The sequence below is a fragment of the Globicephala melas genome, chromosome 3, assembly GCF_963455315.2.
Source record: "Globicephala melas chromosome 3, mGloMel1.2, whole genome shotgun sequence".
NCBI classification, from domain to species: Eukaryota; Metazoa; Chordata; class Mammalia; order Artiodactyla; family Delphinidae; genus Globicephala; species Globicephala melas.
In genome coordinates, this window is record NC_083316.1 from 23,206,594 (window position 1) to 23,278,682 (window position 72,089).

Here is a 72,089-nt window from a genome sequence, read left to right on the forward strand (position 1 = left end):
TAATTTCTGTCCTTTTTTTCTGACCAGTCTGTCTTGCATTATTTCATCAGCTTTTAAGATAAACTAAATTTCTATTTTAAAATTATTCTTTATTGTACTATTTTCCTATTTTATTGATATTTGCTCTTTACTGATTTTTGCTCTTTATTCATTTCCTTCTAAAATTTGACCTTGACTTGCTGTGCTTTTTCTAGCCTCATGCAATAGAAACCTATTTCACTAATTTTTAGAATTTCCTCTGTTTTAATATTGCTATGGCTGGTTGTCTACCATCACAATTCATATGTTGAAGCCCTAGGCCCAAGTTATGGTATTTGGAATGGCACCTTTGGAGGTGATTAGGTTTAGATAAGATCATGAATATACATACCTCATGATGAGATTGGTGCCCTTATAAGAGAAACCAGAGAGCATGCTTCCTCTTTCTTTACATCATGTGAAGAACCAGCAAAAAGGCAGCCTTGCACAAGTCATGAAGGGAGCTCTCACGGGGAATAAACATCTTGATATTGGGCTTCCCAGCTTCCAGACTGTGTAAAGTAAATTACTGTTGTTTAATTCACCAGTTTATGGTGATTTGTAATGGCAGTCCAAACTAATACAAATATATACCCTTAAATCAGTAAACCTAATTTTAAGCATTGCTTTAAGTACATTTGATATGATATACTTTTATTTTCATTCACATAACAATATTTTCTAGTTTCCATTTTGATATATTATTTGGTCCATGTGTTATTTTAAAGAGTATTTCTTAAAGACAGTGGATTTCTCTATATATACTTTAACTCTGTCAGTTTAAAATATTTGAAGGTAAGTTGTTGTATGTATCCATATTTAAAATTGTGAAGTACTTCTGCTGAATTGAATTACATACTGTCTCAGTTAATATGGTATGATATTTTTAACACTAAAATCTACTATGTCAAATATCAACATATTTACACCAGCTCTCTTTGGTTATAGTTTAGACAGTGTAGTTCTTTTTCATCATTTCATATCAACTTCTCTTTCATGTGTCTCTTGTGTGAAGCAAATACAAGGGTTTTCGTATTTTAGCTGATCATTTTAGTTCTTTACTTGAATATTTATTCTATCATACTTAGTATAATTACTTACATACTTTAGTTTATATCTACTATGGCACTAGTATTTGTTTTATGAATCATCAGTCATTTTGTATTGAATATTCTGTTCTTTTTTTTCCTTTGGATTCATCAACCCTTCCTTATTATTTTATTTTCTATTAACCTGTAATTTCTTATTTGTAAAATAATTTTAGGGGGAATGCCTAGATATTACAACATGAATAATTTAACTTATTACATTTTGGCAGAATAATTATATCTTATTATTCATAATGCTAGAGCCTTAGTTCACTTGGATTTTATTTACCTCATTATTGTCTTTGGTATTATTGTTTTCCCAAATTTTAACTCTGCATTATTTTATTTTTTCAATGGAGTCCACTTTCATTTTTCACTTATCTATATTTTCATATTTTGTTTTACTTTTTATTTTATACAGTATTTCTCTACTTCTGTCTCAGATGTTTTTCCTACTAGAAAGATGATTAAAATTTCTCTGAATGCAGTAATAAACACTGTTCATTTTTTATTCATCTGAATGGATCTTTTATTTTTACTTCATTTTCAAAGGAATTTGAGGGGGAAGTTTGGGAGTAGAATTTCTTGTTGACATTTTTAGCCATTTAAAAATGCCCTTTCTTTGTCTTCAGCTTTTCATCATGTCTGTTCAGAAGCCAGCTTTCACACTTAGTACTGTTGCTTTGAAGATAATATAAGGTGTCTAGTTTTTGCTCTTCTGACCACTTTTTATATGTTTCTTTCTGCTTTAGGTTTTCATTTATTCTATTATAATGTATCCAGGTGTGGTGTGCTATATATTTTCCTAGTCTGGTCCTTGCAGAATTTCTTGAATCCTTGGGTTGATTTTTTTCATCCGCTCTTGTCTGTTGAAATACTGCTTTTACTGCATTTTTTTCTCTTCTCCATATTGAACTCAAATTATACGTAGTGATTTTTTTTGTCCTGCATTACTCTTATGTCTCCCTTTCTTAGACAAAAACTCTGAACAAACTCTTTAAAACAGTGGTCCCCGACCTTTTTGGCACCAGGAACCAGTCTCGTGGAAGACAATTTTCCACGGCCAGGATGGAGTTGGGGGCAGATGGTTCAGGCAGTAATGTGAGCGATGGGGAGTGGCAGATGAAGTTTCACTCACTTACCCGCCACTCACCTCGTGAGTGCAGCCCCATTCCTAACAGGCCGCAGACCAGTACTAGTCAGCAGACAAGTACTAGTCTGCAGCCTGGGGTTTGGGGATCCCTGCTTTAAAATATTCTATTCACAAGATAACTTGCTTTCCTGTCATTACTGCATATAGTGAAAAAATTATAAATAAAACTTAAAAATCTTATATGTGAAAATTCCAATCTTTGAGACAAATTGGCAATGCATAAATTATTGCAGAGTTTAAATACATGAAAACAGTCCCTAACCTAACATAAACCCTAGAAACATGGGCAAGAAAGTGTTAGTCTGCTTTGACACAAAAAGGTGAAAGTGACTTGAATGGGGTTATTTATTTATAGTGTGTCTTCACAGATGGCTGTCTATGTGGCTTTGATATTTGATGAGATTTACCTGTATCATTATGGATTATGGAGAAGCAGTAAACCTAAAATATAATCCAGCAAAACTATCTGGAATGGCAGCAAAATATAAAAGCCTACTGAAATAAAGGAAAGCTATGTCATTTAATAATATAATAAGTAGTTCTTCATGGTTTAGAAGATATATGACACTGGTTGAAAGTGCTAATCTCTCAGTATTTATCTAGCATTATCTAATTAGATGAGTTATGTGGTAGTGGATATGAATGTCAAAGTGTAAAAGAGCAAATGGAATCATTCCTTAGGATGTACAATTCTGAGATGAAGTAACTTCCTGACATCCTTTCCTAAGGCTATATTTTAGTTAATCCTTTGTCTTCCCTGTTAATTTAATATTGAGAAATAACTATGCTATGTTAGAGGTGCTTAACGTCACCTAAAATAAGGATTCTATTTTAATATAAAATCTTCTACTGTATAGTCCTGTTTGTATGCAAGTATTGGGAAAGTACATAATAACTAAAGATAACTATGAATTCAGTACTATTTTAAATAAAATTCTGTTATTTGTATTTTTAATTATAACATTTTATATGGTTTAACACTGTCAATTGTTTACATATAAACATATGTGGAACAAATTCACTACAAAAGTCATGTCTGTGAATATTAATTAAGTGATCAATAAAGTACACTAGTTTATTTATTACCTACAGAATGCACTAAATAATAGAATTAGGTACAGTTCCATAAATTCCTAAATTGTATATATAAAATATAAGTGTACATGCTAAAAATACATACAAAGCTTAATTATAAAGATAATACCTTATATAAAGATTAAAATCAAAGTCTTTAAAAATGATTATTAGAGCATCAGGGAGAAAATCTATTTTCCAACTAGGATCAAAGTTTAAAGATATACATGTATTGTCATATGAGTTATCTTGGTCTTCTCTGATTAGGTTGCACTAAACAGATCATTGGCAATGGAGTAAAAATCACTGGCAATGCATAATTTAGATAAAGAAAGAGTAGATGCAGACTTTTTGTAAACAGGATTATTCATAGGATATTTTCTACATCATGTTTCCATTGGAGGACATAGGAAAAGAACTCAGAGAGGTGTTGCTATATAAATAAGCGCAATCTTTCAAGGAGTAATAGAACATGGGTGCTGACAGGGTTCAAAACTTCAACCGTTTTTGCATTTTTATTTCTCAATTGTTCTGCTTCCCAATGCACTTCAATAGATAGTAGAAATGAAGTGCAGAAAACAGACAGAACTTTGATAGAGAGCATGAAGTCAGAACAACAGTCCTGCTAAACACAGAAAGCATAGGTGAAGGGAATCAAAAGGTACAAACTTCCAGTTATAAAATAAATGTCATGAGGATATAATGTACAACATGCTGACTATAATTAATAATACTGTATTGCATATTTAAAAGAGGCTAAGAGAGTAGATCTTAAAAGTTCTCATGACAAGAAAAAAAATTGTAGCTATAAATGGTAATGGATGTTAACTAGACTTATTATGGTAATAATTTTGAAATATATACAAATATTGCAAAATTATGTTTGTACCTGAAACTAATATAAGAGTATATGTCAACTACACATAATTTTAAAAAAGAAGGGCTTCCCTGGTGGTGCAGTGGTTGGGAATCTGCCTGTCAATGCAGGGAACACGGGTTCGAGCCCTGGTCTGGGAAGATCCCACATGCCGCGGAGCAACTAAGCCCATGAGCCACAGCTACTGAGCCTGCGCGTCTGGAGCCTGTGCTCCAGAACGGAAGAGGCCGTGACAGTGAGAGGCCTGTGCACCGTGATGAAGAGTGGCCCCCCACTCACCGAAACTGGAGAAAGCCCTCTCACAGAGACGAAGACCCAACACAGCCAGAAAAAAAAAAAAAAAAAAAAAAGAATACTGATTTGTTGAACTGGAATTCAATAATATCTTTTTTTTTTTTTATGGTTGTGTTAGTTACTACCTCATATTCAGGAAGTCATTTAACTTTTTTAAGGCTCAGCTTTCTTTTATTAGATAATAAAAATATAGTATTAAGCTCCCTAAAAAAGTGTTTTTGAAAGTAAAACTATGTAATACTTTCAAACCTTCGTGGGTGCTTAATAAACTTAGCTTCTTCTTTCTTAGAATTCCACTTATGTTTTTATTGCTAAAGCAATAGTTGCATTCATATTTTGATTTCAAATTTAAGTCCAGGCCAAACACTATTTTATATAGACAACTTAATACTTTTAGTCTTCTATTCCTAGTGTCATTTGTAAATGTACAAAACTCTACATGTGATATCTCCCTAACACAATGCTCAGAGAATGTTATATAAATATGAATATATAATATAATATATAAATATTATGTAAACATTCATTTACTATTCTCAATCACATTCTAGGAAGACGTATCATACAGAAGGAAAAGCATATTTTAAAAAGATCAACAGATAAAATTTTCATAACATAACATCAGTTGTCATTATCAAACACATACACACATACAGTTTTAATGTATATACATGTATGTGTATATACATATATAAACATATTTTTATAAATATATAGAAAATGCAAGTTGATTATTTAAACAAATTATTTGAAAGACCACTAAATATTTCAGTGGTCATGTTTTATTTTTTCTTTAGCAGTTCCAACTTAATCATTTAGTGTCATTAACTAGATATTTATGCTATAGCATTCATATCTTCCCATTTGTCTTCTGGCATTGTATGCTTATTTTGGATTTGTTCCTAAACTTTATGCTGATCGATTTTCCATCATCTCTTTGGTTACAGCTCATTTTATTGTAAGGTTTTTCTAATAATTAATCATCATATGCTGCTTTCTAGTGTAGAAGATGTGTGCATTAGCTGCAGTCTGTTTATTTTGCTTCCCAGTCAGCAATTACAATGCCAAAGTAAATTAAACTAAATTATATTTTTACAGGTTTTGAGGTAAAAATTGATGATAATTGCTGAAATTCTAGTACAGGCATATTGGAAAAGCAGACAAGTAAATTAACTCATGCATAAGACTCACTCATCATATAAAATTATTGATGAAAATTACTGATGAAAATCAAGCAGGGTTTTCATCTATATATATTATTTCCACTTGAGTTGTGTATACCTGTGAAAAATACACTCTTAAAGTTTAAATTTCCTTTGCATAACTTTTTTATTCTGTTGAATGAATGAGCTTTCATTGTCATTTTTAAAACACTTTCTTAAAATCATCTGAGGTATTCACATAGATTCTTTCAACAATGAATCTCTTACAAATCCCTGGCACATGCTGATGTCTCAATGAATATTTTTCAGTGAATAAATGGATGAGTGAATGAATGATTTTCTTTCTGTTATGAACTATTGAACATTCAGATTTGTTCTATCATTGAAAAATTCATTTTCTATGTAATGTTTTAAAAAAGAAAATAAGATAATCAACTGGAAGCTTTTAGTACAAATTATAGTGTATGTTACAGAAACATATACTATATGTTATAGAATATGTTATAGTATAGTATATTTAGGAAAGTATCCTTTGGCAAATACAATATTTCTAATATGTCCCAATCTCCAAGACATAAGGAATTTGAGTAAGCCTGATTTAAAGTTAATGGTCGGCCACCTCCTCCTCTTTTGTGACCTAGCCAATTTTAAAACAGACATAGATTTTAAATGATTCAACATAGGTTTTTAATACTAGATTGATCAGAATAAATGCACACCTCGGAGATATTGCAGGGCTTTTTTCCAGAGCACCACAATAAAACAAATATCGCAATAAAGTGAGTCACACAATTTTTTTAGTTTCCCAGTGCATATAAAAGTTATGTTCAGGGTATTTCTCTGGTGATCCAGTGGTTAAGATTCTGTGCTTCCAATGCAGGGGGCGTGGGATCGACCCCTGGTGGGGGAACTAAGATCCCACATGCCACACCACACAGCATGGCCAAAAAAAAGTCATGTTTACACTCTGCTGTAGTCTATTAAGTGTGCAATAGCACTATGTCTAAAATCACAATGTACATACCTTAATTAAAAAATATTGTTTAAAAATGTTAACCATCATCTGAGCCTTCAGTGACCTGTAATCTTTTTGCAATAGTTCCATCAAAGATCTCTGATCACAGATCACCATAACAGATAACATAATAATGAAAAAGTTTGAAATATTGTGAGAATTACCAAAATGTGACACAGAGACACAAAAGAGCAAAAGCTTTGGGAAAATTGGTGCCAATAGTCTTGCTCAATGCAGGGTTTCCACAAACACTCAATTTGTAAAAAATGTAATATATGTGAAGTGCAATAAAACAAAGTCCAATAAAACAAGGTATACCTGCATTTTAATGTAGTGATTAACTTTTTTCTTAATTTGAATTTTGCCTTTTTTTTTAAACGAGTGATGATATTAGTCATTTACCTTAGTTAGCCTTGGTTTTCTTTTAAGCTCTATGATATGTTATCAGTTTTTGCCCATAAACAGTGTCAGATTGTTAGACAGATCATTCAACAGAGGAAACACACTTACCAGTAGATGAATTGTATTACAGGATGCATTTATTAGCTATAGTTCTTGTCGGTGTAGTGGTAAATACATCTTACAGTTGGATACACAAAATTAAGTTATTTAATGGATTTGTAATTCAACTGATTGAGGTCCGCGGCTGCTGTTCTGTGACTAGTCAGAACATAAGGCACTGAAAATGGTATCACAGCATTGATAAAATGGTGTTTAAAGTTACCTTTACACACATATATACATACGTACGTAATAAAGAAGTTTCTTCAGATTATTTTAGCCAATTTTTTTTAATTGAGGAATTGGGATGTGTCTGCTTATACTAAGTACAAAACTTCACATTGCTTTCTTTCTATTTAATGCACAAAATAGAACATCCCAGATGCAAAAAACATCATAATAGAGACTAATTTCATCTGTATCAGAATTTCAATGTAGAAATCAAAAGATTACAACAGTGAAGCTAACTCTAGCAAGCAAAACCATTTACTACTTTTATGTATTGAGTCATCTTAAAATTCTTGTGGTCATTTAAAAAATTCACATCTACTTTCCTCCTTTAAAAATGCACCTGCCTTTTTTTTGACAAACCTCATCATTTCAGGAAAGAGATCAAATCTTAGGAAAGTAAGTTTGGTTCAAAATGATTTAGTGTTAATAGTTCAGTGTTGTTAGGAGCTTGCCAGAATGCAAGGATTTGTTCTTCATTTTTCAGTGTTAGCAGTTTTCTGATTCAAAAATCACAAACACAGCATTTTTTTTTTAATTGACTCTGTGAGGACATTAGCAAATCTCAAATAAATAGCAGCTCTACATTCTGGAGGAGTTCTGAAAAGCAAGCTGAATTCCAGATGGAACTCTCAAGCTGGACACTGAAATGGAGTTTTAACCAACACTGTGGAAGTTAAGTGATAAACCTTACCAAATATCAGTTATGGTCAGGATCTTCTTCTAAAGAAGGGTCTGAATTAAGAATTTATATATATATATATATATATATATATATATATATATATATATACACACACACATATATATGATATATATTCATATATATTTATATATAAAATCATATATATGAATAGGAACAGTGTTCCTTTTAATGTTTTAGAGTTCTAACTTACTATTACATAATTGCTTACATTTATATTTCTGTGTCCATGAAGATATTTATGTTACAGTCATATTGAACAAACAGGTGTCTTAAATATAATTTCCACATAGAATTATGCACATTATCTCTCAAATTTGCAAATACGTATATTTCATATATATATACATATGTATAGTTTTTAACCTTATTAAGTATTTCCTTGATATTTATAATGACATAAATACAAAATTAGAAGGACAAATATTTGGTAGTTATGAATCATGTCTAAAAGAAAGATAGAAACTGTGTTTCTATTTATATATTAATGATTTCTGGAACAAAAATTTTATCCCTAATAATAAAGTGTCATTAAAAAAATGACACAGAGAAATGACTAATGAATGAAGTCATGGAGTACACATATGCTATAAAACTAATTAAAAAATACTTTTTTTTTAGAACTTAGGAATATTTTGCCATAAATTCACATATGGGAAAGTAAGGAATGAGGTAAATTTTAAGGTCCTAACCCACAGATAGTTGCACAATGGTGGAGTTACATGTTCTGGTTGTTTTGTTGTTATATTCTTCAATCCTGATGACTTGCTGTTCGGCTTATTGAATATATCAATTATTTAAGTGATGCTTCCACATTATGCAAAGTTGATTACCTAAGAACATGTTTATTTAGAGCAGTAAGTCAAAACTCAAAGGATCTCCTGGCTTCCCTGGTGGCGCAGTGGTTGAGAGTCCGCCTGCCGATGCAGGGGACATGGATTCGTGTCCTGGTCCGGGAAGATCCCACATGCCGCGGAGCGGCTGGGCCCGTGAGCCATGGCCGCTGAGCCTGCGCGTCCGGAGCCCGTGCTCCGCAACGGGAGAGGCCACAGCAGTGAGAGGCCCGCGTACTGGAAAAAAAAAAAAAAAATCAAAGAATCTGAGACTTTTAGAAACAAGAACTATCTACTTGAGGGGGATATTTGCTGAAAAAGATAACACGAACAAGGCTTGTATGATATATAAGAGCACAAAATCTGAGGCAGTAAGTGGTCAGGAAAGAAAGATCCACCTGACCTGGATTCCTAGAAAAAAGTAAGAGGTGGGTGGTCTGTATCTTGAAGAACCAGATATAGAGTAATTTGACATTAGACATAATGAAACAAAGCAAAAATTTTCGTAGGAAACTAGCATAAATGAGTTGGTATCAGGAAGCAATCATTCAATTATAGGAACAGATTTAGAAGGAGGATTCCAGGTCATAGGGAAGAAAGCTACATTCTTCGAAAAAGTCAGATAAAATGTCAAGGCAAATACTTGAACTCAGAGGGTTGATTCATTAATCCAGTTATGATAATTAGTATCTAAAGTGAAATTTAGCACTATGCAAAATCCCTGCATGAGAAGATATGTGGGGTATGAATAAATTGTTTGGTGAGAGTAAGAAGACAAGATACTTAGAGCTAATAACTGTAGAAAAGGAGTCATTAAAATGCAACAAAATGGATAGTTTTCTATTATCTAACAAAGCCAAGGTATGGGAAAAAATGTGGATTAAATTTAAACAAGGTAACTGATGCTGGAGATATTTAGGAGTTTTGAAAAATGTTTGAGCAAAACTAAAATGCTGTCTGAATGAATTAGACTTAAGCCATAGTAAAGCAATTAAGGATATAATGTTCTCTAAATATGGAAGTACTCATCGTTGAAGAGGGTTACAGACTCTCAAAATGTCTGATGCTCCTTCTCTACACTGAAATATTCTAATTTCAACAGGAAAATTTGACTGTTTTTGGACTTTTGATTTTATTCTGTAAAATCATTTTGACAGAATAATATTGGATGCCTTTTGGGATAAATTTTAACGTATTTTAAATGGAAGGTAACTTAAATTAAGTGTAATTGTTTGAACTGACCTCTATAACCTTCACTATTTGTCACAGGATATATTTTTTTAGATAAGTGATGGCTGTTAACTTCTAAAGCTCAGGTTCCAGGTTGCCATTTGTCTTGTATTTTTGTTTTCTACTTCTACATTGCACATGCCAAAGTCACTCAAATGATCTCAAATGATTCTCATTCCTATGATTTTATTTGCAAATTTTAAAATGACAACTAGCAATAGGAACAGTGTTCATTCTAATGTTTTAGAGTTCTAAATAGCTATTATATAATTGCTTATATTAATAATTCTGTGTCCATGAACATATTTGTGTTACTGAACAAACAAGTGTCTTAAATATATTTTCCACATAGAAATTATGCAAATTATCCAAAACAAGTAGAATTAAAGAGTTCAAACATCTGAACTTCTGAGGTTCAATAATATGTGTGAAAATCTGAAGAGAATGTACAGTGCAACACATATTAATAGATACATTTTGTAGAATAAAACAGAATAAACATATAAATATTTATAAATACAGTCACTATTTAGCTTATAGACTGTTCAGTACTTTCTAAAACATGCATACTTTCACCTTTTAAATCTCCCCACCTTCCTAGATGACACATTTATTCTATTTAGTTGATATTTTTTTATAATGAGATTTAGATAAAACTTAAATGACAGTTTTATCTGTTTATTTATTCAATTCCTTTATGGTACACACATAACAAATAGCTCAAGCAATATGTGCTGAACTGAAAATTAATACCTGAAGAAAGATAATGAGTTGTCATCAATATGTATTTATACAGTTTGCTAAATCAAGTGATTTACATTTTTCCTCTAGTGTTATTTCTAGTCTCAGCAGTGTTACTGGAATATCAAAACAAAACAAAATACAAAAATGGCAAATTTTTCTAGAAAGCAAGTAGTTCATGGAAAAATATTAACACACTAAGGAATATAGAATTTATATATTTAGTACAGTAATTCACTAAGGATTCACTATATTATATGAAAAATTCAATATCCTTTTTAAAGTCTATTTTATATATTTAAAATGTAGTGATCAAATAACTTCTACAATAAGAGGAAATCTCTGCAGATAGCATTAGGTAAGCACTGTCTTTTTTGTAAGATGTATATGTCAAGAGGCCTAGACAAATTCTTAAGAGATACTGTTAAGACCAAAATAGAATGAGATGCTAGTATTTTTGAATATTTTCTTTTTCTAAGTTTTGACCAATTCTGTATTTTATTGATAGGAAGCCAATGACAAATTAAGCCAGAAATAAAACAGAACATATAAATCTATTTGTGTCATTATTCCAGGGGAAAATAGTACCCTAAACGAGGTCAAAGATCAAATAAATGTAACACTATCTTTTATAGCGTATTTCTTTCAGTATGACTCCACACACCTTCAAAAATTCACATCTAAAGCAGTTTTAACATTGTACAGATGTTGGCATTAAGAAGCTTTATGCTGCCTGTTTATTTAATCATTACTTATATATTCAGTGGTGGAAATCTGGAATGTTTAAATGTGTTAGTAATATTTTATGTGTGATCTTGTTAACGTTATCTTGTTATTTAGCTGAAAACCCACATAGATAAATTCAATTCTTCTGAATTTCTGTGCACTTTATTTTCTATTTATAGTTTTTGGTACATCAACTACTTTCCTATGAAAAATTTCCATTTAGTTTTTCATCCATATTCATGCCAAAGTCATAGTTTTCAAAATGCTTATTCTATATTTCTGTAGCATGTGACAGTAAAATTATGAAATAGAATTAAGGAACTATTTTAACATTAAATTTAAAGTAGAAAAAATTAAAAAAAGAATAACTTATACACAGTATAGAATGCAGTCAACACATAGAACTTTTTTGAGCATTAAAATACTTCAGAAAAATCTTCACATTTGTTTCACTATTAGAGTTTTAGAAGTATTTTTCCATGAAGAAAATATATGAAAAGTATATATTCATAAAATAGAAAATACAATTGTTATTAAGCTTCAAATAAATTATTAATTATTCCCACTTTAATGTAAATGGGTTTTTTTTCTGTTTTTAAAATAACTTTTATGTTTAGAGATGTCTGTCCTGTGCTCAATGGAATAGAAGAAACATTGGCCTAGGATTCAAGAGATCTGAGCTAGTGCCCTAATAACATTTCACTAAATAGCTGTCTAATTTTGGGTATTCCAACATTTCTTTTCCAAATGCCAACAAATTGGAAAAGGTGATTTCTGACCTCCTTTTCAACTCTGATTCTTTGGCACATTAGGAAAATTACCATGGTTTCTTTTTTTGCAGTTCATGACCACACATATTTTGATGTTATTTTTCCATTTTACTCCTTTTATAATGACATATTATTTATTTATTTATTAATATATATTTGTTGAGTTTGTCTAACTGGTATGTGTTATGCATCATATTGTACATAATGCAGAGAGTAAAGTATCTAAGTTACATGTGCAAAGAAAAGATCCCAATTAAAATTGGGTGAGAAAGATAAGGCTCTTCTTCTAAATTTCCTCTGTGTCTACTGTTGCCAATGCTGATCTTGCCTAGTATCACCCACATTTTTAAATACCATCTACATTCTGATGATTTTCTTAAATTTATATCACAAGTACTTCTGTTTTTTTTTTTTCATTTCTATAATTTTTTGAAGTATAGTTGATTTATAATGTGTTAATTTCAGGTATATAGCAAAGTTATTCATATATATATATATATATATATATATATTCCTTTTCAGATTCTTTTCCCTTATAAGTTATTACAAAAAGTTGAGTATAGATCCCTGTGCTATACAGTAGGTCCTTGTTGGTTATCACAAACACTTCTGTTTTGAACTCTAAATGCAAATATTTCCTCTTGATAAGAATTTAAAATTAGCAGGATTATTAGTTAGATTTATTCCTAGGTATTTTTTTCTTTTTGATACCATTTTAAATGGGATTTTTTTTAATTTCTCTTTCTGATAGTGTATGGCTAGGGTATAGAAGCAGATTTCTGTCCCTAATGTGGGCAGGCCTCATGTGGTCTGTTAAAGGCTTAACTAGAAAAAAAAAATGCTGATCCTTCCCCAAATAAAGGAGAATTTTTCCTTCCTGAGAGCTCTCAGACTGGGACATTATTTTTTTTTTGCCCCCAGAATTGAACTGAAAGTTTAGCTCTTCCTGCCAGTCTTCCAACTGGAACTACATCAGCTCTCTTGGTTTCAGGGTTGAGGAAACAGATGGGAACTAAACCCTCAGCTCTCCTGGGTTTCCAGCTTGCTGACTTATCCTGTAGATCTTGGGACTTGCCAGCCTTCACAATCTTGTGACCCAATTCCTTATAATAAATCTATCTAAAGAGACTTATTGTTATATATAATAACAATAACAATTTATCATTGCATCTATAGCTGTATGTATTCTATTAGTTCTTTCTCTGGAGGATCTTGACGAATATATGCAGTAAAAATTTTTAGCTATTTCTGTAAGAGAAAAGAAATAAAGAAAAAAAGCTATATTCTGTATTTTCTATTTTCTCTTAAGGACTTAAATTAATCATGTAAACTTTGCCACTAAGTGGAGAACAATAAATTTAATGGGGAAAAAATAAGCATGTCTTCCATGCTAAGACAAGATTCCAAATGATTTTCAAAGATAATAAAATGTATTATTTAAACAATAAATCTTATATAAGTAATAAACATAAAATTGAAAATAAATAAAATTGGTATATAAAATTTAATTTAACAAATGTGTATTGATTTGCCAAAAGAAGAAGAAGCTGAGAGTTGCCAGTGGGTAGTGGGTGGTGAAGAAGGATGTAAAGGATCATCATCTGGAAAATGGTAGAATCAGGTGACTGAATTTCACATGGAGATTCAATACCAAAATCAGGGATCCTTCATGATAAAAATATTTTCCTTGAGACTTTGACAAATGTAATCCTCTGACATGAATATCACTCTCACTCAGTGTTTGCACACACACACACACACACACACACACACACACACATACAAACACACACTTTTTCAGTTTTTCAAAATATGGCATGCAGTTCAAAATTTTTCATATGATATTGTCTGACAAAAAAGTTTGTAATTAGTAAATTGGAGCTGTTTTGCTTGAAATTGTGATGATAAAACTTTACTTCTTAATAAAAATTACTTAACTAGCCTTATAAGTAAAAATATTTTAACAAAATAACAATAAAACCCATCTCCAAAACTCTTTCAAGGGTCACTATTTCAAAAAGTATTGGAATAAACAATTGTTATGTAGGTAAATCTGTGTGTGTGTGTGTATATATATATATATGTATTTAATTTCTTAATATTTCCCATCATGAAATAAGGACTGAGGTTATCTAGCATAGTGCCAAATTTTATTGTTAGGAAGTTGTCAAAAGAGCTGCTTTGTTAAGGAAGAAAATTTTGTGTAGATCAGCTTGGGTCTCAGCTCTAACAGTATTTTCCCATGACCTTTTTCACCTGATGACTATTTATTACAATATATGGGGTATTCCTTTCAAAATAATCCCATATCTGTTCTTGAATCATTGGCACTTAAAAGTCTTACCTCTGTTTACTTTTGTTGCCTGTGTCTTCTAATTTTCTCCATGTGTCTGCTTTAACTCTTGCATTAGAGTTCTTTAGAGAAACAGCACCAGATTTTACCAAACCAAAGAGAACATAATCTTCTATGCATTTATCCTAAACTACTTAGGAATTTAGTGGCAATCTTGAATGTCTCTTCAGTCTAATATCCATAATAAAGTTGGTACGTTCTGGGGAATAGTACAAAATCATAACTGGTTTATATCAAAGTTAGTTTAAAATCAGCCGATTCTGAGAGTTTCCTGGGTTGGTCATGGCTGAGATAAATCTATAGGCAAGGAAAAGAAGTTTGGCTGTAGTGGGTGGTACTTACAAGGAATAAAATGTCTTTTGTCTCATAACACAATAACTAGTACATAAATTTTGCAGCCAGAGCAAAAGTAGTCATTGTATACATTTTTTTCTCAGCATCTTTGTTTTTCCCTGTTCTTTTAAAATCAAACCTTACCTGAATATAGTATTCTAGAAGGCTGTGACAGAACAGGTTTTAGGAAGACATACAGAGTGTGATGTTCTCAGTGCTTCAAATTTAGAATAATGACCTTCATTTTAGATTTAGCTGACATTTTTTATGACTGGCACTTGGTAATTCTGTCTAAAATGTAAAAACCTTCTTTTGTCCTATATACATAAAAAGCATAGTATGGAGGCAGAAAAATTAAAAAAAATAATATATATATATATGTGGTACACACAGCCCTGCCAGGTTGTAATGTAGTAGAATGTCTTGCTCTGTTTCTCATTCTTTATTCTCCTATTGGCTAGGTTACAGCAGGCCACTCAACTGCTTTTAATGACTTTCATTATTCCCTCTTATTTTCTAGGTCAATGACATACTGAAAGTGCTAATGGCATAAAATTCTCAAATAGCTCACATACTGTTCACGAAAAAGGCAGTATGTTTTATTTTATATGCATATAATTTTTCTCCCAGAAGATTAGCTGCAACATTTTGCTGCTTTGTAATTTCTCAATTTAATTGAGGAAGTAAAAAAAAAAAAAGGAAAAAGCACGGTCTCCCAATGTGAAGTTGTAGCTACAAAAGTGGTCACACTTCACCTACTTCACCCCCAAAACTGCAAGGGGTGTTATGCAGTCTGGGAAAGGAAGTGCAGAGAATCATAGATTTTGATTCTCAGCTACTTCACTTTTTTAAAAAATCTGTGATAAATAGTCCAAGTTATGAAGACACACTAATTACAGTCAACACAGGGCCAGGAAACGTGTATGATTCAATTCTTAACAGACATCAAGTTTTTCTACTCTGAGTTTTATGAGTCATTTCTCCAACTAACAATTATAGAAGAAACATTCAATTAAATAATATCTAAAAATTCCAAAGAAGACATTTTACTTGTTTAATTAAAGCACATTAACGTGAACAAGAAATGATACCATTTCTGAGTATGTCTTTTTGAATCATATATTCTGTTTCTTAGTCTCTTTCATGGTACAGAGGAAATGGATGCATTTGGAGTGTTTTAGATAATAAAGAATTTTTAAAGTAAGTACAATAATTTGAAGAAGGAAAGAGTATACTACACAGTCAAGTCTTAAGGAAAACTGGGGATGACTTCAAGCAGGTCTCCCAGAATCTAGAGCATTATTTGTCAATGCGGTAGTAGTTCAAGTTATAGCTCAGCCCCAGGAGCCCATTATTTTGTTTCTTTAGCAGCAGTTGAATATTATGAAAATGTCTTAAGTCAGTTTCTTTAGAAGCAGTGCCTGAGCTGGTGCTCTCCGTGGGAGTCATATTAAAGTATTCTCAGGAGAAGGGGACTGAGGGAAGCAGAACAGGGCAGGAAAGAGGCTAAGCCAAGATGTGGTCTGTACTAGAGAAGAGCGTGAGCCTGGTGCTGCAGGGCACTGTGGAGCATTATTTACATCAAGGAGGTAGTCCAACCTTAAAGCCGGGAGTTAGACTTCTGTACCTCATGCTCCTGAAAGTAACTAGCCTTGAGCCCTTTGGCATAATATCATTCCCCTCTAAGGAGGCTAGTGAGAGCAATTTTTCAAAGAAGTTGACACATGTGAGACCTTGGCACCCAAGATTTATAGTAGCCAGTTGATGAGTGTGTTGTCCTGGGGAAAGGAATCCAATCCATTTAAATAGCCCCCATTCCAGATAGGTCAGCTAGGTTAGGAAGACTAACTTAGTCTTGGTAGACTAGATCATTGACCATAATCAATCAGTTGATTGATGGATTGTCTTTGTGTCAGGGGTTCACTTTTGAAATTTAGTAGACGTGTAATTTAGCATACCACAAAAAGAACTTTGATTCCAACCCTCTAAATTTGCTTTTTTTCCTGGTCTTCTTAATCTCAGTAAATTACTTACTCTTCTGGCAGATGCACAGAACAAACCCCTAGAAATCGTACTTTTCTCCTCGTAATAGTCTTATTTAAACTATCAGTTAAGCCTTGCTTAATTGTGTTCATTTTATTGTTAAGTTACTCCTTTGCCCTATAGTACTTAATGTCTTTGAAAGTAATGACTTTGCCTACCTTAAATATCTTACTATGATCAATGTCAAACATGTTTGGCACTCAACAAACACATTTACTTAACAATTCTGGAAAGCTCTCAAAGATTAATTCCTATATTTTAACTTTGATAGGGATGCTCAAAAATATCTATTTATATGATCAGTCATTAGTGAATAACTGTAGAAATGAAACATTGCTTCATATTTCCTTTATCTTCTCTGTAACAGATTTTGTGTCATCATCAAAAATAGTGTAAATATTCCCTCTAGTGCTTAACTCTTGGGTCTGTGATCATTTAATTACATAGATTCTGAAAACACTTCTAAGTTTTTAAATCAGCTTCCTTCACTAATCAGTGTATAATTTTCAACTTAAGATATCCCACAGGATTGGAAAAGATAAGCAAAGAAGAATTCATTAACAATCTATAATATTATGCTATGAAAACAAAAAGCAGATTTTTATGTCTCTGTGGAAAGTACATTAACAATACAATTTAATTTTTGCAATTGTTCTCTAAGCAAAAAACATAATTCACACAGGACTGCTTTCTTTCTGAAAACACATTCAAATCTTCATACCAGGAAGTCATTCCTCATCTTAATGTTGGCATGTTTGATGCATTAACACATAGAACATGGAGCTTACATTTCCTCCTGATCTTCTATTATGTCACTTAGTCTTCTCAGGAGATACCTATCTTGAAAATATGAGAAAGAGAGACAAATGACAACTTCGAAGACAGAGGCATGTTTGTTGGGTTTCCAACCCAAGACATACACTGGATGTAATAATTACACTAAGTGAAAAACATAAAATATGTCTCCTTCCAAGTAGGAGCACAAAGAAACACAACACAAAATTAAGCAAGGGAAAAAAATATCTTTGAACATTCATATTTTAATTACAAACTTACAAAGATAAAACCACCTTTTGAAATACTTTCTGTAAAGTCATATTGTTAAAAATAAATAAATGAAATTAAGTTGCTTGAGCAGCAGGAAATTCAATTTCAGATGGAAACTGTCATCCTGATCTCATCCATCTTTCCAACAAGGATATTAATCACTGTTTCTTTCCTGACTTCAGTATTACTTTTCTTACTTCCAGCCTCTTGTGCTGGTATAGTTAGCTGAATTTCATTGCTTCTGCCTTGTGTTTTCAAAAGCTGTGTAAGGACAGAAAAAAAAAAAAAAAAAGGAAAAAGAAAACACAACTCTGTTGCCCTTAATATTTGTGCAATAAACAGTCTTAGGATAGTTAAAAGTTGAGTCAAGTGAGGAGATTGAGAGCACCTTCCAGGCCCTGAGCTCTGAAGGGAAGCCTTATGTGATCAAGGAGGAGCTGTACCAGAACCTGACTTGGGAACAAGCCGACTACTGAGTCTCCCACATGAAGCCCTACGTGGGCGATAAGGGCCATGAACTCCCCACTGCTTTTGACTACGTTGAATTTACCCGCTTGCTCTTCATGAATTGATCCTCTGCTCCTAGGTTAGCCTGGCCCACGCTGCTTGCCCTGCCATTGCCTTGCTGCATGTCAACTCATCTCTGTGCTCTTAAGAAAAATACTCCACAGAGTGTTGCTTTCCATTGTAACTTTAACCTGCTTAGCTTGGGGTAAGACTTAGTAGAAAATGGTACTTCAGTAAACTTCTCCAGTCACCGGTGCCATGTTGCTGTGGGGACCCCTTCATGTCTTGAAGCCAGCTGCCCCATTCCAACTGCAGAAGTATCTAAGCAGCTGGCTAGTTCCCCTTTTGTTCTCCCTCCCAATTTTCTGTTTCCATGTAAAAGACAAATAAATGACTCCCCGCAACCCCAAAAAAAAAAGGTGAAATAGGATTCCACTATGACAGCAGCAGGGTTCATAAGAATCATGGCTTGCAGGGCACCCCAGGTGGTCTCATCTTCCTGCAGCTTGTAGACCCTCAGGCTTAGGAGCTGTTTCAAGCACACAGCCTTGAGAGAGTAAGGTGTTCTTGAGACCATCTGTTCCAAATCCGTGACTGAACACAGGGAAGACCTCTATGTAAACGTTTAAGATTCTAGCAGCACATGCAGAGCCCTACTCTTTTAGTCACCGGCTGCTGGAGACAGCCACATAGACAAATTGCTACCAGGTCAGCCTGTTCTACCTGAACAGCTATTGTAGACCCTCATAATCTGACTTGATAATGGAGATTGCCACATTCACTGGAGACAGTTGCTAAGTGCATACTTGGCACTCATTTTTGTGCCAGGAACTGAGATTCAGAAATAAAACATGGAGAGTTGAGAAAGACGGCGGAAGAGTAAGACATGGAGATCACCTTCCTCCCCACAGATACACCAGAAATAAATCTACACGTGGAAAAACTCCTACAGAACACCTACTGAACACTGGCAGAAGACCTCAGACCTCCCAAAAGGTAAGAAACTCCCCACGTACCTGGGTAGGGCAAAATAAAAAAAACAATAAACAGAGACAAAAGAATAGGGATGGGACCTGCACCAGTGGGAGGGAGCTGTGAAAGAGGAAAGGTTTCCACACGCTAGGAAGCCCTTTCGCGGGTGGAGACTGCGGGTGGCGGAGGGGGGAAGCTTCGGAGCCGTGGAGGAGAGCGCAGCCACAGGCGTGCGGAGGGCAAAGCGCAGAGATTCCCGCACGCAGGATCAGTGCCAACCAGCACTCACCAGCCCGAGAGGTTTGTCTGCTCACCCGCCAGGGCGGGCAGGGCTGGGAGCTGAGGCTTGGGCTTTGCTTGAAGCACACAGCCTGAAGGGGTTAGTGCACCACAGCTAGCCGGGAGGGAGTCCGGGGAAAATTCTGGACCTGCCGAAGAGGCAAGAGACTTTTTCTTCCCTTTTTATTTCCTCATCCACAAGGAGAGGGGATTAAGAGCGCTGCTTAAAGGAGCTCCAGAGACGGCACCAGCCGCGGCTATTAGCGTGGACCCCAGAGACGGGCATGAGACGCTAAGGGTGCTGCTGCCGCCACCAAGAAGCCTGTGTGCGAGGTCACTATCCACACCTCCCTTCCAGGGAGCCTGTGCAGCCCGCCACTGCCAGGGTCCCGGGATCCAGGGACAACTTCCCCGGGAGAACGCACGGCACGCCTCAGACTGGTGCAACATCGTGCCAGCCTCTGCCGCCGCAGGCTCGCCACGCACTCCGTACCCCTCCCTCCCCCCGGCCTGAGTGAGCCAGAGCCCCCAAATCAGCGGCTCCTTTAACCCCGTCCTATCTGAGTGAACAACAGACGCCCTCAGGTGACCTACACTAAGAGGCGGGGGCCAAATCTAAAGCTGAACCCCGGGAGCTGTGCGAACAAAGAAGAGAAAGGGAAATGTCTCCCAGCAGCCTCAGAGCAGCGGATTAAATCTCCACAATCAACTTGATGTACCTGCATCTGTGGAATACCTGAATAGACAACGAATCATCCCAAATTCAGGAGGTGGACTTTGAGAACAAGTTTTATTATTTTTTCACCTTTTCCTCTTTTTGAGAGTGTGTATGTGTATGCTTCTATGTGAGATTTGGCCAGATAGCTTTGCTTTCACCATTTGTCCTACAGTTCTGTCCGTCCGTTTTTTGTTTTACTTAAAATTTTTTTTCTTAATAATTATTTTTAATAACTTTATTTTATATTATATTATTTTATCCTCTTTCTTTCTTTCTACTTTTTCCCCCTTTTATTCTGAGCCGTGTGGATGAAAGGCTATTGGTGCTGCAGCCAGGAGTCACTGCTGTGCCTCTGAGGTGGGAGAGACAACTTCAGGACACTGGTCCACAAGAGACCTCCCAGCTCCACATAATATAAAACAGCGAAAATCTCCCAGAGATCTCCATCTCAACACCAAGACCCAGCTTCACTCAATGACCAGAAAGCTACACTGCCCTATGCCAAACAACTAGCAAGACAGGAACACAACCACACTCATTAATAGAGAGGCTACCTATAATCATAATAACTCCATAGACACCCCAAAACACACAACCAAACATGGACTTGCCCACCAGAAAGACAAGATCCAGCCTCATCCACCAGAACACAGGCACTTGTCCCCTTCACCAAGAAGCCTACACAACACACTGAACCAACTTAGCCACTGGGGACAGGCATCAAAAACAACGGGAACTATGAACCTGCAGCCTGCAAAAAGGAGACCCAAACACAGTAAGATAAGCAAAATGAGAAGACAGAAAAACACACAGCAGATGAAGGAGCAAGGTAAAAACCCACCAGACCTAACAAATGAAGAGGAAATAGGCAGTCTACCTGAAAAAGAATTCAGAATAATGATAGTAAATATGATCCAAAATCTTGGAAATAGAATGCAGAAAATACAAGAAACGTTTAACAAGGACCTGGAAGAACTAAAGAGCAAACAAAAAGTTATGAACAACACAATAAATGAAATTAAAAATACTCTAGAAGAGATCAATAGCAGAATAATTGAGGCAGAAAAACGGATACGTGACCTGGAAGATAAAATAGTGGAATTAACTACTGCAGAGCAGAATAAAGAAAAAAGAATGAAAAGAACTGAGGACAGTCTCAGAGACCTCTGGGACAACACTAAACACAACAACATTCTAATTATAGGGGTCCCAGAAGAAGAAGAGAAAAAGAAAGGGACTGAGAAAACATTTGAAGAGATTATAGTTGAAAACTTCCCGAATATGGGACAGGAAATAGTTAATCAAGTCCAGGAAGCACAGAGAGTCCCATACAGGATAAAGCCAAGGAAAAACACGCCAAGGCACATATTAATCAAACTATCAAAAATTAAATACAAAGAAAACATGTTGAAAGCAGCAAGGGAAAACCAACAAATAACACACAAGGGAATCCCAATAAGGCTAACAGCTGATCTTGCAGCAGAAACTCTGCAAGCCAGAAGGGAGTGACAGGACACATTTAAAGTGACGAAGGAGAAAAACCCACAACCAAGATTATCTATCCAGCAAGGATCTCATTCAATTTGATGGAGAAATTAAAACCTTTACAGACAAGCAAAAGATGAGAGAGTTCAATACCACCAAACCAGCTTTACAACAAATGCTAAAGGAACTTCTCTAGGCAAGAAACACAAGAGAAGGAAAAGACCTACAATAACAAACCCAAAACAATTAAGAAAATAGGAATAGGAACATACATATCGATAATTACCTTAAATGTAAATGGATTAAATGCTCCCACTAAAAGACACAGACTGGCAGAATGGATACAGAAACAAGACCCGTATATATGCTGTCTACAAGAGACCCACTTCAGACCTAGGGACACATACAGACTGAAAGTGAGAGGATGGAAAAAGATATTCTACGCAAATGTAAATCAAAAGACAGCTGGAGTAGCAATTCTCATATCAGACAAAGTAGACTTTAAAATAAAGACTATTACAAGACACAAAGAAGGACACTACATATTGATGAAAGGATCGATCCAAGAAGAAGATATAACAATTGTAAATATATACGCACCCAACATAGGAGCACCTCAATACATAAGGCAATACTAACAGCCATAAATGGGGAAATTGACAGTAACACATTCATAATAGGGGACTTTAACACCCCACTTTCACCAATGGACAGATCATCCAAACTGAAAATAAATAAGGAAACACAAGCTTTAAATGATACATTAAACAAGATGGACTTAATTTATATTTATAGGACATTCCATCCAAAAACAACACAATACACATTTTTCTCAAGTGCTTATGGAGCATTCTCCAGGATAGATCATATCTTGGGTCACAAATCAAGTCCTGGTAAATTTAAGAAAATTGAAATTGTATCAAGTGTCATTTCACCACAACACTATGATACTAGATATCAATTACAGGAAAAGAGCCGTAAAAAATAGAAACACATGGAGGCTAAACAATACACTATTTAATAAGGAAGTGATCACTGAAGATATCAAAGAGGAAATCAATAAATACCTAGAAACAAATGACAATGGAGACACTATGACCCAAAACCTATGGGATGCAGCAAAAGCAGTTCTAAGAGGGAAGTTTATAACAATACAATCCTACCTTAAGAAACAGGAAACATCTCAGATAAACAACCTAACTTGCACCTAAACAATTAGAGAAAGAAGAAAAAAAAACCCCAAAGTTATCAGACGGAAAGAAATCATAAATATCACATCAGAAATAAATGAAAAGGAAACGATAGCAAAGATCAATAAAACGAAAAGCTGGTTGTTTGAGAAGATAAACAAAATTGATAAACCATTAGCCCGACTCATCAAGAAAAAAAAAGAGAAGACTGAAATCTATAGAATTAGAAATGAAAAAGAAGTAACAACTGACACTGCAGAAATACAAAAGATATACAAAAGATCATGAGAGATTACTACAAGTAACTCTATGCCAATAAAATGGACAACCTGGAAGAAATGGACAAATTCTTAGAAATGCACAACCTGCCAAGACAGGAAGAAATAGAAAATATAAACAGACCAAACACAAGCACTGAAATTGAAACTGTGATTAAAAGTCTTCCAAAAAACAAAAGCCCAGGAACAGATGGCTTCACAGGCGAATTCTGTAAAACATTTAGAGAAGAGCTAACACATATCCTTCTCAAACTCTTCCAAAATATAGCAGAGGAAGGAACACTCCCAAACTCATTCTACGAGGCCACCATCACCCTGATACCAAAACCAGACAAAGATGTCACAAAGAAAGAGAACTACAGGCCAATATCATTGATGAGCATAGATGCAAAACTCCTCAACAAAATACTAGCAAACATATTAAAAGGATATTAAAAGGATCATACACCATGATTAAGGATCATACACCATGATTAAGTGGGGTTTATTCCAGGAATGCAAGGATTCTTCAATATACGCAAATCAATCAATGTGATACACCATATTAATAAATTGAAGGAGAAAACCCATATGATCATCTCAATAGATGCAGATAAAGCTTTCGACAAAATTCAACACTGATTTATGATAAAAACACTGCAGAAAGTAGGCATAGAGAGAACTTTCCTCAACATAATAAAGGCCATATATGACAAACCCACAGCCAACATCGTCCTCAATGGTGAAAAACTGAAACCATTTCCACTAATATCAGGAACAAAACAAGGTTGCCCACTCTCACCATTATTACTCAACATAGTTTTGGAAATTTTAGCCACAGCAATCAGAGAAGAAATAAAAGGAATCCAAATCGGAAAAGAAGAATTAAAGCTGTCACTGTTTGCAGATGACACGATACTATACATAGAGAATCCTAAAGATGCTACCAGAAAACTACTAGAGCTGATCAATGAATTTGGTAAAGTAGCAGGATACAAAATTAATGCTCAGAAATCTCTTGCATTCCTATACACTAAGGATGAAAAATCTGAAAGGTAAATCAAGAAAACACTCCCATTTACCATTGCAACAAAAAGAATAAAATATCTAGGAATAAACTTACATAAGGAGAAAAAAGACCTGCATGCAGAAAATTATAAGACACTGATCAAAGAAATTAAAGATGATACAAACAGATGGAGAGATATACCATGTTCTTGGATTGGAAGAATCAACATTGTGAAAATGACTATACTACCCAAAGCAATCTACAGATTCAATGCAATCCCTATCAAACTATCACTGGCATTTTTCACAGAACTAGAACAAAATTTTTCACAATTTGTATGGAAATACAAAAGACCCTGAATACCCAAAGCAATCTTGAGATTGAAAAATGGAGCTGGAGGAATCAGGCTCCCTGACTTCAGACTATACTACAACACTATAGTAATCAAGACAATATGATACTGGCACAAAAACAGAAATATAGATCAATGGAACAGGATAGATAGCCCAGAGGTAAACCCACACACATATGGTCGCCTTGTCTTTGATAAAGGAGGCAAGAATATGGAGTGGAGAAAAGACAGCCTCTTCAATAAGTGGTGCTGGGAAAACTGGACAGGTACATGTAAAAGTATGAGATTAGAACACTCCCTAACACCATACACAAAAATAAGCTCAAAATGCATTAAAGACCTAAATGTAAGGCCAGAATCTATCAAACTCTTAGAGGAAAACATAGGCAGAACACTCTATGACATAAATCACAGAAAGATTCTTTTTGACCCACCTCCTAAAGAAATGGAAATAAAAACAAAAATAAACAAATGGGACCTAATGAAACTTAAAAGCTTTTGCACAGCAAAGGAAACCATAAACAAGACCAAAAGACAACCCTCAGAATGGGAGAAAACATTTGCAAATGAAGCAACTGACAAAGGATTAATCTCCAATATTTACAAGCAGCTCATACAGCTCCATAACAAAAAAAAACAAACAACCCAATCCAAAAATGGGCAGAAGACCTAAATAGACATTTCTCCAAAGAAGATTTACAGATTGCCAACAAACACATGAAAGAATTCTCAACATCATTAATCATTAGAGAAATGCAAATCAAAACTACAAGGAGATATCATCTCACACTGGTCAGAATGGCCATCATCAAAAAATCTAGAAACAATAAATGCTGGAGAAGGTGTGGAGAAAAGGGAACAGTCTTGCACTGCTGGTGGGAATGTAAATTGATACAGCCACTATGGAGAACAGTATGGAGGTTCCTTAAAAAGCTACAAATAGAACTACCATATGACCCAGCAATACCACTACCACGCCTATACCCTGAGAAAACCATAATTCAAAAAGAGTCATGTACCACAATGTTCATCGCAGCTCTATTTACAATAGCCAGGACATGGAAGCAACCTAAGTGTCCATCAACAAATGAATGGATAAAGAAGATGTGGCACATAGATACAATGGAATATTACTCAGCCATAAAAAGAAACGAAATTGAGTTATTTGTAGTGAGGTGGATGGACCGAGAATCTGTCATACAGAGTGAAGTAAGTCAGAAAGAGAAAAACAAATACCGTATGCTAACACATATATATGGATTTTAAGGGAAAAACAAAGGTCATGAAGAACCTAGGGGTAAGTCGGGAATAAAGACAGAGACCTACTAGAGAATGGACTTGAGGATATGGGGAGGGGGAAGGGTAAGCTGTGAGAAAGTGAGAGAGTGGAATGGACATAAATACACTACGAAATGTAAAATAGATAGCTAGTGGGAAGCAGTCGCATAGCACAGGGAGATTAGCTTGGTGCTTTGTGACCACCTAGAGGGGTGGGATAGGGAGGGTGGGAGGGAGGGAGATTCAAGAGGGAAGACATATGGGAACATATGTATATGTATAACTGATTCACTTTGTTATAAAGCACAAACTAACACACCATTGTAAGGCAATTATACTCCAATAAAGATGTTTAAAAAAAAAAAAAGAAAGAAAACATGATCTTTGCTATCACAAAAAAAAAGTAAAAAACAAGTTGAAATACTATAATAGAGAGCAAATCTCACTCTTCCTTGAACAGGAAATACTTATAAACAGGCAAAATAAATTAATAATATAAATATATCATATATTTTGTATTTGTTTACATTTTTTCTTTTATAGAAATCAATTGCACTTTCATCAGTTCAATTTCTAAGCCTAGAGGTCTTTGTAAATTACCTATTTTAATGTAGGTAGCTTTAACTATATCTATAATGGTATTGATATAGTTATGTGTATCTCTGTCTATCTATCTATATGTAATCTTTAAACTCAAAATTTAATTTTTAAAACATAAACACTCTTTAGCCAAGAATAAACTTGGCCACTAGTGATTTTAATTGTTACTCTTTCAATCATTTCTTTTTTAGTTTCCTAAATAAGACAACTTTATTAACATAAGTCTACTACTAAAAATGCCAAAGCACAATCTGTTCGTAATAAAATTTTATCATAATTTGTTTTGTTATACTAAGTCAGTGAGCACTGTGATAATGACTTCAAGTCCCTGTGCAATCCCAGATCCATTTCTGTATTTCATGATAATAGTGGTTGTAATTTCTGCCTGGGTTGTTATGGCTTAAAATAAGCCAACTTGAATTTTCAAATTTCTAATACAGTAGAATGATCTTTCATAATAAGAAGAGCACATGTATTAAATATCACAAAATAAGGATGCAAAGAAATCTAATAAGAGTACAAATAATTACATTTATTCATTTCATTGAAAGCCTTCACAAGAATACAAAAGGTAAACCATTAAAAATTTCCCCTAAAATAATAGGCTTATAGACTCTAGTACTTTACCTTTTTATCTGAACCTATAAGTTATAGATCACTCAGATTTACATTTTTCTGAATACACAAATGGGATAGATAGAAAAATGTCCTTATAGTGTGTTGTCATTGACACCATAGGAAGAGAAGAGAAAGTTTCAAGTAATGCCTAAGTTAAAAGCTATGACAATACAACTAAGATATCTCTGGAATACTGGTTTTTATGCTTTGCTCCTAGCTCCTTCTTTCTTCTCATTCCACGTATTTGGTACAATATCTCAACATCTCTTGTGTCTTCAGTCCTTAGGCATGGGACAAAAATTCCTTAATATTGATCTTCAGAACTGCTCTTTTTCTTCATATTGAATTGTATGAAGCTTAAGTCCTCTTAGACATAATTACTTATATGTTCTAGCATGGTGTATGTCTACTAAAAATAGCCCACATATTTGATTTTATTATTCGTATTTTAAAACAGATTTTTTTGATTTCCAACTATTTTTACTATCATCTTTTATATATTTGACAACTAATATTACTTCTCAGTGTCATCAGATAAATGAAATCATTTGGGATAGGTTATGCCTATCTGTATTCAATTCTCTTTAACTCAGCATGCCCAAAACTAAACCCATAATCATGTCTTCCACAAAATTGTTTTGTGCTTCTGTGTTTCTTATCTCATAGAATGATTTTCTATTCATTTAGATGCATAAACCAGTAATTACAAAGACATCCTTCATTCCTCCATTACCTTCAGCCACTGCATATTTAATTAATTCTAATTTTTAAAAATTTTACCCTCCAGACATCTGTCATACATGTCTGCTTTGTTCCATCCTCATTGTCAGTGCCATATATCAAACTATGATTTATTTCTTGGATTATTCGCATATACTTATAAACAGTTTTCTTTTCGCTCTTTTGTGTCCATCAATTCATGTTTCATACTGCAGTTAGGGTGGTCCTTCTATGACTTTATGATTCCTTTTTCTCTCAATGTTAGTGTAAACTCCATGACAGAATCGTCAGTGTCCTATAACATCGTTCCTTTTACCTCTCTATATATGTCTGACCATACCCTTATTCAAAGTCCATGTTCAAGTTGTAAAGAACATCTTTGAAGCCCATGCACCTATGGCCAACTAATCTATGACAAAGGAGGCAAGGATATACAATGGAGAAAAGACAGTCTCTTCAATAAGTGGTGCTGGGAAAACTGGACAGCTACATGGAAAAGAATGAAATTAGAACAATCCCTAACACCATACACAAAAATAAACTCAAAATGAATTAGAGACCTAAATGTAAGACTGGACACTATAAAACTCTTAGAGGAAAACATAGGAAGAATACTCTTTGACATAAATTACAGCAAGATCTTTTTTGATCCACCTCCTAGAGTAATGGAAATAAAAACAAAAATAAACAAATGGGACCTAATGAAACTTAAAAGTTTTTTGCAAAACAAAGGAAACTACAAACAAGATGAAAAGACAACCCTCAGAATGGGAGAAAATATTTGCAAAGGAATCAATGGACAAAGGATTAATCTCCAAAATATATAAACAACTCATGCAGCTCAATACTAAAAAAACAAACAAACCAATTCAAAAATGGGCAGAAGGCCCAAATAGACATTTCTCCAAAGAAGACATACAGATGGCCAGGAAGCACATGAAAAGCTGCTCAATATCACTAATTATTAGAGAAATGCAAATCAAAGCTACAATGAGGTATCACCTCACACCAGTAAGAATGGGCATCATCAGAAAATCTACAAATAACAAATGCTGCAGAGGGTGTGGAGAAAAGGGACCCCTCTTGCACTGTTGGTGGGAATGTAAATTGATACAGCCTCTATGGAGAACAATATGGGGGTTCCTTAAGAAACTAAAAATCGAATTACCATATGGTCCAGCAATCCCACTACTGGGCATATACCCAGAGAACAACATAATTTAAAAAGACACATTCACCCAATGTTCATTGCAGCTCTATTTACAATAGCCAGGTCATGGAAGCAACCTAAATGCCCATCAACAGATGAATGTATAAAGAAGATGTGGTACATATATACAATGGAATATTACTCAGCCATAAAAAGGAACGAAATTGGGTCATTTGTAGAGAGGTGGATGGATCTAGAGACTGTCATACAGAGTGAAGTAAGTTAGAAAGAGAAAAACAAATATCATATATTAACGCATATATATGGAACCTAGAAAAATGGTACAGATGAACTGGTTTGCAGGGCAGAAATAGAGACACAGATGTAGAGAGCAAACATATGGACACCAAGGGGGAAAGCGGTGGGGGGTGCAGGTGGTGGTGTGATGAATTGGGATTGACATATATATATTAATATGTATAAAATGGATAACCAGTAAGAACCTGCTGTATAAAAAGATAAATAAAATTAAATTGAAAATTAAAAAAAAACCCAAAGAATATAAATAAAGAGTTAGGGGCAACAATTTATCTGCCACAGGTTCTTCTTTTCTGCTTCCAAAGGGAAATTGAAACAAGTTTATTACAATATACTTACAGACCTTATCTCTGAGATTATTCCAACCTTGCAGTGCTCCTTTGGCCTCACACATCAAAATATATTATTCTAATATTTTTCCCCTTTACAGGAGAATAGTCCAAAATTGTGACTGTTATAGAAGCAATAAAAAATTATTTAAATTACCAACTTCACAAAGCCAATATTTTCCCTCTCTTTTTGAAATAGCTTTGGAGTTAATATTTAGCCACAAGAATTAATCCAAACCTAACAGATTTCAACATATTATGTTGTATTATCACAACTCTTAGAAAAAGGGCCTCTAAAATATTGAATCTTAGATAGCAGTTATTCTAGTCTCTAAATCATCCACAATCTGATTATATCTGAAAAACAGCTATGAAAATTATCCTGAAATATTTCAGTGCCTATATGTGTATATATATATATAATATATATATATGAATTAAGAAATTATACATATTGTTAAAAAGTTGTGCCTAATAAAATTAATTAATTAAACATGTGAAAATGTATTTCTAAGAATATATTTTAGGTTTTTCTAAAATGTTTAATTTGCCTTAACTTATGCATATTACATTCAGTACAAAGATATATATCACAGAAAAGAAGATTTTTATATATATATATGGCTATTTATCTATCTATCTATATATAGATAGATATACATTTAGGCCAGTGTGCATCACTGATCTGGACCTATTCTTGGTTTATTGTGTCTATGGAGTTTTCCCATTTATCCTGTAATATCTTTCAAAATGCTTTCAAAAATGCTTTTATTCAGTATATATATCAAAGTGAGGTAGAAACCTCCCACAAGAATTGTTTCCTCTGGATATAAAGCCTTGTATCAAAGAACAATTTCAGAATATATGTTTAATATCTTGTGTTTCTCAAAGAGGGAATAGAATTTCAAACTAATATGTTCTCAACAGACTTATAACAAAGGCCTAATGCATTACTATATATTACAGCTAAAGGACAAGTATTTTATAAATTCCTGTGGACATTATTTTCCTTAGTAAAAATTATTTTATAAGTTTTCAAAGGCAGTAAAATTTGTAGGAAATTATACATGGGGACATATTAAAGGATATCTTATTGTCAAAAAACTTTTTCTCCTCTATTTTAGATAACATTTGGTTTCTATGAAATAAGGCACCACTCTTGTTTGTATTGAAAAATCCTATTTCTAAAACTCACATAAGAAGGTTAAGTTTTTTTAAGAGCCACAACTGGAGTGATTTGTGTAACTGTTAGATGATGATTGAGGAGGGAGAAAAGTGATCAAATATAAAATATTATATTCAGTGGAGACAACTGGAGAATAATGTTTTACAAAAAAATAAATTTTGCAAAATGTATGAGGAGACAATAAAAATAGAAGAAAAAATCTGGAAAGTGAATTAAGGATTGGCTATATATTGACAATACCTTATTTTTGAAAATGGATTAGTTAAAAAATTCATTTCAATCACAGTAAAGATTACATAAACACAGAGATGTTTGCTAACAAGATTTTGAGAAAATATTTTTCTTAGAAAGCTGTACAAAGTCAATAAAGAAATACTATTAATGAAATTAAAGAAGGTACAATCATAATAATGGATAAAATAACTTTAAAACTGGCTGATTAAAATAAAGTCATGTAATGCATTTTTTACATTGTTAGAAATTTTCAAAAGGGATATGTATACTACCTAAATACAACAAGGCTTATACTTAAGCCCTCTCTCACTTTCTTCATATTGTGTCCTAAGACTAACCAGTCAATATCCTATCTTTAATGAGCATTCATAGATAAATAATACATTTTTAACTCTAGATCATATTTACTTATATTTACATATGTTGCATGTATTCTTACATATCCAAGTAACTAGTAGAGAGCTCCACTTCAATATCTCTGAGGCAGATAAAACTCAATATGTGTCATAATAAACTTCCCGTATTTCAATGTTGGTAAAGCATACATAAGCTACCTTTATTCTGTTACATTAGCCAGCAGTGTGTCATTCTTGACACCTCTCTCTCTAAACCCAGTTCTGTGTCGTAACACATGAGCTGTCAATCATCTGTATTCAAATAAAAGCCATTCTTTCCTCTTGCACACTGGATCTCATTCCTTCTAACCTGCACATGGCCATTGATCCAGTACTTGTCCCTTTTCTTGCTTGTGTTATTTATTTTGCCCTTTCTCAATCATCATCATCAATACGGCATGTTATTTTCATTCTTTAAACAATCAAACAAATCTTGATGTCATTTACAGGCAGTGCAAATTACATAAATCGCCTTACAGTAAAATTCCTTGAAAGAATTGTCTTTTGAAATGCTAGATTTCTTTCTTCCCATTCTCTTTTGATCCACTTCAATCTGACGTTGTCCCTTCATTTTTCTGAAAATGCTTTTATCAAGTTCCTCATTGCCCTTCATATTGCTGAATCTAGTGGCTGTTTCCGAGGCTTCAGCTTACTATCAGTAGCATTTGAAAGATATGACCACACATCCTTCGCTGGCAACTGTACTTTCACTTATTATTTTTTATTTAAATAAAATTTAAATTAAATTAAAATTAAATTTATTTAAATTAAATATTTTTATTTAAATAAATGAAATTATTTCACAAGTGCTTATTTTGTTTTCTCCCTATGTCTCTAGCTATTTCTTTTCAATGTCTTTGGCTGGTTGCTTTTATGTCAAACAATTAATGTTACACTGCCACGAATTTTCCCTTTTTAGATTGGGATTCTAACTCCATATCCATTTCCATGCTTTATATGTTATCAATATGCTGATGAGTTCCAAAGTTCTATCTCCAAACTGACTCTCTCCCCTTAACTCCAAATTCATATATCCAATGGTTTTTCTATCATCTTTATGTGGATAGCTGATAGGCACCCCAATCCTGCTCAGGAAAGTACCCCATGTTTGCTGAACATAATCATTCTCTTAACTATATGCTTCCATACAACCAAATTTCTTGTCTTATATACATATTTTTCTATTCTTACCTGTTAGACTATAATCCACCGTTATTTTCTTACTGTATAGTATAAGAACTTAAAACAATAGTAGTGGGACTTCCCTAGTGGCGCAGTGGTTAAGAATCCACCCGCCAATGTATGGGACATGGATTTGAGCCCTGGTCTGGGAAGATCCCACATGCCACAGAGCAACTAAGCCCGTCTGCCACAACTACTGAGCCTGCACTCTAGAGCCCGTGAGCCGCAACTACTGAGCCTGGGAGCCACAACTACTGAAGCCTGTACACTTAGAGACTGTCCTCCACAAAAAGAGAAGCCACACTGCAATGAGAAACCCACACACCACAACAAAGAGTAGTCCCTGCTCATTGCAACTAGAGAAAGCCTGCAGCAACGAAGACCCAACACAGCCAAAAATAAATAAATAAATTTATTTAAAAAAAAATAGCAGTCACATAATATGTGCTGATTATTTGTAAAATGAATTTACCAATCACTTATTAAAAAATTAATAAAATTCACATTAGATTCATTGAAAGTCACAATGAAAATGAAAATTTAGGAAAATTATCAACTGTTTAGTATATATTACAGTTAAATATAGTGCCTAAATTTTTTTTAATTTTATATTAGGGTTTACATTCTAAATTACATTTAGAATTATGATTGTGGTTTGTTTTAGAAAAATGCTTATTAAGACATTTTATGTGTGTCATAACTAGAAAAAATATAAATGGCAGTAAACTTATTGCTGGCTAATTAAATATAGAAACCATAGATATTTCAGATTAAATAAATTGAAGCCCAGTGCCATAAAATAACCTCCTAAGATCATATAAAGAGATTATGACAGAGCAGAGACTAGAATCCAGATAATTTATTGCTAAATTCAATCATTTATTGAAACATAAAACCTAACGGTTTTGAGAAATAATCCTATGATAACATGTTGATTAAGAAAAAATATAGATAAGGGTAATTTTTTAAATACCTAGAAAATAAAATGTAATATAAGTCCACTAAAGACCTTGGCAGAGACCTTTACTTGCCCACACAAATATCCCTTCATCCATTCCTCCTTAATAATAATAAGGAGGTGGTAGGATGTGGCAGGTTTCCAAGTTAATAGGCTATACTTCTCAGTCTCTCATGCCGCTAGGTGTAAGCTTGTAACTGATTCTGACTAATGACATATAAGCAGAAGTAGTTTAATGGGACCTTTAAAAATAGTCTTTAAGTATACAACCCCCTTACCCACCTTCTTTCCTCCTTGTTTCCTCAAAAGAAGAGGGAGGGATGCAAGTTCCAAAAGTTATCTAGGACCTTGGAATGACTTTAAAATTAAAAGCCATTTCCTAAGATAGACAAAGTAGAATAGATGGAACCTATGTCCCTGATGACTTTGACAATCATCCTACCTGCCTAACTTGGGAATCCTTTCATGTGAAAACTAAAGTTTCATCTTAGTTAAGCTAGAATATTATGAGTTGTTTCTTATGTGTGGCTGATCCTAATTGATCTAGGATACTTTAAATCATACAAGTGACTAAGTGATACATACTTGTTAGAAGGGAAAGCTTCTGATATGGAGAATTAATTAAAAAAATGATTATTTGGGGGAATGTCAAGAGTATTTACCAATTTTGATTTTATTTCACATTTATTTTATGTTCTCACAGGGATAATTTCTCATCCTTTTAGAAGAATCTTACAAAAAAGGGTTATTTACAGTTTTGTGTCCTAGAGTATGGTCTTCATATTTGTGTCCTAAATATCTGGTAAATATTATTGTAGCGATTTTTGATAAAGCTGAGGAAGTCATAAAAAAAAGAGACAAGATGCATCTTAACATTTCAAATATTCATTCAGTATACTTAGATTCCATGCTTATTGTCTTCCTGATTCACTCAATTTCTCTTTATACACAGACAACTTTGTAGTCTTATTTTCATGTTGTTTCCTTGTTCTTCTACTTCTAGTTTAAAAAGACAGCTTAATTTTTACTTTAATGAACTAAAAACTTTATTTTATATTTAAATTTACATTTAGAATTATGATTGTGGTTACAATAAGTTTAAATGGCAGTAAACTTATTGCTGGCTAATTAAATATAGAAACCATAGATATTTCAGATTAAATAAATTGAAGCCCAGTGCCATAAAATAACACTGGCACTGTGGTCATTTATTTGTCTTATTTTAACATAACTGTGGTCATTTATTTGTCTTATTTTAACATAACTCCACATGATCAAACAAGTGTACTCCCCTACTGTATCTTTACATAAACAATCTAGATGGTAGTGCAAATGACACCACAGCATTCCATACCAGATGGAATGAGATAAATTACTTGAATAGAAACAAGAACATTGAAATGAATACACACAAAAATCAAAAAACTTTATTTTTCATCCCAATTAGTATTTGAAATAGCAAACCTTTTTGATTATTGAATGCATGAATTCCTATAGATAACAAAAAGCACACTACCTGATGTATCTCTTGCTATTGCTATTATAGGAAAGGAAAAACAATTTAAATTTAGTTCCAGTGTCCTTTTTCTTATCTTAAAAATGTTATAACTAGTTCAGATGGCCATAAAAATCATAAACAGGTTTATTTACATTCATTATATAAACATGTATGTATATAATATAATGCATCAATATTAATCTACTAAAATTTTAATTAATTTTGCTCCTATAGTTTAGTGACTAAAGTTAAGTTCACTCAGGTTTTGGATTGGAAGAGAGTTAAAGATAATTAGTAGGGGTCACAGTTTTTTAGAACTGGAATGCAGGTTGAGAAGAGTGCTGTGAGAAGAAAAAAGATTTGGGTATGAAGTGAAACAACTGAAGAAATGAAATCTTCACTATTCACCTTTCTTTCAACAAATATTCTTTGAATGCCTACAATATACCAAATATTTTGGGGACTGAGAAAAATCAGTGAACAAGACTCAACCCTGTTCTAAAGCTACTTGTAGAACAGGGATTGCTCATATGAATCTATACTAAGACTGAATTCAAGAGTAAATGAAAACAAGCACAATGTATTATAACCTGGAGGTCAAGCGGCCATAGCAAATGAGATGAGAAGATCAAGAGTTCAATGAAAACACAAATATAGAGGGATAAGTAAACACCAGGAAGTAGATCAAGGATTCAAGGGATTTGTACAACAGAGTGATAACACCGAATTTAATAGAATTTCAAAGGTCAAGGTATATCAGTTGATATCTGCTTATAGTTACAGTATGTTTACACTAAAATACATTAAAAGACAGTAATGTAATGTTGAAACATTCTTATATAGAATACACTATTTTTTTATATTAGAAATAATTTCAAATTCTCAAGAAGGGACTTTCACATTTCTTTCAATAAGCTCTACAAATATATATTTACTGATTTTTAAAATGTATGTTATGATATGTTTCTCATGATTCCATCTGACTTTAGGTGCTTGCAGAAGTCATTTTTTGAACTTTCGAGAAGCATGAGAATCAAACTCAATAATATCAACTTTAAAAACACTGCTACAAGTAGCTAATATTGAAAATCTGCTTACAATATGCCAAGATCTAAGTGAAGTGCTTTCTAAATTTTTAGCTCTTTCAGTTCTCACCACATTCTTAGGTAGTAATTATTATAATTATCCTCATTTACAGGTAAAACAGTCTGAATGAAATGAAGTTATCTGTCAAGTTATACTGCTGGAGTGCTAGAGACGTTTGCTAAACCAATGTGCTAACCATATCATCTCTATGATAGATTATCATCACCATTCCAGGTGGTTGAGGTAGACAGAACAGGAGAATTTTCTGGGGGAGATTCATTCTGATATAGTGGAAAATCTGTGCAGCAAAAATGACCTTAATAATTTTATAATGTTTATCTTATCAATATATAAAATTCAAAATTTATTGATTCGCAACATGTCTGAATCAACCTTTGCTGAAAAGGAAGAAGATGATTAGGATGATCTTACCTAGAAAATACATGATGTATGTAAAATAGACATTTCAGGGCTCTGGAGAATACTGCAAATCCACGATATTGTAGTCCAAAGACTAATGATATTGTAGCCAAAAAGACTGAGATACAACAATAAAACAACTGTAAATGACATTCCAGATATAATAAAATGTTAAGAAGAAAGCAACCAAAAACACATTTTATGAGTTGTAACTGAAATTCCATAAAAGCAGATATGCTGAATATATATATATTTGCAATTGAACTACTTCTTGCATTATCAAAACTCTTGGTAACATCTTCCAGGGTAAGGAACAGGGTTTATTATTATTTTTTAATTAATTTAAAGAGGCTGTTCATGGTTCCCCTCCACAACTGGATAATATAATAAAGTGCCATTTTTTATATATAAAATAAGTTAAATGGAGTTGGTAAATATTGTTACTCAGAGTTGAAACTCTTTGTGGCAAATAGAGTAGAATTTTATATTTCATGTATAATACTTATTTTTCTCTTTAGAAACAGCAGAAAATTACAAAAAAAAACATAGAAAAAGATAAAGAAAAAAATTTAAATCAGCTTTAAAACCATATATATACACATATAGTCATGTCCCATTTTAAAATGTACTTTATATTTACTTTAAATTTTAGTCTAACATCTGGAGATATTCTTCCGTGGTTACAAAATTTGGTTTAATGGGAAAAGATAAGCTGTATTTTACCTTGAGTTTCTGTAGGAATCTTCAATATTTATCATCTGGATTTCTGAGTAAATTGCTTAAAAGTTATATCTACCTGTGTCATATTCATTGAATGATTTTTTTAGGGTTTGAATTAATAGTTTCTTTTAACTTTTTAAACCATATTTTGTCAGTGTTCTCTGTGAACAAACTGTGTGTGAATTTTGTGTGACACTGTCATAGTTATTTAACACCAAAGCTTCTTAAGATATTTGCAAAGTAGCAAGTTCCCACAAGATATAAAATCTGAGACTGGTGTTAATTGCTCACATTCCAGAAATCTTCAAGTCATGACACTAATGTCAACATTTAACAAAAGCATAAATGTTTAGGCAGAAAGGGTATTTTTGGCTCCTGAACTGCAAAACTGTTTATTAGAAAGATTATAAGTATCTATCTATATATGCAGGCATATTTCATTTTATTGCACTTCACTTCATTGTACTTCACCGATATTCTGTTTTTTATGAATTAAATATTTGTGCAAATCTGCATTGAGCAAGTCTATTGGCACCATATTTTTAACAGCATTTTCTCACTTTCTGTCTCTGTGTCACATTTTGGTAATTCTTTTAATATTTCAAACTTTTTCATTATTATTATTTTTGTTATCGTAATCTGTAATCAATGATCTTTGAGGTTACTACTGCTACTTGTTGAAGACTCAGATGATGGTTAGCATTTTTTAGCATAAAGTATTTTTTTAATCAAGGTATGTACATTGTATTTTTAGACATAATGCTATTGTTCAATTAATAAGCTACAATATCTTGTAAACATAACTTTTCTATGCACTGTGAAACCCCAAAATCTGTGTTATTCACTTTACTATGATATTCACTTTATTGAGGTGATCTGGAACCAAACTTCAAATTTGCTGAGCTATGCCTATAAATAAAATCTTTTTAAAATGTGATTTATGTTCAACAAGTATTAGTTTGCTGGTAAGAAGCTAAATTTTGAATAAAAGGTATTTGACAAAACAAATTTTAAAATATTGCTTTACATTAAACACAGCAACCTATTTTAATTTACATTTATATCACATATGCATTAAATTGATACTTAAACATCCCTGTGGAAGTCCAATTTTTGAGATGTTTTGTTTTTTGGATTTTTTAAATACAGTGTGATAATTTCTTCATATACTTTCATTCATCTATATTTTCTCTTCCTCTATCTTTATCTCTAAATAGATCCTGTAATAGCTAACTAGTTAGTAGTTAGTGCAGAACACATGAACAGCTACTGTTTTTTATTGGATGGAGAAGAAAAATTACTCCTGAATTTGTATTTCCAAAACCATGCTTTGTACAAAGATTTCTGTATGTGACTTTTATTTATCTCATCTTTTAAAATAGCCCATCCTTGCATTCTTCCTCAACTGTGCTGAAAAAACCCCAACCTCTCTCTGTGTTCAAGACATAGGCTATCAAACACTAGTTTGTTCTCTGTATCTGTGAGTCTGCTTCTTTTTTGTTATATTCACTAGTTTGTTGTATTTTTTAGATTCCACATATAAGTGATATCATATAGTATTTGTCTTTCTCTGTCTAACTTATTTCACTTAGCACAATGCCCTCCAAGTCCATCCATGTTGCTGCAAATGGCAAAATTTCATTCTTTTTTATGGCTGAGTAGTATTCCATTGTGTGTGTGTGTGTGTGTGTGTGTGTGTGTGTGTGTGTGTGTGTGTATCTCACATCTTCTTTATCCATTCATCTGTTCATGAAGACTTAACATTGATTCTATATCTTGACAATTGTAAATAATGTTGCTGTGAACATTAGGGTGTATGTATCTTTTTGAATTAGTGTTTTTGTTGTTTTCAGATATATACCCAGAAGTGGAATTGCTGGGTCATATGGTAGTTCTAATTTTAGTTTTTCAAGAAACCTTCATACTGCTTTCCTTAGTGGCTTCACCAATTTACATTCCCACCAACAATGTAGGAGGGTTCCCTTTGTGTTCCCTAGTGGTTTGTTACCAGTGGGGGGGCCAATATAGAGGTGAGGAAGTGGGAGGTACAAAGTATTAGCCTACAGGGATGTATTGTACAACATGGGGAATGTAGTAAATACTTTGTAATAACTGTAAATGGAATGTAATCTTTAAAATTGTATAAAAATTTAAAAGAAATATTAAAAGAAACAAGTCTACTATTTAATGTCTTTACAACGATATCTGACAGTTACTGTTTTGCATTTTTTAAACTTTTTTTCTTTTCTATTCTGCCACTTGAAGTGCTTTCATTAAATGTTCTTCAAATTTAAGAAATAGTAAAAGCATTTGGAAAAGAAATTTTATTGAACTTGTTTTTCAGTTTGATAGAGAGGTGCTAGCTTGACCATAATTGCCAAAAATTTCCTTTGAAATTAAATGGCTTTGACTTTCTTTTGGTCTTTAATCACATCTGAGTACCTAGAAGGTAAACACCTGTTGCTCTTTGAAATGTTTGTATTTTTTAACGGGAAGAGCTTACTTGAAACATTTAATTATTCCTCATAGAAGCATAAGACTGTATCTATAAATAGCTAGCTATCATTTTTATTTGATGAACATAAGGGAAACCTGTTTGCTTCCTTATAGTACAGCTGACACTCAGAGGGACATATATGAGAAGAGGTTAGTAAGACATAGTGCCACTTTCATTTGCTTTTATTCATGTTCATTTTTTTATTTCACTAAATTAAATAACCTCCTTCATTGTTCTTCAAAACAAAAGCTACAGCTTTACTAGATTGCCAATTGATATTAAATTCTACCTGAGTGCCCCTGGCTTCACTGCTAATGAGAATGGAGTTAGAATTTTAGCAGCCAGATTGGCTTCTTTCAAACTACCTACAGAGACAAACAAATGAACAAAAAGACTTTAATAGTTAAAAAGCTACTATAATGACAACAAATAAACCTATTGAAATACAGCGCGATGAAAGTAAACCTTAAGTATTAGAAAGTGAGAAAAAAAGGAGACGTAGGGTTCTTTTTTCTAGTTCTGGTTCCAATATAAAGCCCTGGATTCAGAGTCTAGAAATCTGAGTTCTAGTCCTGGTTCATTCATTTACTATTATTTTTATATTTGATAACTTACTGAATATATTTCAACCCTACATTTCTCATCTGAGTAATAAAGAAAATAACCGTATCCTTGTAATAAAATTTTCGAAATGATAAAACTTCATTGCAAATGTGAAGGTAATAAAATGATTTGTTCTACACAAATTCAGCCTATAATTAATATGTTTATGTGGTGCTGTGAATAGTTCTCTACCCTCATTGTCCAGAGAAGACATCTCTAAAATCACCTGAAACACAACAGGCACATTAAAATTGATTAATTAAAAAGACATTTAGCACGTAGTCACATTCATTCCTTTAACGTTGTTTAACTCCTGTGTGCCACATATCACTCTTTAAAATAATGAAATTTTCTTACATACCATCTGAGAATTCATTGACAGAGATGATTTACTCTTTGGCTTTGCACTTTAGTGTTTATTAAGTTTCCTGTATTGAGTGGATTCTGGATGCCTGTTAGTTATAGGCATGAAACATGAATAGCTTTTTTCTAAATAAGAGATAAGCAGATTTCTCATGTGTCCAAATGGTGAAGTGAATGTAACATCAAAAGATATCAGTCAGATTATATCTCAGATTGAATCTTTTAGTAGTCAAATTTATGTAAGTATTCTAATCGACATGGGCTCATAAAAGAATTCTGCTCTCACCTACGTACCAAAATTTCTCAGGAGAAAAACAAATTTCCAGTAAGAAGTGCCACCAAGTCAACTATCCAGTAACAACTATGTAATTTTTCTGTGGCAGAACACAAGTTATATATGAAAAAGTGAAAAGAAGCTACAGACATGGTGCACTTAAGTTTTTATTAATAGCAAACAAAATATCAGTATATGTGACATCAAAACATGATAGAACTGGAAAATTGTACACAGAAATATAAAGTGCATATATATGAAAATGTGAAGTATAAATAATTATACACAGAAATATTGTTTAGTATAGATAAGGTCTCTCGAGTATCATTAGGGTAGTGGAAATTCAAATCATAAGACACATTTAGTTTATTTTAAGCAATCTGGTATGGCAGTCTATAGTAAGAATAGGGTATATGTAGAAGGTAAAAATGGGTATTTATTAGCAGCTGAATAATGGAAGATAGAGAGTAGTAGTCCTAAGAAATATTGGGACTATTATTATGGTGACTGAGAGTCTATGTAAGCTACAGAAAAAGAGAAACAGAGAAAGGCAAGAAGAAACACAGGGTAGAAAATATGCAAACATTACGATGAGTCAGAATTAGACAATTTTTTAAAAAAATAATGGACATATGGAGATGGAAACATCCTTCTGTAATGCAATTAGGCAATAATGAATTTGTACCTGTTCGGAAATGGTATCAATCCTTGATTTTAATATCATTGGCATAATGGTGATAGTTTATTGAGAATGTAGACTAGTAAGAAAACAGAGTACAAATTAGAACAGAATCTTGAAATTGCATATAGGAATTTAAAAAACAAACACCAATAAAATCTATGTAGAAAGTATAATCAAAATAACAGGGGAAATAATCAAAAGTATGCAGTATTACAGAAAGCAAGGTAGAAGTTTTAAGATTGATCAGGGCTGAAATGTACCAATCTTAAAATAGATGTAGACAGGGCAAAGGATGTTGGCTATGGCAAAAAGTTAGAAAAGAGTAGTGAATATAGAGCAGTAAATACAGTGATGAAATGGGAAGTGAAGAAGCAGAGGGGTTGGATGGAGACTTTTTTTTTTGTAAGTTTGGCACAGAGGTTGAGGCCATTATTTGTATTTAAACCAGAATGGAGGAAAGAGTTTCACCACACAAACGACTAAACACGACTGCATCCAAGGGAAATAAGCAAGTTGAAAATGCAAAATTGAAGATACACAGAAAGGGATAAAGGAAAACATGTGATCAAAAACTAAAGTGGTAATCACTAAATATAATAATTTGATATTGGAAAGAAGAGCAAAACACAAAGTACCTAGTCCAGCAATGAATTTCCTTAGAGTTGTACTTTATTTCAAATTGTATTAGCTTTGTAACCTTAAGCAAATCATTTAATGTCTTGGGCTCTATTTCCTTGTCTGCAAAATATGAGTGATAAGCACACATGACTCACACAGCACTGTGTGAAAATATAAGGGAGAATAAAGGTGTTTCATCAGTTGAAAAATATTCTAGAGGTGATTAACGTTATTATTTTCTGGAAAAAAAAGAACTTTGGAAACCGAAAATGAGGGGAGCAGCAAAAATGTTTCATGATTTTTACTGTGTAATGATTTAATGTATCTGGGTTAGTTAATAGGTTAAATTTGCATAGAACTCGTATTTGTGTGGTGTTCTTTTTCATTATTACTTGCACAACTTACTGATAGTTAACATACTACATAATATCCCAGTAAAATAATTCTCTGTTGAGATATTTAATTTAAATTACATATATAGATGCACTCTTGTCAACTCTAAAACAAATTTCCTATGAATGTACTAAAAATTATGAGATAAAGTATTGTCTTAATTTGTTTTATACATTCATATAATCTGAACACTATGTAAGTAGCAATAAAAGTTGCAATAGCCCTTAGGACTTACACGTGACAAGCAGCCTGTGGTAAGCAATAAAGACTCAAGGATAACAATATGAATCAGTTTTCTAAGTCTACTGCTCACTGTGAGAGAGCAATAGCATAGAACATATTTTTATTTGTACGTGCAAAATAGTTCCTGATAATAAAAATGTCACCATATGATATTGCAAAGAATACTTCACCCTACTGTTCCTAGAGGAATTCATAACACTCTAACTAGCAGAATTCATTCTCTGCGGATTTCAAAATGCAAATTGATTTATTCATTTTCCTGGTTTAGAGAAACATAATATGCCCCTGCTGCCCCATGAGATTCTTCAGATTTCCTTGACTGAAGGCAAAGTACCTATTAATACTTACAAGTAAATGCCCCTGGGGTCATACTGAAAGCACAAAAACTCACTAGGATCCACTGACTAATTTTTAGAATCATACGGAATTTCAAATGATCAAGCTTATATACTTTAAAATATATTTTACTTTAAACCAACCAAGATTATTATTATTTTTTATTCCTATTTTTCTAGGAATTATAAAACCAAGAAACTAAACTTGAATCATAAGCCCTTTATTTAAAAGCACTTGCATTAAAATTATACTCGCTATTGAAAGTAATATGTATCATAAACAGTATGTAAGATATAGGTAGAAAGTGTTTTATAGACGCAGGAAGTCAATGAAAATTTTTTTTTTTTTTTTCGGTACGCGGGCCTCTCACTGTTGTGGCCTCTCCCGTTGTGGAGCACAGGCTCCGGATGCGCAGGCTCAGCGGCCATGGCTCACGGGCCCAGCCGCTCCGCGACATGTGGGATCTTTGCGGACCGAGGCACGAACCCGTGTACCCTGCATTGGCAGGCAGACTCTCAACCACTGCGCCACCAGGGAAGCCCAATGAAAACTATTTTTATCACAAGCCAACTGGAAAGCTCTCATTCAGAACGATACTATTTAAAAATATATGTTGTGTACAGACCATACGTCATATACCTGGCAGGGATGTTGCAAATAGTAAGATATAAATACCACCTTTTACTCCATGGAAGGAAGTTTTGGAAGGGAATATTACAATAAAATGTGATAAGTTCTACAGTGTTGCTAAGTAAGGTTATGCTGTGGGAATCAATGCAGTGCCTGAAGACAGCCAAAAAGGGGAGCATTTAGGTATGGACAGATATCTGAAAGACTTCTGTGGAGGAAACATTTTTGTTCCACGAGACATTTTGTCAGGACTTTGCCAGGTGACATATGTAACAGATGAAGGCATGAACAAACACAGCATGATGAGGAAACTACAGGTAGTTAAATATAGTCTGCCTGAAGATGGAGATGATAGGAATGACAGGTGAATTCAAAGCATGAATCCCTTTTATAACATAATAAGAAGTGAGAGGTTTTTTTTTTTCACTCTATAGGTGGTGAGAAGCCAGTTTAATATTTAAGTGTAATTTCAAAGCAGTCCTCCTACAGAGATTATTCTGACAGCAGAGCTGATGAAAGCAGAGACAGGAGACCAAAAGAGGGGGAGGAAAATATATATGGAGAAACATGGAGATGGGGGACTCAGAACAGAAATGCCTACAGTATAAACGTGGTTTCCTTTAGCTATCCATTTGATATGTTACGTAAATGACAGCCAAGTTTATGTGCACTCTCCAGTTTCAGTCTTGGGTAACTTGGATGGATTCTATGAAAAATCACAAATGTAGGAGTAAAGGAAAGTAGGTGCCCTTATGGGAAGACATGTGCTATAAAACAAGTGTCTTTAGTTATATTGAAACTAAGTCATTGTCAAGAAATTCAAGATTTTGCTATCCTTCCAGTCCTTGAATAGCCATAAATCTAAGCATGGTAAGGATTTTCAGGGTTGTACAGGCTTGTGGGAATTCAGCATGGTTGGTGTAGGGGAAAAGATTAGAATGAGTCACCAGTGGTGTTACAATGGTGTTAATTGAATCAAGTACCTTTAGTAGTGGAAATGCAGGAACTGGAATTGTTATGTCTTCTGAACTGCACCATTACACAGTTGAAGACAAACCTAGTTGCACATTTACCTAAAATATCACAACTATTGAGGCAGATTCACTAGTTGTCTCTCCCACAACACCTGGTTACCTCTTCTTCTATAATAGACATGTTAGTTGAGTACTTGAGAATCCAGGCAAAACAAATTTTTCCAGACTCCCACACAGCTGGAAGTGGCCTTGCAATTAGGTCTCCAACAATGGAATATAAGTAGAAGCGATATATGCACCTTTCAGGTCATCCTGAATAGAACATGGACCTAGAAGTGGGAATCAAAGTGGTATTTTAAATACAAGATCTAAGCCACAGTTTAATGATGACAAAGCAACCACATAGACAGAGCTTTGGTCCTCAATGACATGGAGAAGTCAATCATAAACTGTTGATACTTAGTAAATGAAAATGAAATAGACTTCTACTCTGATTAAGACATTATTATTTCATTATCACAACAAATGCATAAGAAAATGTTTTGAGGTCAGTCTAAACATTTATAGTAAAGATATGGCCTAATGTTATTTGTCATTTAAAAAATTGTCAAGTGCATGTGGGATTAGATTTTTAACAAACAATTACCCAATTTCTATGCTTTTAATAATGAAGATGAATGAAGCTATTTAGCAAAGCGTTTTGGGTGTGTGTACAAAGCAAAGAAGGTTTCAGTTACTCGAATGTAGAACAGAAGAACAGTGTTCTTCAGTGTGCAGTGTGCAGAAGAACAATGCCATCCCACTCATATCTTATATCATCTAATTCTATTTATTAAATTCTATGTTATTTAATTATGTTGATGGTCTGCTGTATTCTAAGGAGAATTAAAATTAATAATAAATATTAAATCTCAAAATGATAATATCAAATAGAAGGTAACCATTATGATTAAAAATGAATATGATTATGTCAGGTCCAGTATGTGACCTAGAGTGTTTATGATAGTTAAGGTACTTGTCTAAGCATAATGCAAATTTAAAAGCTACAATTTACACCCTATTTATACCTTAAAACAAAATTTGAAGTAAGAATTTATCACTTTAAATATGAGAAAATAGAAGCTCAGCAAGTTTAGGTTACCTGGTTATACAGAGTAAGTGGCGTCCGGGTTATTTAACTCCGATGTCTAATCCCATAGACATCACTGCGAAATTCTCTTCCCATTTGCAAATCAAATATGTGTTGATCGTTTACTACATTCCAGGAACGATGCTGTGTCTTTAACATATTTCAACTTATTTAATACTCTCCTTGAATTAGAGGGGAAAATCTGAGGTTCAGTGAGGTCTGAGATTGCCTGTTTTGTAAGTTGTAAAATCTTTACTTAAATTCTGGTCTGTCTTAAATGAAATTTTGTGCTTTTAACCACTATTCTACATCTTTCATATATTTGTTTGTGAATAAAGATTTACCAAATGCAAAAAAATGCATGTTTTATAGTGTTATATGTGCAGTTATTAGCTATTAAGTATTAATTAGTAAAATGATCAGGGGAAACTTCATTCATTAAGGAAAATCAAGGCTGGATAATTAGAGAGTGCTTTGGGATATTCAATAATAAGATAGCCATCTGAGAGCCTGAACAAAGATTAGGAATTTATAGAGGTTGAGAGGGCCAAATCTATTCCCTTAACTTGAAAATAATCTCCCTCTGCAGCCTTGCCATGCAAAATAAAAGCTCTGATTTAATCTGTTGACATGAGGCAATGGTAATTCCTGTTATTGAAATATTATCTGGAGAGTATGATACATTACAATAATTTTAGGCATCACAACTTCTCTCAAATTAATTTATTTGAGTAATTTTTTTTGCCTAGGAGAATCCTGAGCAAATGGACTGTAGTAATGAGTCATATGTTTTCTGATGATAAAATGAAGCCTCTAGACAGGATTAGTGTCATTAAAAAAAGAAGAAGAAAAGTTTATTGCCCTGGTTTTTCTGATGCACATATAACCCAAAGCAGTGCTTCATTTAGCTGAAATGGTTTATTTTTATCAATACTTAACTAAAAGTATTTATAGCTTCAGTGCTATTTCTACAGGTTACATATATACGTTATAATATAGTCTTCAATGAAAACCAAGTATCTTTGTTTCAAACAGCCATACTGGGCAAGCTCTGCTTTATGTACATAGGAATTGAAGTCCGGGTTCAAAACAAATGTCTTCTTCATGACTTCTCTTTTTTGGGGAAGAGATAGTTTTCCTCAACCCTGCTTCCTCTGTGCTTCTTCATCAGTGTTTTCTTTTGCTCCTGACATTACCTATGTGCCAGCAATATTACAAGATGGGATGGTGGAAATGTATAGCCCAATCCTCTGGGGTATATTTTTGAGTTCAAAATATCCAAAAGGTCAGAGTATCTAAGTGTCAGTTCCAAGATATATATTCTCATAAAGTGACCAGAGTTCCTATTTTGTACTTCTACTGGTGCTAGAAAGCCTGTGTCTTGTGTTTAGTTCTAAAAATAGCTATGGTACTTAATAACTTTACACATCATAGAGCCCATGTTTCTGAAAGTATGTATTATAGGCTCATGCATTTCCAAAGTCTTTCCTCAGTCCTGCAGTTTCCAGATTTATTTATTTTTAAATCTGTTCTGTTTTTCATGTAGGTAACTGCATAGACTGGTATAAGATTATCATCAGAAGATTTTAGTCAACTTTGAATAAATCAGACAACAAAGTTATATTTCAAATGAACTTAATGTAGTGTTTTTAATGTTAACCATAGGAACAAGTGTAATATTAGAAGTCAGAATGGAAAAATAACCAAGGCTCGTTTTCTCGGCTCATTAATTTTGAAGTGCAGCTGTATTTGGATTGTTCACCAAGATGCCTAAGTGCAGCAGATACTCTTTCAAACATACAATGCAGGGACTGTTCATCTTTCATACCTTTCATCAAAAAAAAGTGATATATTATACATATTGCAAATAACATTTTGTCTTTTAATAGACCTATGAAACAGAGAGAAAAATAAAAGCTTTGCTATGTATATTGATCATGCGCCTTGCATCCAGAGAAACCCCAAATTAAAATCAATAGGTCAGAAAGAATGTTAAGATTAGTGAGATTTCCAAATTCTGTAAGAACAGTGTATGGTAGCAAATTAGGAAAATCAAGCACACTTCATCCAGGAATAACCAAATATGACTTGAATAATTCCAAAGAATATACGTTTATGTATGAATACCATGAGCACATAAAAATGGGTCAATTTACTCAAGATACATTCTAATCAAAATAAATAGCTTAGATAAAATACTTAAAATTCTTTCAATTAGAAAAAACAAGACTTTATTTACTTCATAGCTTGAATGTGAATATAAACATTTATTAAATTCCTACATTGTCCAATTACTGTATTGTGGCAAATTCTGTGAGTAAAAATATTTGGTGAAATTAGACGCCTGGCCTCATAGAATTTTGATACCACATTGGGTGAGGATACAGAGGATGCAGAGACAAAGGCACACATGCTGAGGTAAACCAGGAGAGGTTTAGTGGAAACAAAAGAAAGAAGATAAGGATTGAACTTTGCAAAAGGAGCCTTTACTCCCACTCATTCCAGTCAATAGATTGAGTTTGCCACCCATGCATTCTAGACCAGCAACATCTGCTGGAATGTCAGATAATTCAGGGTTTGAATTCCATGGTCTATAGCTTTGTCTAAATCATCATCTTTTATTCTAAATATTCTCATTTATTAATCAAAACAATAAGACCTGTTGTTCATGATTAATTATTGGGAAAGTTCGTGGAGGTTCTTTAAAAGTGACACACTATAGGCAGCAACTAAATACATTAAATAATTGAAATTATAATCTATGGCCCAGGGATATTGCAATGATAAAAAACAGACTGCAATTATGTAAAGCAAATCTCACTTACAGTTTGAAGAAGACAGAGCAGTGATGGTGGCCAGTATTCTTTTTTTTAAATTAATTTTTATCAGAGTATATTCTTGATGGCAGTCATCCTTGGCAGCCTGTGCACAGCCTGGGAAGCCACAGATCACAGGGGTTTGTCTAAGAGAGTTTGATTAAGAGAAGAAGCTCAAATTAAGATTTAGCTATAAAAACAAGTGACAGAAATTTGAATGAAACAACCAGAACCTGAATTTACTAAGCTACACTCTCAGCCAGTGTATTGAGTTTGGCCCAGTAACTGGACCAAGGAAGAAGTCCACTCGGTACACCAAGTGAATATTACAGATGAAGAGGCTCAGTCTGATTCTCTGCAATCCCAAACGTTATCTTCAATATATGGTCACTAGAAAGTAGAAGAGATTTTGAAATCTGTAAATTAATGCCATACTCTTCTCTTAGTGGAGGAAAAAGATTTCAAGCATACAGGCACAAAGTCTGAGTATGTGTTAACTAACAGACAGGGTATTATTATTGCAGGTATGGGCATGATTGGAACAGACAAGAATTTATACCATCTGTCTCCATTGTCAGCCAGAGTTTGAGCCAGAGAAGAACAGAAAACATAGAAATTGGAAGGAGGCACATATCTCTTTGAGCAAGCTGAGTTCCCTTGCACATCTCTTTGAAACCACCTCAGTACTACAGCAGGAAGCTCAAGGCCCAGCAACTTGGAGTTTTCGTAGAAACCAGGCCTTCTATTATTTTGTATCTTTATGTGCTGCTTGGAACTTATACCATCTGTCTCCACTGTCAGCCCAGAGTTTGAGCCACAGCAGAGATCTCTAAAATTTATAGTCATAATCTAAGTGTTTTAATGTTAATTTAGAGCAGATGTACATGCAAACACTGAGTGTCTAATATTGCAGTCAAAACACTGGTTAAGAATAATAATTCATGAATCTTTATATAACTACTGGCTTGGATCACATCATAGAGTTTATGGTTGTTTGTTAGTTAGTTAGCTAATAAAGTCTCTATTTAATTGATAATAATCAGACCAAACACAGCAGTTTTTCTTTGTGAGTTATTTGTGTGTGTGTGTGTATTTTTGGTTGTTAAAGACATAATTGGTTGGCTGTGTTCTCCTACTATTATTAGTCCTCTAATAAAATAAAATAAAATGAAATAAAATAAACCTCTCTCTATATATAAAATCTTAACAGTAACAGTTCTCTGTCTCTTGCCTTTAACACTTTAGCTTATAGTTTCCAAATGGCTCATTTGTCAGTCAAAATGTCAACTGCCCTCCATTCCACTTTTCACTTAATTTCCTTCCCATCTGAATTATAAACCCTTCGGAGCATGTGAGAGGCAGGTGTACCTTCATTATACATGTAGTGTTTTTCACTGTGTTTGGCACAAGTAGGCAATCCATAGATAAAATTTTGACTGAAACAAATCTTGAATTCAATTTTTCAAAAACCCTCTGCAGCTTTAGAGATGTTATGACCTGTTTGGTCTTCCCATAGATGAATAGGATGGCTTGCTTCATGTGACACTTATTTAGATTTATATTACTTCAGCCTTTAAACTATGCAAATATGACAACCTATTAGTTGTATACTACCAGTATCTAATTCTATAACATCAACATCTTATCTAACTAAGGTATTATTTAATGTAATTTTTAATATTTAATACTTTCATATATCAGCAAAATGTATTTTAAATAGCATGTGAATATTTATTATGCATGATTATTTAATTCTAAAGAAAACCCCATTTATTCATTTCATGGTGCAGAGATCAAAACATATGCTCTACTTCAACTAGACTGCCTTGCAATATTAACCACATAACATGATCAGAGATTTAAATATACACTAATACAAACTGACAACATTAATTCCAAATGCATGTGGCTTTTCTAATTAGTCATAAACTTTACTTGAATAAGCTGTTGAAGCATATAGCAGAAGAAAGGAAGTAGTTCTTGGCAGGAAAAGGAGTTTATTACTTTAATTTACTCAAAAAACCATAGTGCAACATGTAAATCATGAGAGTAATATAAAAAGAAAAACACATGGAATATTACTTTATGAGCCTTTGGCTGGTACTTGTCATAAGTAGGGAAATAAAAAACTAAAAAAAATATGTAAAGCTTTCCATATTAATTATTTTAACCTAAATATCACTGTTTAGCTACAAATGGACTTCTAAAAGTGTTTTGGAATTATCTTTAAGACTGTTAACCCAGGAGCACTTACCTTATTATAATAATGCTTTAAAAGGAAGAAATTTCTTTATGAACTGTTATAAAATATTAAACACTTATTCATTAAGGATTAGTTAAAAAAAAAAAGGCTGAAACTATAATGTCTAAAATGGCCACCTGTGATAACCACAAATTCCAGTAAAAGCTAATGTTCCACAGAAAAAAAGTGCTCCAACACTCACGTGACCATCATGACATAGTACAGATTAAATGAGAGGAGCTTGGTTATTTCAGAGGCTCTTCATCAGCATGCAGTTTCAGGCCTGTGTTAGTTTACAAATGTGGTTTATCCTTAGATAGAGAATGAGTGAGTGAGTGAATGAATGAATGAATGAATTCCCTGAGGTTTGGAAGTGTTTCTCTTACTCTCACAGCTTATTCAGCTCTAGATTTTGCCAGTGTTGATAAATGAGTTCTTGCGTTTTCCTGACATGCAGTCCCTATCCGTGGTACAGATGATACAGATATCAAGACTTCTAGAGCTCAGTCATATCTGGTTTTTCTCTCCTTTTTTATCCCCAATAATATTCTATTTTCTTTCTATCTCTAATTGAGGGAGGAAGTGTCATGTTGGTTTTGGCCAATGGGATTGGAATATAAATAGTGTGTTTCATTTCCAGGCCAAAGCACTGATCTGGTGGTGCCAGGCCCTTCACTGCCCTCTTCCCACTGCCCCATTGATCAAGAAGATCATGTGATCCAGATAGTCCACAAGATGACCTTGGTCTCCACTAACCTGTCCCCCTGATGACTTAGAACACAAATCTCCCTCTGATTGATGCATATTGAGCATGTGCCATGAAGAAAATTGTTTTGTTTTTGTCCTTTAGTTTAAGCCCCAAGTATTTTAAGGTGAATTTGTTTTTCCAATATTCCACCATAATCTATGCTAGTTTAATACCCTCCCTTATAACTATGTATATAAGAACTAAATGACTCTGACGTTTCCTATACAAGAGACCCTGACTAAAACCTCAGACATATTAGATTAATGTCCAGCTATATTTTTTTTACTGTTCTTCTTCATATCCTTCACTCACCCTCTGAATTGGAGATCACCCCAAGTATAGGGCTGTTTTCTTAGAAACATAACTATTGATGCATTTTCCAGACGCAGCTGCTTAATTTGTGCTATTACCTTTCTTTGCTCTAATTCTCTGGTCTTTATTATCATTTTTTAAGGTACATATGACATATATTTTCACATGAGTAGTTCCCTGGTGGCGCAGTGGTTGGGAGTCCGCCTGCCGATGCAGGGGACACAGGTTCGTGTCCCGGTCTGGGAAGATCCCACATGCCACGGAGCGGCTGGGTCCGTGAGCCATGGCCGCTGAGCCTGCACGTCCGGAGCCTGTGCTCTGCAACGGGAGAGGCCACAACAGTGAGAGGCCCGCGTACCACAAAAAAAAAAAAAAAAAGAATATTTTAAATTTATATTTCTTCTTTTTCAGCTCTATTGAGATATAATTGACATATAACTTTGTGTAAGTTTAGGTGTACAATGTGCTGATTTGATACATTTATATATTGCAAAATGATTACCACCATAGCTTTAACTAACACTTCCATCACATCACATAATTGCCATTTCGTTGTGGTGAGAACACTTAAGATCTACTCTCTCAGCAACTTTCACGTGTATAATACAGTATTAACTATAATCACCGTGTTGACACTAGATCCCCAGAACTTACTTGCCTTATAACTGGAAGTTTATACCCTTTGGCCAATATCCAGACTCTTTTAGACTATCAGCCCAAACATCCTAATAGCAAATCCTTCATGGGACTTGTGGCCTATCCACATGCCTTACCTGCTGAATTCCTTACTGCCTTTTTTTTTTTTCAACGATTCCTACAGCTGAGTCTGTTTTCCCCATGTTGATTCCACTCTAAGCTCTAAACCCCAGTACATCCTGTAGTAAACAATTTGTGTTTACTAAGATACCAAACAGCACTTGTTTTCAGGAGCAGTTTATCCCACCAAGTAAATTGTGTGATCTGATTATAATTTGTTTTTTTCAAGATTTTTTCTATTCTTTACTTTTTATATTAACATAAATTGTTTGTGTGAACTTAGCAGTCATTCAGAAATCCCCATTTTGGAAGCAAGATGTTGTTAAAACCCAGCCTTTCAATGGTAATACAGGCACATATACAAGAAATCACTACAGTCTATTCTGTTACAATGCTTGCTTTGTAAAATAGACTTTGTTCCAAAATAAGTGATATATTAGGGAACAATGCAAAAACAATTTGCATTTCAATTTTGAGTTTGTTCACATACAATTTTATCTGCAAGAAACGTCAAGTGAACACAAATTTGAACCCACCTGAAAAGAACCATATAAGAATACATAAAACACACACATGTGTATACCTCCAATATCCCCAGGGACCTCAGTTCACTGCATGTGTTATAAGCTCACCCATTCACATTCAGTGTTACAACTATCGGTCTAAATCAGATGACTCTCCTTCCACCACTTTATAATAGTTCACAAGCTACAACCCCGCTTATGCTCATTTCTATAAACCAAGCGCAGATCTTTTTCAAGGTTAAGTGCCATGTTTTTTGTAATATACAATATATGTATGTCAACCATTCAACATGAAAAAATGCACTTAATTTATGTGTCACAGAGGAAGTTTTAAGTGCTGTGTCTCTAGCCCCATTTTCGCCCACAAGCCTTGCTGTTTAACTCAGATGTCATGCTACAGTAAAAAGACAGTACTCGAATTAAAAAATGAAACTAAAGAGATCTGTATAAGAATGGATGCTAGCAGCTTACTCCTGCACACAGTCTAAGGGGAATGTTGAAGTAGGGTAACTGTTTACAGGGAGGAGAGTGTCTAAGGAATCGTGGCAGTGCAACATGAAATGATTTGAGTGTGCCATGTAGTACACCAAACAGACAGTCCCAGGGCACAACAGACAGGAAAAAAATTGACTCAATTCAGAATCGCAAACAAGAGGCACTGAGGAAGCCATCATACATGGTAACAGGGTCCTCAGATCTTTCTAGTAATGAGGAACTGAAGAATGATATTCACGTATATGACCCAAGCATGTCCAGTGACGTCACTTCTCTTTCAGCTACACTGCAAACACTAAGAACTAATACAAAATAATTCAATGTTCATTCCTTTTAGAACTTGTCACTGTACATTTTGCAAAAATGTGTTAAAAACCATGAAAAAAAAGACATTTGTAAATAAGGAATATTTGCATATATGTAAATATATATTTAGTCATAACATATGCTAGATGCTGATTAGTATGAATTTTAAAATCCTGATTTATTTAACACAGGCCAGGTGAAAACAGATCTATAGTTCAGCAGCTTGTCTATTAACCTTGTATTTTACTTGTTTCTCCATGTTTTATGTCATTTCTTTCCCTTTTTTTTTTTTTGTCTCTACTTTGGTTTATGAATTCTAAATCCCATCCTGAGTACATTCCATCATCACGAGATAACCAGTATTTAAAAATTTTTCTTAGCATCTACCCAGGAAAATTGTTTCAGTAATTAGTCACCTTACTGTGTATGTTTTGCTATGGACAGAACCTTAAGAATTTCTGTAATATGTAAGTCAAATTTTAGATATTGATACAGAAATACCATGTGCATTATATAGATGTAGTTACATTTATGATTGAATTTGAACTAATATATTCAATTTATATATTGTGAATTATTAAATTTCTTGTACCAATTTAAATTCAAAAATTGAGGCAAAGCATTGATAGAATATGCACAAAGAAATTAATACATGCAATAAAAAGAGCAATATATGTGAAATAATGTTTGAGTAGTTTTCACGTTTAACCATATATGGTTTAACCATGTAATGTCTTGGTTTGCTTTACTGATTAAGATTACTCTTTTTAATACAATCTTTCAATATTTATTTATATATTACCTATTCAACAATACATTTTGTATATGTCTGACATAGGCCAGTAATCTTTCTAGGGCATAAAACAAACAAAATGCCCTCAATATATATCTATGTCTATACACTAGATATAAAAGATATATTTTTTTTCTGCCAATATCGGTAAAGTGTTATTCAGCAAAAAAAATATGAAGTATCGGGAAAGATTGAGAAAGGCATCACTGAGGGGATTACATTTGAGCTAAGCCCTAAAAAAGATGACATAAGCCATGCAAATACCCAGAACTCAGTTTCTAAGCAGAGGAAACAGCAACCGCACAAACCTTCAGGCTGGACAATTCCTGAAGTCTGCACAAAGCCAAGGAGACTGGAACAAAGAAAAGATATTAATAGAAGATGAGACCAGAGTTAAAGTGTTGCCAGACTGTGTCTTGTCTGGATACTTTGAATTTAGGTCGGCTTTTATCACTATAATTATGGGAGTGAGATACAAAGCCACTGGCAAAGTTTGAATATAAAATTCAAAGTATCTAACTTCAGAATTTGAAAGATCACTCTGTAATGCTGAGAAAACCCTGTGGGGCAATATGTAGTATATGTAATAGATTATTTCTATTACAATAATCCAGGGGATTGTGGTGGGTGAATTAGGATTGTACTGGTGTAGGTAGTGTTAACGGGTTGGCTGCATTGTGTCACAATAGCTTCAACTGAGGAGGTCAACGGAAGCCCCGGACCAGCAATCTCGGTCCTCGCGGTAGCAAGCAAAGAACTGCAGACTACCACTTCAGGCGTAAGCGCAAAGCAAAGTTTATTTAAGCATAGGTACGCTCTCAGAGAGAGAAAGCGGGCTGTTTCTGCGAAGTGAAAGCAGCATTCCTGTGCAGGCCTAAGGGAATTTTTAAGGAGCATTTTGCCGGGAGGCGGGGTGAGTGACAGGGGTCATTATTTGATTGACGGTCCCGAGCTATGTGACAAATTCACTATTGCTCATGCTCTCACCTTTGATTCTCTAAGAAACGCCTACGGGGAGGGGGGTGAGGGTGGGGGTGGGGACAAAACCACATGTAGATTTTATTATAATGATGGTATAATGAATTTGGGTTTACTATAGGTTATACGCCTGTCTGGTCTGGGCTTGCGCAGCCTGGGTAAGTTCCCTCGTGTTACTGTGCCCCTCTTTATCAAGATAAGTTTGCCCACCTCACGACCATAGTTTCACCCGTTCTGGGCAGGGTCAGGGGAGGGTCCCCAGATGTTTGGGGTGTTACTTGACTACTCCCTCTTGTCTTTTCACAGCTGTCACCTCCTAGCTGCTAATGTCTGACTATAACGATAGTAGGATGCTGTGAAAATTTAGATATTTTTGAATGTAAATGTGAGGTGAGAAAGAGTCAGAAATAATTCTACAGGTTTATGACCTGGACCACTGCAGCAATGGAATTGCTGTGTACTAAGTGTGACTACTGAGGAATTAGTAGTTGCAGAGAAGAAATGACAGGAGTTCCATTTTGAGCATGCTCTAAATGAGGTAGCTATTATATATTTGAATGATATATTAAGAGGAAAGTTGGCTATATGAATCTGGACATCAGGGAGAGTTCCAGGATGAAGAGATACATGCTAATTCATTAACATTTAAGGGACTTTTAGAGGTTTATATAACTAAAGATATGGGGGAGAAAAGTCTGAGCTGTGAGTTGCAGGGAGTTCCAACTTTGAGAATCTGGAGGATGATGGAAAATATAAAGTAAGAAGAAGCAGTACGTGAAAGTAAAAAATGAAAAAAGTTAAGTATAATCAAAGTCAAACAAAGAAAATATTTTATAAAAGAGGATTGTAATACTCTGTCAAATATTGCTGATGAATAAAGTAAGAAAATAGATATTAAAAATGACAAAATAATTTTCAGCAGACAGGTGAGGAAACACCTAAGTGGGATGTGTTGAAAAGAGAGTGGTTAGAAAGAAATGGAGAGAATGAGTAAAGATAGCACTCTCAACAGTTTTGAAAATAATTATCTTAATTGAGAAAGGAGCAGATAAAGGTCATTAATGGGAAAGAGGTGGTTGGCCGAGACATTTTTTAGTAGGAGATATAATAGCACGTTTGCTTACTCAGTGAGGGCAACACTGTGAAACAAAAGAAATAAAGGAAAAGAGTGGATCAATATCCATAAATAGATGAGAAGAGATAAGATCTAGTAGACATAACACAACAGGTGGTCACAGATAAAAGTACAGATTTAACCATAGTTACAGAAAGGAGAGAAAATTATATGAGCTCAAATACAAATACATTTTGGAAACAGAGATGGGAAATAGTAGAAAGTTCCTTAATTGCTTTGCTATTCTCTGGTGAGGGGAGAAGCAAAATCAATAGCAGTGGAATAGTTGTCATAGGCTTTAAGAGAGAGAAGGGGGTTGAATTGGTCATTTAAGGAATTAAGAGAGTAAATGGACTAAGGAAATTGATGAGGATTGATGAGGGAAAAAAATTTTCTGAGGTTAGTGGCCATGAGTTTGGAATGAGATCTGTCAGTGTGGTTGTGTTTTTCCCTCACCTATATTCAGCTTCATACAGGTGAGGAAGAAAAGGAAAGTTGTGTTTACTAAGGTTTGTATTTTGCCAGGTAAGTATGAGGACTTGAGAGAGGCAAAGAAATAGTGGGAGAAACCGCTAGATTGACTTTAATGCTGACCCTGGGAAATTTAAATGAGTAGGTCGAGAAGTTAGGACATAGAAATGGTGAGTGACAGAGCAAAGCAATAGACCCAAGGATTTGAGTGGGCACAGAGAACTGTGGAGTTGTTACTACAGGCAATGAGTGGAAAAAGAAGTTTGTGATGGTTGGAGAGTGAGAGTCTTAAAACTGAGATTATGGAGGGTTAAAATATCATTAATGAAACAGAGTATGACCACTGGTTTAAGTGGTTTGGATAGGAAAGCAAAATGTGAAACATTTTAATTAAATGCAACAACTTTATTAAATGTACTACACACTGGACACCACTAGTATAACATATAAAAACATAAGCTCTGAGTTAGATGCATCTATTATACAGATGAAGGAATTGAGACACGTAGAGGTTAAGTAATGTACCCAAGGACACACAACTACATCATGGTGGAGGTAGGTTTTGGAACTAGAAAATCTTATTCAAAATTCTGAGCTCTTCACATTTGACTATACATTGGAAGAAAGGAAGCTTGTTGGTCATATTATTGAAAATGGCATCTATATTGCATGAGAAATCAACAAGAGTTATGTCAGGGGTGTTGGAGATCATGGTGGTGAAACAGAAGTTAAAATTAAGGAGTGGACAATTGTGATTTGGGGATCAGTTAACAATTACTATAAGGAGGGCACTTCTAGGAAGCAAGGAAGGAGAATAGTCTGGAAGCAATAAGGAGAACAATGATTCCATCTCCAGACCCAATGGTAAGAGAGATGTTGAATGAAAAATAATTAACAATATTTTACAGGATGGAATGTCATTGAGGAAGAGCCAGGTTTCAATTATAGCAAAGGCATAAAGAAGACCATCAGAAAAGAGGTTGAAGGTATAAGTCATCTGACTAAGTTCAGTGCAAACAGCCCAAACGTTTAAATGTGGGAGAATTGGAAGCATCACAAAAAGGAATGTATAATGTCAAATGGACATAATGTTTTATAGAATCTTAGATAAACTGTATATTGTGTTTCAAATGTCATCAAAGATACACAATATTACAATTTGATTTTTCTGTTATCATTTAAAGGAATTACAAAATAATAATGATAATATAATATATACATGGAAATTGATTTTCCAATATGGAATTGGTTACATGAATAATGATATACCAATATATTTAAATACTATTCAGTACTTAAAATTCACATTTAAAAATACTTAATGAAATAGGAATATATTCATGAGGCAAGAGTAAATATTAAACATTTTAATTTTGATTTCACTGAATAGTCCTAAAATATAATGAGGAACACATATATATATACATGTGTACATATAATATGCAATGGAGTTAATGATAGTTTTCTGTCAATTCCACAGTTTTACAACTAACTTGTATTATCTGATAATGAGCAGAAACCTTTTTAAAGGCAACATTAGGAATCACAGAACATAAAACAAAATGTAAAGCAACCTAGAGGGAGTATTATGTGGCATTGCAAAGTAGGATATTCCTATTTTATTCTTCTGCCCTTAAGATTTCAGTGAGACAAAGATCAATTTGCACTCAGTCAACCATGGCTCTATGTGAAATGAAGTGATGCCTAATACACTTATGGAATCTACCCTAGAAGCATACGTTAAAACATGATGGAGTTTAGTATGTGATACTTTAAAATAATGGATAATTTTAGAAAGAAAATACATGCTATATAATTGAATTAGGTGATGAATTAAAATTAGGTATGTTTCTGTAGTAATTAAAGAATGTTTACTGTGATATAAGAAGCTGATGCCACCACCTGCAGAACTGAGACCACTTGCATTATCCTTTACAGATGGAGAGGAAGTCCTCTGCAGGTCTCCATATTTTATTTTATTTTATTATTATTTTTTTAACATCTTTATTGGAATATAATTGCTTTACAATGGTGTGTTAGTTTCTGCTTTATAACAAAGTAAATCAGCTCTAAATATACATCTATCCCTATATCTTCTCCCTCTGTGTGTCCCTCCCACCCTCCCTAACCCACCCCTCTAGGTGGTCACAAAACAAGGAGCTGATCTCCCTGTTCTATGCAGCTGCTTCCCACTAGCTATCTATTTTAAATTAGGTAGTGTATATATGTCCATGCCACTCTCTCACTTCGTCCCAGCTTACCCTTCCCCCTCTCATTCTCCTCAAGTTCATTCTCTAAGTCTGCATCTTTATTCCTGTCCTGCCCCTAGGTTCATCAGAAACATATTTTTTTTTTGAGAGGGGGGATACCATATATATTTGTTAGGAAACGGAATTTGTTTTTCTCTTTCTGACTTACTTCACTCTGTATGACAGATTCTAAGTGCATCCACCTCACTACAAATAGTTTAATTTCATTTATTTTGTGGCTGAGTAATATTCCATTGTATATATGTGCCACATCTTCTTTATCCATTCATCTGTTGATGGACACTTAGATTGTTTCCATGTCCTGGCTATTGTAAATAGAGCTGCAATGAACATTGTGGTACATGACTCTTTTTGAATTATGGTTTCCTCAGAGTATATGCCCAGTAGTGGGATTGCTGGCTCGTATGGTAGTTCTATTTTTACTTTTTTAGGGAACCTCCATACTGTTCTCCATAGTGGCTTTATCAATCTACATTCCCACCAACAGTGCAAGAGGATTCCCTTTTCCCCATACCCTCTCCAGCATTTATTGTTGGTAGATTTTTTGATGATGGCCATATTGACTCGTGTGAGGTGATATTTCATTGTAGTTTTGACTTGCATTTCTCTAATGATTAGTGATGTTGGGCATCCTTTCATGTGTTTGTTGGCAATCTGTATATCTGCTATGCAGAAATGTCTATTTAGATCTTCTACCCATTTTTGGATTGGGTTGCTTGTTTTCTTGATATTAAGCTGCATGAGCTGCTTGTAAATTTTGGAGATTAATCATTTGTCAGTTGCTTCATTTGCAAAAATTTTCTCCCATTCTGAGGGTTGTCTTTGTATCTTGTTTATGGTTTCATTTGCTCTGCAAAAGCTTTAAAGTTTCATTAGGTCCCATTTGTTGCTTTTGGTTTTTATTTCCATTTCTCTAGGAGGTGGGTCAAAAAGGATCTTGCTGTGATTTATGTCATAGTGTTCTGCCTATATTTTCCTCTAAGAGTTTTATAGTGTCTGGCCTTACATTTAGGTCTTTAATCCATTTTGAGTTTATTTTTGTGTATGGTGTTAGGGAGTGTTCTAATTTCATTCTTTTACATGTAGCTGTCCAGTTTTCCCAGCTCCACTTATTAAAGGAGCTGTTTTTCTTCATTGTATATTCTTACCTCCTTTATCAAAAATAAGGTGACCATATGTGTATGGGTTATCTCTGGGCTTTCTATCCTGTTCCATTGATCTATTTTTCTGTTTTTTTGTCAGTATCATACCATCTTGATTACTGTAGCTTGGTAGTACAATCTGAAGTCACAGAACCTGATTCCTCTAGCTCTGTTTTTCTTTTTCAAGATTGCTTTGGCTATTCGGGGTCTTTTGTGTTTCCATACAAGTTGTGAAATTTTTTTTCTAGTTCTGTGAAAAATGCCATTGGTAGTTCGATACGGATTGCATTGAATCTGTAAATTGCTTTGGGTAGTATAGTCATTTTCACAACGTTGATTCTTCCAATCCAGGAACATGGTATATCTCTCCATCTGCTTGTATCATCTTTAATTTATTTCATCAGTGTCTTATAGTTTTCTTCATACAGGTCTTTTTTTTTTTTTTTTTTACGGTACGCGGGCCTCTCACTTTTGTGGCCTCTACGGTTGTGGAGCACAGGCTCCGGACACGCAGGCCCAACGGCCATGGCTCACAGGTCCAGCTGCTCTGCGGCATGTGGGATCTTCCCAGGTTGGGGCACAAACCCGTGTCCCCTGCCTCGGCAGGTGGACTCTCAACCACTGTGCCACCAGGGAAGCCCCTATACAGGTCTTTTGTCTCTTTAGGTAGGTTTATTCCTAGGTATCTTATTATTTTTGTTGCAGTGGTACACGAGAGTGTTTCCTTAATTTCTCTTTCAGATTTTTCTTCATTAGTGTATAGGAATGCAAGAGATTTCTGTGCATTAATTTTGTATCCTGCTACTTTACTAAATTCATTGATTAGCTCTACTAGTTTTCTGGTAGCATCTTTAGGATTCTCTATGTATAGTATCATGTCATCTGCAAACAGTGACAGCTTTACTTCTTTTTTTCCAATTCAGATTCCTTTTATTTCTTTTTCTTCTCTGATTGCAGTGGCTAAAACTTCCAAAACTATGTTGAATAAGAGCAGTGAGAGTGGAACACCTTGTCTTTTTCCTGCTCTTAGAGGAAAGGGTTTCAGTTTCTCACCATTGAGAACGACGTTGGCTGTGGGTTTGTCATATATGGCCTTTATTATGTTGAGGTAAGTTCTATCTATGCCTACTTTCTGGAGGGTTTTTATCATAAATGGGTGCTAAATTTTGACAAAAGGTTTTTCTGCATCTATTGAGATGATCATATGGTTTTTCTACTTCAACTTGTTAATGCAGTGTTTCACATTGATTGATTTGCATATATTGAAGAATCCTTGCATTCCTGAGATAAACCCCACTTGATCATTGTGTGTGATCCTCTTAATATGCTGCTGGATTCTGTTTGAAAGTATTATGTTGAGGATTTTGCATTTATGTTCATCAGTGATGTTGGCCTGTAGTATTCTTTCTTTGTGACATCTTTGACTGGTTTTGGTATCAGGGTGATGGTGGCCTCATAGAATGAGTTTGGGAGCGTTCTTCCGTCTGCTATATTTTTGAAGAGTTTGAGAAGGATAGATGTTAGATCTTCTCTAAATGTTTGATAGAATTCACCTGTGAAGCCATCTGGTCCTGGGTTTTGGCATGTTGGACGATTTTTAATCACAGTCTCAATTTCAGTTCTTGTGATTGGTCTGTTTATATTTTCTATTTCTTCCTAGTTCAGTCTTGGACTGTTGTGCTTTTCTAAGAATTTGTCCATTTTTTCCAGGTTGTCCATTTTATTGGCATATATTTGCTTGTAGTAATCTCACATGATCCTTTGTATTTATGCAGTGTCAGTTGTTACTTCTCCTTTCTCATTTCTAACTCTATTGATTTGATTCTTGTCCCTTTTTTTCTTGATGAGTCTGGTTAATGGTTTACCAATTTTGTTTATCTTTTCAAAGAACCAGCTTTTAGTTTTATTTATCTTTGCTATTGTTTCCTTCATTTCTTTTTCATTTATTTCTGATCTGATATTTATGATTTCTTTTCTTCAGCTAACTTCGGGGTTTTTTTGTTCTTCTTTCTCTAATTGCTTTAGGTGTAAGGTTAGGTTGTTTATTTGAGATGTTTCTTGTTTCTTGATGTAGGATTGTATTGCTATAAACTTCCCTCTTAGAACTCTTTTGCTGGATCTGATAGGTTTTCCGTCATCATGTTTTAATTGACATTTTTTCCTAGGTATTTCTTGACTCTCTCTTTGATTTCTTCAGTGATCTCTTGGTTCTTTAATAGTGTATTGTTTAGCCTCCATGTGCTTGTATTTTTTACAGCTTTTTTCCTATAATTGATATCTAGTCTTATAATGTTTTGTTCAGAAACGATAGTTGATACAATTTGAATTTTCTTAAATTTACCACAGTTTGATTTGTGACCAAGATATGATCTATCCTCAAGAATATTCCATGAGCACTTGAAAAGAAAGTGTATTGTGCTTTTCTTGGATGGAATGTCCTATAAATATCAATTAAGTCCATCTTGTTTATAAAGCTTGGTTTCCTTATTTATTTTCATGTTGGATAATCTGTCCATTGGTGAAAGTTGGGTGTTAAAGTCCCCTGAAATGATTGTGTTTCTGTCAAATTACACTTTTATGGCTGTTAGCATTTGCCTTATGTATTGAGGTGCTCCTATGTTGAGTGCATAAATATTTACCATTGTTTTATCTTCTTCTTGTATTGATCTCTTGATCATTATGTAGTGACCTTCTTTGTCTCTTGTAATAGTCTTTATTTTAAAGTCTATTTTGTCTGATACGAGACAAAGCTTTCTTCTGATTTCCATTTGCATGGAATATCTTTTTCCATTCCCTCATTTTCAGTCTGTATGTGTCCCTAGGTCTGAAGTGGGTCTTTTGTAGACAGCATACATATGGGTCTTGTTTTTGTATCCATTCAACCAGTCTCTGTCTTTTGGTTGGAGCATTTAATCCATTTACATTTAAGGTAATTATCGATATGTATGTTCCTATTACCATTTTCTTGATTGTTTTGGGTTTGTTATTGTAGGTCTTTTCTTTCTCTGTGTTTCCTTCCTGGAGAATTTCCTTTAGCATTTGTAGTAAAGCTGCTTTGGTGGTGCTGAATTCTCTTAACTTTTGCTTGTCTGTAAATGTTTTAATTCCTCCATTGAATCTGAATGAGATCCTTGCTGGGTAGAGTAATCTTGGTTGTAATTTTTTCCCTTTCATCACTTTAAATATGTCCTGCCAGTCCCTTCTGGCTTGCAGAGTTTCTGCTGAAAAATCAGCCGTTAACCTTATCAGGATTCCCTTGTATGTTTTTTTGTTGTTTTTCTCTTGCTGCTTTTAATATTTTTTCTCTGTATTTAATTTTTGATAGTTTGATTAATATGTGTCTTGGCATGTTTCTCCTTGGATATATCCTATATGGAACTCACTGTGTTTCCTCTCCTTTATTGACCATTTCCTTTACTATATTAGGGAAGTTTTCAACTATAATCTCTTCAATTATTTTCTCAGACCCTTTCTTTTTCTCGCCTTCTTCTGCAACCCCTATAATTTGAATGTTGGTGCGTAATGTTGTCTGAGAGGTTTCAAAGACTTTCCTCAATTCTCTCCATTCTTTTTTCTTTATTCTGAGCTGCGGTAGTTATTTCCACTATTTTATCTTCCGGGTCTCTTATCCATTCTTCTGCTTCAGTTTTTCTGCTATTGATTCCTTCTAGAGAAATTTTAATTTCATTTATTGTGTTGTTCATGATTGTTTGTTTGCTCTTTAGTTCTTCTAGGTCCTAGTTAAATGTTTCTTATATTTTCTCCATTCTATTTCCAAGATTTTGGATCATCTTTACTATCATTACTCTGAATTATTTTTCAGGTAGGCTGCCTATTTCCTCTTCATTTGTTTGGTGTGATAGGTTTTAACCTTGCTCTTTCATCTGCTGTATGTTTCTCTGTCTTCTCATTTTGCTTAACTTACTGTGTTTGGGGTCTCCTTTAGGCATGCTGCAGGTTCATAGCTCCCATTGTCTTTTGGTGTCTGGCCCCAGTGGCTAAGTTTGGTTCAGTGGGCTGTGTAGGCTTCCTGGTGGTGCGACTGGTGCCTGTGTTCTGGTGGATGAGTTTGGATCTTGTCTTTCTGGTAGGCAGGACTGCATCTGGTGGTTTCTTTTGGGGTGTCTGTGACCTTATTATGATTTTAGGCAGCCTCTCTGCTAATGGGTGTGGTTGTGTTCCTGTCTTGCTAGTTGTTTGACATAGGGTGTCCATCATTGTATCTTGCTGGTCATGAAGTGGACCAGGTCTAAGTGTTGAGATTGTGATCTCTGGGAGAGTTTTCATTGTTTGATATTAATTTGAGCCAGAGTTCTCTGGTGGACCAATGTCCTGAACTTGGCTCTCTCACCTCAGAGGCACAGGCCTGACACCTGGCTGGAGCACCAAGACCCTGTCAGCCACATGGATCACAAGAAAAGGAAGAAAAAAAGAAAGAAAGAATGAAAAATAAAATAAAATAATTAAAACAAAAAGTAAAAATATTTATATTAAAAATAATAAAAATTTAAAGTAATAAAAAGAGAGAAGAGAGCAACCAAACCAAAAAATAAATCCACCAATGTTAAGAGCAAAAAACTTTACTAAAAAAGAAAAACAAAACACAAAAAACAGACAGACAGACCTGTAGGACAAATAGCAAGAGTAAAGCTATACACAAAATCATAGAAAGAAACATACACACTCAGAAAAAGAGAAAAAGGAAAATAAATATATATATATTATAAAAAAAGGCAGAGAGCAACTCAATCAATAAACAAATCTACCAATGATAATAAACTCTAAATACTCAACTAAGATAGACATAAAATGAGAAAATAATTAGATGCAGAAAGCAAACCCCAAGTCTACAGTTGCTCCCGAACTCCACCCCCTCAATTTTGGGATGATATGTTTTCTATTCAGGTATTCCACAGATGCCGGGTGCATCAAGTTGACTGTGGCAATTAATCTGCTGCTCCTGAGGCTGCAGGGAGAGAGTTCCCTTTCTCTTCCTTGTTAACACAGCTCCTGGGGTTCAGCTTTGGATTTGGCCCTGCCTCTGCACGTCGGTCACCTCAGGGCATCTGTTCTTCACTCAGACAAGACGGAATGAAAGGAGCAGCTGCTTCGGGGGCTCTGGCTCACTCAGGCCAGGGGTAGGAGGGAGGTGTACGGAGTGCAGGGCGAGCCTGCGGCAGCAGAGGCCAGCATACATTGCACCTGCCTGAGGCTGCCATGTGTTCTCCCAGGGAAGTTGTCCCTGGATCACGGGACCCTGGCAGTTGCAGACTGCACAGACTCCTGGGAAGGGAGGTGTGGATAGTGACCTGTGCTTGCACACAGGGTTCTTGGTGGTGGCAGCAGCAGCCTTAGCATCTCTTGCCTGTCTCTGGGGTCCGCACTGATAGCCGCGGCTCATGCCCATCTCTGGAGCTTGTTTAGGTGGTGCTCTGAATCCCCTCTCCTCACGCACCCCGCAACAATGGTTTCTTGCCTCTTGGGCAGTTCCGGACTTTTCCCCAGTCTCCCTCCCACCTAGCCATGGTTCACTAACCCCCTTCAGGCTATGTTCACGCAGCCAACCCCAGTCCTCTCCCTGGGATCCGAACTCCAAAGCCCGAGCCTCATCTCTCAGCCCCTGCCCGCCCCGGCGGGTGAGCAGACAAGCCTCTCAGGCTGGTGAGTGCTGGTCAGCACCGATCCTCTGTGCGGGAATCTCTCTGCTTGCCCTCCGCACCCCTGTTTCTTCACTCTCTTCTGTGGCTCTGGAGTTTCTCCCCCGCCCACCCCCCGTCTCCGCCAGTGAAGGGGCTTCTTAATGTGTGGAAACCTTTCCTCCTTCACAGCTCCCTCCCAGAGGTGCCGATCCCATCCCTATTCTTTTGTCTCTGTTTTTTCTTTTTTCATTTGCCCTACCCAGGTACATGGGGAGTTTCTTGCCTTTTGGGAAGTCTGAGATCTTCTGCCAGCATTCAGTAGGTGTTCTGTAGGAGTTGTTCCACATGTAGATGTATTTCTGTTGTATTTGTGGAGAGGACGGTGATCTCTACTTCTTACTCCTCCACCGTCTTGAAGGTCCCTCAGGTCTCCATATTTTAAAAGGATCTCCCTGTTCCAGTTTTTAAATCCTGAGTAAATCCCCAAAAAGAATAGAATAGAGTAGAATAGAATAGAATAGAATAGAATAGAATAGAATAGAATAGAATAGAATAGAATAGAAAAGAATAGAATAGAATAGAATAGAAAAGAATAGAATGGAACAGAATAGAATAGGACAAACAAACAATCAAAAAATAAAGCCATGTCAATCTCATCTCATTTTCTGTGTTTTAGGTTTTATCAAGACAGGGTTTAATGCAGCTAACAGTCCACCTAGAAACTTTTGAGGTGGACACAGAGGGGCCAGACTCTTCGTACTCCTGCTTGCTGATACACAGATGCAAGAACTTCCACAGTGAGGCCAGGATGGAGATGTGCATCCACACAGAGTATTTGTGCTCAGGGGGGCATAATAATCTTGATCTTCATCGTGCTGGGAGCCTGGGCAGCAACCTCCTTCTGCATCCTATTGGCAATGCTCGGGTATATGGTGGTCCCACCAGACAACACTGTTTTTTCATAGAGGTCCTTGAGAATGTTGACATCAAATGTGACGGCAGTAGGTTGGAGCAAGCACCCCAAAGTTCTGCGAAGTGGCCAAGGACTTTGATTTTACATTGTTTTTTTTTTTTAAATCGTCGTTCCAAATATCATAAGCTGCATGTTACAGAAAGTCCCTTGCCTTCCCCAATGCCACCCCACTTCTCACTAGGAGAAGGGCCAGTCCTTGCCTAAATCCACACAGGCGAGGGTGATAACATTGCTTCTGTGTAAATTATGTAATCCAATTTTTTAAAAAAATCTTTGCCTTAACACTTGCTCTTTTTGTTTATGTTGAATGGCCAGCCATCATGGCTCCCCTTGTTTCCCCCCACCTTGAGATGTACGAAGGCTTTTGGTCCCCCTGGGAGCAGGTTGAGGTGCGGAGGCAGCAGGACTCACCTGTGCACTGACTTGAGACCAGTTCAATAAAGTGTGCACCTTAAAGAAAAAAAAGAAAGAAAAGAAATTTAAAAAATAAAAAATAAAAGGAGCCCCCTGAACTGCCTAAAATGCTGCTTAGACCAGGTTCAGCTTCTTTATTCCCATAGTCTTGGAATAAAGTCACCCCAGGAAACTGCTTCACGGTACATTTATCCCCACCCTCCTCCTGTCCTTAAATGCTTGATGTTAGAATGCCCCATTCTAACATCAAGCATTTAAGGACAGGAGGAGGGTCGGGAAAAATGATTCTTCATCAGAGAAAACATTTGATAGATGTAGAGAAGTAAAAACTAGTGCAAAGGGAGGATTTTTCTCCCTCTCACAGATTCAAAGAGGAAGCAATGTGGTAAAAAAACCAAAACAAAACAAAACAAAACAAAAAACACCAGTTCTTGCCTCTATAAGAATAAAGCATCACACCATGTATTTCATAAAAATAATAACCTATGAATAGCTAATAGTTTTTTGACCCAAATGCTGCTAACAACGTTAGTATCCAAATCCTTAATTGTATCTGTTCATGATACTTTGTTGTATAGATGGTGTGAAAGTTGTTTCAATAATATGAGTATTTTATAATCGAGGTCTAAATGACATTGGTATTTAATGTGATGATAATTGTGGGGAGGCTATTGAATCAAGAGTTCAAGTAGAAGATAAAACCTCAGTCATGTTGCACAATTTTTCAATGCAACCTTTGCCCAGCTTCCAATTTAAAGGGTCAAAATTACTTTTATCCCTATAGTAGAATGTTTCTTTCTTAGACTGAAATCAATTACTCTTGGCATGGAGTAATTAAATGAACTAATTAGATGTTGATTCAAATTAGGACCACACTGCTTTCAAACATTCTTACACTAAACTCTATCAACTGTTTGTTGTTAGTATTTTTTCTGCCTCTGTTCTTGATGTTTTCTGGAAAATAACACTTTTTATAGGAGAAAATAATTACTAAATATTTTAATTGTTTTTTTACTCCTGGAAACTGAGAGGTTTTCTATAAATGTGAATTCACAAAAGAATATACCTCGTTGCCTATGTCTGCTGTCAACTCTACTACTCAGGTTAATTTAACTTCAATTATTTTAGTGCATATCATACTGTAAAGTGATTTCAATTTCTTCCTGATGTAACTATCCATTACTTTGTTGTTCTCTGGCTTATTGTATAAGATACATTTTTGCCTAATATTTTTGCATTATTTTATTATTTTCTTAAATCCTTAACTGAATTGATAATACAGTTCTGCTCCTCCAAGATTTTGAAGTCTAATACTGTCAGGTGGAAAACGAAATCAAATCACAATAAAGAATAAGGCTGAGACCATTTCCCTAGAGTAAATATGCATTGTTGTATATGACTAAAGGAATTATAGGGGTTTATTGTGTTTTGCAATTTCATTATATTTGAATGCATATGGATATATTTGTCTCATAGTGAATTTATCTTTCTCCTTCTTTCATAGATAAATTATCCTTTCATCTAAAAGCAAAGATGATAAAGACAAATTCATACATCATGGCACTCATCTCTCTGCACCATCAATTTAAAATGTGATGCATACCCACAGTCTCTAGTTTAAAACTACTCTATGCTGACTTAAAGTAATACTGTTTCCTGATCTCACTCATGTGCCGTATATGTGCGTGAATATATTTCAAATGTAGGAGTTCATGATCATGATGTTCTGAAAACATAATGTGAACACAAGATCACCCCAGTGTTCAATGCACCATCCCTTCAGTGCAAACCTCTTGTGCCCCTATCCATTTGTAGACAATTCAATAGCCTTGGAGCATTCTCTAGATTATTATCCACATAAGCAGATCTATTGTCTCCTATCTACTTCAATATGTGAAATGTTATTTCTCACATCATCAGGTATGTATCATCATGTTGCTGTAAGTCAATACTTCTCAGCTTAAGTACCTTTTGTTTTCTTCTTTCTCAACTACACTTACTTAGTTTGGGTCACAATTATGTAGAAGAAGAATCTGATATTCATTTTTAGACCACATACATTATTTTTAAATAAACAACAGAAATCAAACTTGGGAAAATGGAAGTCAAGGGAAGGGTCAGAACACCAGGATTCAAGCAGAGCCTGGATCAGGGCAGTGACAGAAGCTTAAGCAATAGGGGTTGAAAAACCCTTTTCACAGTACTAAATTAGCATTAGTCAGCACCAGGATATCTTAATTTTAGGATATCACTGCACCAAATTTTAAACACTGGGGAGAAAAGAAACTGCTCAGTTTCAAGCAAGTGTTTACTTCTGGATCAGTTAGTGATAGCCAGAAGTGCTTGGGTCACATAGCACATATGTGACCACAAGTCTGCTGCAAGAGACTTTGGGGCTAAGGTAAGCCAGAGTCCCCAAGAGGTGTCTTTCTCTAATAGTATAGACAAGTGCTAATAGGTTACAAACAGCTACTACTTAAGGGATTGGTGATATATTAATAGTATAGTTAGAGGAAAATATTATGAGAGTAGTTAATAAGGCAATAAACAGAGAAACACAATGTGGTTTACTTATTTTAACTGAGGACCTTTAATATATATCTTCACGAAATTGTTCCTCTATGAGAACTTTTCTAATGATATCAGAACATCAGAGGTCTTTTCTTGCACCCATTCCCACCCTACCTTGACGTAAAACCTAGGGCAAATCTCAATTTAATTTCCAGTGCTCTTTATTTATAAATTTATTTATTGAGATATTTTTTCTAATCTCTAATAAATGAACATTCTTTAGTTGGACCAGAATCATGTCTCCAACCCAGGCAAAGAATTTATGCAACAGACCATTTGAACAAATATTAAGGAAACCAAAACTGAAGGGGATTTCCAGGTCAACCAGAAGCTACCTTGTAAAATGTGTTTAACTTTATTAGGTTAAATTAACTCGAAATGGTTTAAATACTTTCAATGACTAGAGCAGGGAATTCATAGGTGAAGGTAGAAATAGGACATGAATTTAAGATGAAGAAAACCAAATAAAGGGGAATAGGAAAGTGGTGGGTTTTGTTTGTTTGTTTTTTGTTTTCTCAATGACTGCTAGCAGGATCAAGCCTACATCTATGAACATTTTTGGTGGATTTGTCACAAGATTTCTCATCATTAACAAGATACCTGAGAACTCAGTCTAAAGGAGAAATGAATACTAACTTGGAGAAAGGGTTTTGTTTTTTTTTTTTTGTAATCATATAGGACTGGCCTATACTTCATTGCCTAGGGTTTTTGTTTCTTTGTTTGTTTGTTTTGTTTCCTTTTGTTTTCTGCTGTCTGATTCATGTGTTGAATCCTTCATTGACTTCTGGAAGCTTATGTTTCTTCCTGTTATATTCTACAGTAATGTTTATTAAACATCCAAAGCCAAGCTATGATTTAATCGGGACTTAGATGCTTACATTATAACATAATGTTAATGTAAGTATGTTAACTTTTTATACACGTGTATGTTTGTCCTATATTCATATTTATAGTTTCCTCAATATATCACCTATTTATGGATAAGGGTCAAGGTTTTAATGTCAAGATGCACTAGGAAAAGTAAATCAATATTATGTCCTCATAAATGGACTAATTCTTACTGGAGGAATGAGTCTTATAATGATGCCATACTGTGTCTATGTAAGATGTTATAATGTTACCAAATGACCTG